General features: G+C 39.9%; 1 protein-coding gene across 1 annotated transcript; it reads right to left on the bottom strand.

The window, feature by feature from the left end:
* Positions 1-43215: 43215 nt before the first annotated feature.
* On the bottom strand, positions 43216-70729 carry NR1D2 (nuclear receptor subfamily 1 group D member 2). The gene is made up of 8 exons (XM_032860968.1): positions 70427-70729; positions 61937-62203; positions 60982-61070; positions 58695-58839; positions 55873-56492; positions 53971-54156; positions 51777-51987; positions 43216-44655 (listed from the first exon to the last, which is right to left on the bottom strand). The coding sequence occupies exons 1-8, from the start codon at positions 70440-70442 to the stop codon at positions 44459-44461; spliced, it is 1731 nt and encodes a 576-aa protein (XP_032716859.1). The 5' UTR covers positions 70443-70729; the 3' UTR covers positions 43216-44458.
* Between the last annotated feature and the right edge of the window lie 1360 nt (positions 70730-72089).

Raw genomic sequence — 72089 nt, 5'->3', positions numbered from 1 at the left:
CAGTCAGTTTGATTTTCGATACCTGGCATGAAATAAAGCTTTGTTTGATTTTCGCTTTGTGTCAGTCTCGTTCCTTTGATCACGGACCCTAACAGGCAGAAGATATGAACATTCTTAATGAAAGAAATATATATCAATATTATGAAAGACTTTTAAAAGATGTTTCACATTTAAAAATAAAACCTAAAATTGCATTACAATCTTTATTTTTTTTTTTTCAGCTTTATCTAGATATAGTTTTCTCAGGTTTTTTCTTCACTGTTGCTGAAATTTCTTAAGTGGACCCTTGATCTCTCCCAGAACTGTATTTGTTCAGAGAGCTGTCTAATTGTTGATCTTTTGGGGTGGACAGAGGCAGGGGTCTTCTACCTCACCATCTTAGGATGTCCTACACTGGCTTTTTTAGTAATCACATTTACAGATTTATATCACACCTTTTAGTGTTTGTCATGAACCAAATGCTATAGGATTTTTTTTTTTCACAAATTAATACCAAACTGGGTTTTCCTCCATTCTATGCTGCTGTGTTTGTTCTTTTGAAGCTAAATTCCAGGTCTTTATTTCTATTACACTCAAATTTCAAAATGATCTTAACAGGTCTGAATTCTGGGCTAAATTGAACAATCATAATTTCCTATCTGTCATGCCAGTTCTCAATTCCAGGTTATTTTGTATTCCGAGTCATTTTTCTTAAAGATGATTATCTCAGGAACAAAGATAGAAAACAGATGCAATTAGATCAAAGGAGGAAACCGCAGCACAATCTGTGGATGGGAGAGGGCTTCTGTGAAGGTGTGAGCTGCCCCCAAGAGAGGCCCAAGCTTTGAGATGGCAAAAAAGGGTACACAAAGGGAGGAGTCAAGATGGCGGAGAAGTAGCAGGCTGAGACTACTTCAGGTTGCGGGAGATCAGCTAGATAGCTTATCTAAAGATTGCAAACACCTACAAATCCAACGGGAGACCGAAGAGAAGAAGAACAGCAATTCTAGAAACAGAAAATCAACCACTTTCTGAAAGGTAGGATTGGCAGAGAAGTGAATCCAAAGGGACGGGAAGATAGACCGCGGGGGGAGGGGCCGGCTCCCTGCAAGCGGCAGAGCAACGGTGCACAAAATCAGGACTTTTAAAAGTCTGTTCCGCTGAGGGACATCCCTCCAGAGGCTTAACTGGGGTGAAGCCCACGCGGGGCCAGTGTGGCCTCAGGTCCCGCAGGGTCACAGAAGGATCGGGGTGTCTGAGTGTCGCAGAGCTTGCAGGTATTAGAACGGGGAAGCCGGCTACAGAGACGGAGCCGAGGAGTGAGCTCACAGCTCGGGCTTACCTTGAACCGGTAGCAGGCACTGTGAGCTCGGAGCGCAGCCAGAGGCCAGGCAGACGGGAGTAATTGGGCGCTGTTCTCTGAGGGCGCACTGAGGAGTGGGACCCCGAGCTCTCGGCTCCTCCGGGCCGGAGACTGGGAGGCCGCCATCTTCATTCCTGTCCTCCGGAACTCTATGGAAAGTGCTCAGGGAACAAAAGCTCCCGAAAGCAAACCCAAGCGGATTACTCAGCCCGGCCCCTGGTAAGGGCCGTGCAACTCCACCTGGGGCAAAGACACTTGAGAATCACTACAACAGGCCCCTCCCCCAGAAGATCAACAAGAAACCCAGCCAGGACCAAGTTCACTTACGAGGAGTACAATTTCAATACCAAGGAGAGCCGTGGAATTCCAGAGGAGGAGAAAGCAAAGCATGGAACTCATGGCTTTCTCCCCATGATTCTTTAGTCTTGCAGTTAATTTAATTTTTTTTTCTTTTTCAATTTTTTTTCTCTTCTTCTGCTAAATTTGTTTAACTTTTACCCTTTTCTTTTTTAAAGTTTTTTAACTAGTTTATCTAATATATATATTTTTTTTTCCTTTTTATATTTTTTTCATTATTGGTTTTCTTTTTTTATTTGTTTCTTTTTTCTTTTCTTTTTTTTTTTTTTTCTTTCTGAACCTCTTTTTATCCCCTTCCCCCGCCCCCTCAAGATTTGGGATCTCTTTTGATTTGGCTAAAGCATATTTTCCTGGGGGTGTTGCCACCCTTTTAGTATTTTATTTACTCCTTCATATACTCTTATCTGGACAAAATGACAAGGCGGAAAAATTCACCACAAAAAAAAGAACAAGAGGCAGTACCAAAGGCTAGGGACCTAATCAATACAGACATTGGTAATATGTCAGATCTAGAGTTCAGAATGACAATTCTCAAGGTTCTAGCTGGACTCGAAAAAGGCATGGAAGATATTAGAGAAACCCTCTCGGGAGATATAAAAGCCCTTTCTGGAGAAATAAAAGAACTAAAATCTAATCAAGTTGAAATAAAAAAAGCTATTAATGAGGTGCAATAAAAAATGGAGGCTCTCACTGCTAGGATAAATGAGGCAGAAGAAACAATTAGCGATATAGAAGACCAAATGACAGAGAATAAAGAAGCTGAGCAAAAGAGGGACAAACAACTACTGGACCACGAGGGCAGAATTCGAGAGATAAGTGACACCATAAGACGAAACAACATTAGAATAATTGGGATTCCAGAAGAAGAAGAAAGAGAGAGGGGAGCAGAAGGTATACTGGAGAGAAATATTGGAGAGAATTTCCACAATATGGCAAAGGGAACAAGCATCAAAATCCAGGAGGTTCAGAGAACCCCACTCAAAATCAATAAGAATAGGTCCACACCCCGTCACCTAATAGTCAAATTTACAAGTCTTAGTGACAAAGAGAAAATCCTGAAAGCAGCCCGGGAGAAGAAGTCTGTAACATACAATGGTAAAAATATTAGATTGGCAGCAGACTTATCCACAGAGACCTGGCAGGCCAGAAAGAGCTGGCATGATATATTCAGAGTACTAAACGAGAAAAACATGCAGCCAAGAATACTATATCCAGCTAGGCTATCATTGAAAATGAAAGGAGAGATTAAAAGCTTCCAGGACAAACAAAAACTGAAAGAATTTGCAAACACCAAGCCAGCTCTACAGGAAATATTGAAAGGGGTCCTCTAAGCAAAGAGAGAGCCCAAAAGTAGTAGATCAGAAAGGAACAGACACAATATACAATAACAGTCACCTTACAGGCAATACAATGGCACTAAATTCATATCTCTCAATAGTTACCCTGAATGTTAATGGGCTAAATGCCCCAATCAAAAGACAGAGGGTATCAGAATGGATAAAAAAACAAAACCCATCTATATGTTGCCTACAAGAAACTCATGTTAAACCTGAAGACCCCTCCAGATTTAAAGTGAGGGGGTGGAAAAGATTTTACCATGCTAATGGACATCAGAAGAAAGCAGGAGTGGCAATCCTTATATCAGATCAATTAGATTTTAAACCAAAGACTATAATAAGAGATGAAGAAGGACACTATATTATACTCAAAGGATCTGTCCAACAAGAAGATCTAACAATTGTCAATATCTATGCCCCTAACGTGGGAGCAGCCAACTATATAAACCAATTAATAACAAAATCAAAGAAACACATCAACAATAATACAATAATAGTAGGGGACTTTAACACTCCCCTCACTGAAATGGACAGATCATCCAAGCAAAAGATCAACAAGGAAATAAAGGCCTTAAATGACACACTGGACCAGATGGACATCACAGATATATTCAGAACATTTCATCCCAAAGCAACAGAATACACATTCTTCTCTAGTGCACATGGAACATTCTCCAGAATAGATCACATCCTTGGTTCTAAATCAGGTCTCAACCGGTATCAAAAGATTGGGATCATTCCCTGCATATTTTCAGACCACAATGCCCTGAAGCTAGAACTCAATCACAAGAGGAAATTTGGAAAGAACCCAAATACATGGAGACTAAACAGCGTCCTTCTAAAGAATGAATGGGTCAACCAGGAAATTAAAGAAGAATTGAAAAAATTCATGGAAACAAATGATAATGAAAATACAACAGTTCAAAATCTGTGGGACACAACAAAGGCAGTCCTGAGAGGAAAATATATAGCGGTACAAGCCTTTCTCAAGAAACAAGAAAGGTGTCAAGTACACAACCTAACCCTACACCTAAAGGAGCTGGAGAAAGAACAACAAAGAAACCCTAAACCCAGCAGGAGAAGAGAAATCATAAAGATCAGAGCAGAAATCAATGAAATAGAAACCAAAAAAACAATAGAACAAATCAACGAAACTAGGAGCTGGTTCTTTGAAAGAATTAATAAGATTGATAAACCCCTGGCTAGACTTATCAAAAAGAAAAGAGAAAGGACCCAAATAAATAAAATCATGAATGAAAGAGGAGAGATCACAACGAACACCAAAGAAATACAGACAATTATAAGAACATATTATGAGCAACTCTATGCCAACAAATTTGACAATCTGGAAGAAATGGATGCATTCCTAGAGACATATAAACTACCACAACTGAACCAGGAAGAAATAGAAAGCCTGAACAGACCCATAACCAGTAAGGAGATTGAAACAGTCATCAAAAATCTCCAAACAAACAAAAGCCCAGGGCCAGACGGCTTCCCGGGGGAATTCTACCAAACATTGAAAGAAGAACTAATTCCTATTCTCCTGAGACTGTTCCAAAAAATAGAAATGGAAGGAAAACTTCCAAACTCATTTTATGAGGCCAGCATTACCTTGATCCCCAAACCAGAAAAGGATCCCATCAAAAAAGAGAACTACAGACCAATATCCTTGATGAACACAGATGCAAAAATTCTCACCAAAATACTAGCCAATAGGATTCAACAGTACATTAAAAGGATTACTCACCACGACCAAGTGGGATTTATTCCAGGGCTGCAAGGTTGGTTCAACATCCACAAATCAATCAATGTGATAAAACACATTAATAAAAGAAAGAACAGGAACCATATGATACTCTCAATAGATGCTGAAAAAGCATTTGACAAAGTACAGCATCCCTTCCTGATCACAACTCTTCAAAGTGTAGGGATAGAGGGCACATACCTCAATATTATCAAAGCCATCTATGAAAAACCCATCGCAAATATCATTCTCAATGGAGAAAAACTAAAGCTTTTCCGCTAAGGTCAGGAACACGGCAGGGATGTCCGTTATCACCACTGCTATTCAACATAGTACTAGAAGTCCTAGCCTCAGCAATCAGACAACAAAAAGAAATTAAAGGCATCCAAATCGGCAAAGAAGAAGTCAAACTATCACTCTTCGCAGATGATATGATACTCTATGTGGAAAACCCAAAAGACTCCACTCCAAAACTGCTAGAACTTGTACAGGAATTCAGTAAAGTGTCAGGATATAAAATCAATGCACAGAAATCAGTCGCATTTCTCTACACCAACAACAAGACAGAAGAAAGAGAAATTAAGGAGTCCATCCCATTTACAATTGCACCCAAAACTATAAGATACCTGGGAATAAACCTAACCAAAGAGACTAAGAATCTATACACAGAAAACTATAAAGTACTCATGAAAGAAATTGAGGAAGACACAAAGAAATGGAAAAATGTTCCATGCTCCTGGATTGGAAGAATAAATATTGTGAAAATGTCTATGCTACCTAAAGCAATCTACACATTTAATGCAATTCCTATCAAAGTACCATCCATTTTTTTCAAAGAAATGGAACAAATAATCCTAAAATTTATATGGAACCAGAAAAGACCGTGAATAGCCAAAGGAATATTGAAAAAGAAAGCCAAAGTTGGTGGCATCACAATTCCGGACTTCAAGCTCTATTACAAAGCTGTCATCATCAAGACAGCATGGTACTGGCACAAAAACAGACACATAGACCAATGGAACAGAATAGAGAGCCCAGAAATAGACCCTCAACTCTATGGTCAACTAATCTTCGACAAAGCAGGAAAAAATGTCCAATGGAAAAAAGACAGCCTCTTCAATAAATGGTGTTGGGAAAATTGGATAGCCACATACAGAAAAATGAAATTGGATCATTTCCTTACACCACACACGAAAATAGACTCAAAATGGATGAAGGACCTCAATGTGAGAAAGGAATCCATCAAAATCCTTGAGGAGAACACAGGCAGCAACCTCTTTGACCTCAGCCGCAGGAACATCTTCCTAGGAACATCGCCAAAATACTAGCCGAAGGCAAGGGAAGCAAGGGCAAACATGAACTATTGGGATTTTATCAAGATCAAAAGCTTTTGCACAGCAAAGGAAACAGTTAACAAAACCAAAAGACAACTGACAGAATGGGAGAAGATATTTGCAAACGACATATCAGATAAAGGGGTAGTGTCCAGAATCTATAAAGAACTTAGCAAACTCAACACCCAAAGAACAAATAATCCAATCAAGAAATGGGCAGAAGACATGAATAGACATTTCTGCAAAGAAGACATCCAGATGGCCAACAGACACATGAAAAAGTGCTCCATATCACTCGGCATCAGGGAAATACAAATCAAAACCACAATGAGATACCACCTCACACCAGTCAGAATGGCTAAAATTAACAAGTCAGGAAATGACAGATGCTGGTGAGGATGCGGAGAAAGGGGAACCCTCCTACACTGTTGGTGGGAATGCAAACTGGTGCAACCACTCTGGAAAACAGCATGGAGGTTCCTCAAAATGTTGAAAATAGAACTACCCTATGACCCAGCAATTGCACTGCTGGGTATTTACCCTAAAGATACAAACGTAGTGATCAGAAGGGGCACGTGCACCCGAATGTTTATAGCAGCAATGTCTACAATAGCCAAACTATGGAAAGAACCTAGATGTCCATCAACAGACGAATGGATAAAGAAGATGTGGTATATATACACAATGGAATACTATGCAGCCATCAAAAGAAATGAAATCTTGCCATTTGCGACAACGTGGATGGAACTAGAGGGTATCATGCTTAGCGAAATAAGTCAATCAGAGAAAGACAACTATCATATGATCTCCCTGATATGAGGGAGAGGAGATGCAACATGGAGGGTTAATGGGGTAGGAGAAGAGTAAATGAAACAAGTTGGGATTGGGAGGGAGACAAACCATAAGTGACTCTTAATCTCACAAAACAAACTGAGGGTTGCTGGGGGGAGGGGGGTTGGGGGGGGTGGGGTTATGGACATTGGGGAGGGTATGTGCTATGGTGAGTGCTGTGAAGTGTGTAAACCTGGAGATTCACAGACCTGTACCCCTGGGGAAAAAATAAATATATGTTTATAAAAAATTTAAAAAATAAAAAAAAAAAAAACCAACAACCAAAAAAAAGGGTACACAAAGGAAAGGCAATCAACCACATGCCAGGTGACATTAACAGGTAATAATACCCCATGTGTTTCATCCTACACCACCTATGCCAAGCAGAATGAAGCAGATGGATGTTTGGATGAAAGAGGCCATACATTGTCTGGGGTGGCTGGAGAAACCTAGAACACCATCAGATAAGTGAATACTAGAATCTTACCAACATCACATCTTAACTCTCTCTCCATTAGAGGCAATAAGACATACAACAGGAAATCTCAACTATCCAGGTGAGTACAGAAGCAATAATATTCTAATATTTGTAGGAAGCTGACAGCAGGAAAAGGAGGTATTAAACTCAACAAACATAACTAACACCCAAAGAGAAAAATTTAATGGAAAGCCAGGCAGAAACATTAAAAGAAGTATTGGGGAAAGAACCAATTAGAGATCTTGGGAAATAATAAAAATAAATAGCAATTATTATCTATAAAATAGAAGCAGCTGAGGAGCAATTAATAAGCCAAGAAATTCAGAATGCAGCCCAACTTTTCAAGGGAATTAAAAATATGAAATAAAAGTTAGTGTCATTTCTGCTGCATTCTCTTGATAAGAAATGAATCACAGGTTGGTTAACCAGCCCAGATTCAAAGGACCACACAAAACTGGGAGGGATGACTCATTGGGAGCATCATTGTGACAACCATCCCCCAAGCTTTCCCATAACTCTGTGTCTCTATTATCACCTGTAATGTGATGTTACAATTCAGTTGTCAGCCTCCCCATTAGACTATGAATGTCATAAGGTAAGAACCATCTCACTCATCTTTCACAGTCACAGTGGCTGAGGGTCAAGTCCTAGCACATAGCCGGTGCTTACTAAAGGTTTGTGGAATTAAATTATTCCGTTGCAATCATCCAGAGTACAGAGAGTCAGAGTACCTAGTTCTAAAGATAGTTCTGGACCATGTGGGCTGTATCTCTAAAGAAAGTAAATTAAATAAATTACTGTCAATGTGAAGGTAACCTCCAGAAGAAGTAAAGGAGAACACGTAATTTCCAAGACATTATAGGGAAGGGGGAAACAGAAAACTTAATCAATTTAACAAAAGCCTTTTACATATCTCACTCAGAAATCTACATATAGACAAAACATGGTAATATAACATGGTTATATTATTTAGATCTGCCATCAGACTTGAACTAAAGATATAAAAAGAGAACTTTGCAGTCAACAATTTGTGAGCAAACACATCATATTTAAAAAAACTATGTATCTTCGCTTTTGTTTCCTTTGCCTTTGGAGACATATCTTGAAAGAAGTTGCTGTGGCTGATATCAAAGAGGTTACTGCCTATGTTCTCCTCTAAGATTCTGATGGATTCCTGTCTCACGTTGAGGTCTTTTATCCATTTTGAGTTTATCTTCGTGTACGGTGTAAGAGAATGGTCGAGTTTCATTCTTCTACATATAGCTGTCCAGTTTTCCCAGGACCATTTGTTGAAGAGACTGTCTTTTTTCCACTGTATATTTTTTCCTGTTTTGTCGAAGATTATTTGGCCATAGAGTTGAGGGTCCATATCTGGGCTCTCTACTCTGTTCCACTGGTCTATGTGTCTGTTTTTATGCCAGTACCATGCTGTCTTGGTGATCACAGCTTTGTAGTAAAACTTGAAATCAGGTAATGTGATGCCCCCAGGTTTATTTTTGTTTTTCAACATTTCCTTAGTGATTCGGGGTCTCTTCTGATTCCATACAAATTTTAGGATTATTTGTTCCAGCTCTTTGAAAAATACCAGTGGAATTTTGATCGGAATGACATTAAAAGTATAGATTGCTCTAGGCAGTATAGACATTTTAACAATGTTTATTCTACCGATCCAAGAGCATGGAATGGTCTTCCATCTTTTTGTGTCTTCTTCAATTTCTTTCATGAGTGTTCTGTAGTTCCTCGAGTATAGTTCCTTTATGTCTTTGGTTAGGTTTATTACCAGGTATCTTAAGGTTTTTGGTGCTATAGTAAATGGAATTGAATCTCTAATTTCCCTTTATGTATTTTCATTGTTAGTGTATAAGAAAGCCACTGATTTCTGTACATTGACTTTGTATCCTGCCATGTTGCTGAATTGCTGTAGGAGTTCTAGTAGTTTGGGGGTGGAGTCTTTGGGTCTTCCATATAAAGAATCATGTCATCTGCGAAGAGAGAGAGTTTGACTTCTTCATTGCCAATTTGGATACCTTTTATTTCTCTTTGTTGTCTTATTGCTGTTGCTAGGACTTCTAATACTATGTTGAACAAGAGTGGTGAGAGTGGGCATCCTTGTCGTGTTCCTGATCTCAACAGGAAGGCTGTGAGCTTTTTTCCATTGAGGATGATATTTGCCATGGGTCTTTCATAGATAGATTTTATAAAGTTCAGGAATGTTCCCTCTATCCCTATACTTTGAAGCATTTTAATCAGGAACGGATGCTGGATTTTGTCAAATGCTTTTTCTGCATCAATTGAGAGGGCCATGTGGTTCTTCTCTCTTCTCTTATTGATTTGTTCTATCATATTGATTGATTTGTGAATGTTGAACCATCCTTGTAGCCCAGGGATGAATCCCACCTGGTCATGGTGGATAATCTTTTTAATGTGCTGTTGGATCCTGTTTGCTAGGATCTTGTTGAGAATCTTAGCATCCATATTCATCAGTGATATTGGTCTGAAATTCTCCAGACTTCATCAAGATCAAAAGCTTCTGCACAGCAAAGGAAACAGTCAACAAAACAAAGAGGCAACCCACGGAATGGGAGAAGATATTTGCAAATGACAGTACAGACAAAAGGCTGATATCCAGGATCTATAAAGAACTCCTCAAACTCAACACACACAAAACAGACAAACATATAAAAAAAAAAATGGGCAGAAGATATGAACAGACACTTCTCCAATGAAGACATACAAATGGCTATCAAACACATGAAAAAGTGTTCATCATCACTAGCCATCAGGGAGATTCAAATTAAAACCACATTGAGATACCAGTTAGAATGGCCAAAATTAGCAAGACAGGAAACATGTGTTGGAGAGGTTGTGGAGAAAGGGGAACACTCTTACACTGTTGGTGGGAATGCAAGTTCGTGCAGCCACTTTGGAAAACAGTGTGGAGATTCCTCAAGAAATTAAAAATAGAGCTTCCCTATGACCCTGAAATTGCACTACTGGGTATTTACCCCAAAGATACAGATGTAGTGAAAAGAAGGTCCATCTATACCCCAATGTTTATGGCAGCAATGGCCACGATCGCCAAACTGGAAAGAACCAAGATGCCCTTCAACGGACGAATGGATAAGGAAGATGTGGTCCATATACACTATGGAGTATTATGCCTCCATCAGAAAGGATGAATACCCAACTTTTGTAGCAACATGGATGGGACTGGAAGAGATTATGCTGAGTGAAATAAGTCAGCAGAGAGAGTCAATTATCATATGGTTTCACTTATTTGTGGAGCATAACAAATAGCATGGAGGACAAGGGGAGATGGAGAGGAGAAGGGAGTTGAGGGAAATTGGAAGGGGAGGTGAACCATGAGAGACTATGGACTCTGAAAAACAATCTGAGGGTTTTGAAGGGGCGGGGGGTGGGGGGGTTGGGGGAACCAGGTGGTGGGTATTAGAGAGGGCACGATTGCATGGAGCACTGGGTGTGGTGCAAAAACAATGAATACTGTTACACTGAAAAGAAATTTTAAAAAATGAATCTTGGAACACTGAAAAAAATAAAATAAAGTTTAAATTAAAAAAAAAACTATGTATCAGGCCACACCAAAAAAAACCTGAAAATTTTCAAAATGCAAACATCATCTAGATCATATTATAACACAATTTAAAATTCATAAAACAAAAAAAATTGATAGTCACTTCCCACCCACCCCTCAACCAAAGAATCTAACATAAAAATGTGAAATCTTAAAAAATGTCTGGGTATATGTGAAAAGATGCACATCACTCATCATCAAGGAATAGAAATCAAAACCACAGTAAGATATCACCTCAACCTGTCAGAATGGCTAAAGTTAACAACACAAGAAATAAGAGTTGTTGGCAAGGTTGCAGAGAAAGGGGAACCCTCTTTCGTTCTTGGTGGGAATGCAAACTGGTACAGCCACTCTGGAGAACAGTATGGAGGTTCCTCAAAAAGTTAAAAATAGAACTATCCTACAATTTACCCAAAGGATACAAAAATACAGATTCAAGGGATACGTGCACCCCAATGTATATAGTAGCATTATCAACAATAGCCAAATTATGGAGAGAGTGCAAATGTCCATTGACTAATGAATGAATAAAGAAGATGTGGGGTGTGTGTGTGTGTGTGTGTGTGTGTGTGTATACACATAGACATAGAGAAAGAGAGAGAATGGAATATTACTCAGCCATTAAAAATGAAATCTTGCCATTTGCAAGGATGTGGATGGAGCTAGTGTATATTATGCTAAGTGAAATATATCAGTCAGAGAAAGATAAATACCATATGATTTCACTCACATGTGGATTTTGGAAACAAAACAGATGAAAGTGTGAGAAGGGGGAGAAAAAAGAGAGGAAAGAAGGGGAGGCAAACCATAAGAGACTCTTAATGATGGACAACAATCAGAGGGTCGATGGAGGGAGGTCAGTGGGGAGCAGGCTAGATGGGTGATGATTCTGAAAGAGGACACTTGTTATGATGAACATTGTGTGTTGTATGTAAGTGATGAATCACTGAATTCTGCTCCAGAAACCAATATTGCACTATGTTTAACTACCTAAAATATAAATAAAAAATAAAGTTCAGTAGAAATTTTTTAAAATGTCGGTAAAAGAAGAAATAAGTTAGAAATTATAAACCTAAGTAGAACACCAGCCATAAAAAATATACATTAAAAAATCTAATTGTATCAGGTCCATTTGATTTTATAGGTGTTCTGTCAGCCTTTCAAGGTCATAATTTCCAAGCTACATAAACAATTCCAGATCACAGATAAGGGTGAAAAGATTTTTAATTAGTATTATGAAGTTAGCATAATGCTGATATCAAAACCAGAAAAAGAGGGGCACCTGGGTGGCTCAGTCAGTTAAGAGTACAACTCTTGATCTCAGCCCAGGTCTCAATCTCCAAGTCATGAGTTCAAGCTCTGCACTGGGCTCCATGCTGGGTGTGGAGCCTACTTTAGAAACACACAGAGGGGCGCCTGGGTGGCTCAGTGGGTTAAGGCCTCTGCCTTCAGCTCAGGTCGTGATCCCAGGGTCCTGGGATCGAGCCCCACATCAGGCTCTCTGCTCTGCAGGGAGCCTGCTTCCTCCTCTCTCTCTCTCTCTGCCTACTTGTGATCTTTGTCTGTCAAATAAATAAATAAAATCTTTAAAAAATAAAAATAAAAACACACAGAAAAGGAATACACAGGAAAAAAGTACAGGCCTATCTCATGTATGAATATATAGGCAGAATGTTTACATAAGAGAATTTATAAATAATGGAAAATTACTACTGATTCCAAGAAGTCAATGTTAGGTCACATTTTTTAAGTTTTACATACTGAATGACATTAACAGATCAAAGAAGAAAACACACATAAACATTTCAAAAGATGATAGAGGGGCACCTGGGTGGCTCAGTTGGTTAAGTAGTCTGCCTTCAGCTCAGGTTGTGATCTCCAGATGCTGAGATCTGCTCATCAGGAAGTCTGCTCCTCTCTCTCTCTCTCTCTCTCTCTCCCTCTGATCCTACCCCCGCCAAAGAAATTTTTTTTAAAGTGGTGAATTTAGTGAAATTCTGCCTCTTGAATGGTGAGAGTTCTTCCCAGTTCTCTTTCCCAGCCAAACTCCCAGAACTCCCATAATGATGGAGAAACCTCCAAAGCACAGGACAGATTTGTCTCAGGAGAAATCGCACAGGCCCAGAGAAAGGACATCCAGTTACTAAAATCTCAGGATCTCTCAGGGAAAAAGCCAGCTCACCACTCAATCACCGTATGATGGAAACCAGCAATGAGCGAGCCTGACCCCCACCCAACACACACACACAGGTCTGCCAGTTTTCAGCACCTCATTCTTCATTCTTACAGACCCATGTCTCAGTAATACATGATATTTAAAGGAAGACTTGAACATAAAACAGAGGGCAAAGCAAATAAATAGGAAAAGGAACTATAAGAAACTGAGCTATGCACAACATTAAAAAAAACAATTTGTAGAAAAACACTTAAAATGAATAGACACAGAGTCATAGGAGACATTGTCACATCCACAAACCAAATATAGGCTGCTATTTTTGAAAAGCAAGAACAAGAAAGAGAAAGAGCCCTTGGAAGCTATAATTGTGATAGTGACAATTGAAATTTAATAGGAAGTTTAGAAAAGCCAACAAAAGAGATACCCCAGATGATAAATAAAAGGAAAGGACATAAAATAATCAAAAAGCAGAGAAGAGAGTAAGAGAATTAGAGGTTCAATCTGTGAGATTAACTATCCAAGTACAAGGAGTTCCAGATATGAGGATGGGACTGGAGGGGAGGGAAGTGGGTAATGGGAAAAAGAACTATACAAAATAAAAGAAGAAAACCTTCAGAACTGGAACATGTGACTCTCTGGATAGAAACAGCCATGTACTGGCTAAAATTAACATTCAAGAAACAACAGATGTTCACAAGGATTTGGGAAAAGGGGAATCCTCTCACACTGCCGGTGGGAATACAAACTGCTACAGCCACTCTGGAGAACAGTGTGGAGGTTCCTCAAAAAGTTAAAAATAGAGCTACCCTATGACCAATGGATTGCACTACTAGGTATTTATCCAAAGGATACAGATCCAAAGGGGCACATGCACCCCAACTGTTACAGCAGCATTATGAACAACAGCCAAACTATGTAAAGAGCCCAAGTGTTCATCAACTGATGGGTGGATAAAGAAGATGTAGCATATATATACAATGGAATACTACTTGGCCATCAAAAAGAATGAAATCTTGCCATTTTCAATGACATGGATGGAGCCAGAGTGTATTACATTAAGTGAAGTCAGTCAGTAAAGACAAATACCATATGATTTCACTCATATGTGGAATTTAAGAAAGAAAATAGATAAACATATAGGAAGGGAAGGAAAAATAAAATAAGATAAAAACAGAGAGGGAGGCAAACCATAAGAGGCTCTTAAATATAGAGAATAAACTGAGGGTTGCTGGAGGGGTATGGTGGGGGGATGGGCTAGACGGGTGATGGGCATTAAGGAGGGCACTCACTGTTGAGCACCGAGTGTTACATGGAAGTGATGAATAACTAAATTCTACTTCTGAAACCAATACTACCCCACATGTTAACTAACTTGAATTTAAATAAAATCTCAGAAGAAAAAAAAGAAAGAAAGAAAACAGCCATTTATAACCCACCACAATATAATTTAAAAGACACATGCCACAATAGATCATTGTGGAATGAACACCAGGGAATGCTTCCAGAGAGAAATGGAGGAAAATAATCAAAGCAGAGGAAAGCACAGAATCCAGGAAACAGAGAACCCAAAAGAGAAGAGAGGAAGAAAGACTTCTAAGAGGAAAAGTAGTCCCAGGAGGACAGCAAGCCCAAGAGCACGGAGTCCAGATTTGGGCAAAAAAGTGGACTCCAGGAAGGAGGTCTTAGGAGGTAGGGGAGTAGGATTAGTAAATTAGCTGCTGGAGGGTGTGGGATAGATTCACAATAGGTACAAAGAAAATTAAGTAAAATAAATGGATGCAATTAACAACTCTGAGAGCAGTAAAACTAGAAGGAACTATGATCTTAGTGCAATACTTGGCTCAAAATAAACAATCTGTACATGTAAACAACATCTATACAGGTGCTAAAATGGGGCCAATGCAACAGAACACACTGGATGAGGTATGTCTGATCCTGGGTTCTTGTCTCCCCCAATTGCTACCATCCTCTAATTGTCATATTAGTCCAGGTTTTGTAGGAATTCACAAGTAGCTGATTTGTTGACTGTGTAAATATAATGTGTTAGTCTTCTCCATGTTCTTTTGGGGTTTTATTGTTTACAAACTTCTTTTTATATTGAGAAAAACAGCCAAAACATCACTGACCAAAGTTCTTGCACCAGGCAAAAGAATCTGAAGCATAGCTCAGTGAGCCCTCTTCTTGAAGTGTGAGGGTCTTAAACCATCCTTTCTTCTATGTTCCCCTTCCCCTGTTTTCTATATTGGGCCAGATCTAATGCCCTAAAAACTTGACTCTCAAAAAAAATAAATAATAAAAAATAATAAAAAATAAAAAATAAAAAATAAAAAAACTTGACTCTCATCCTATTCCCACTTTTCTCTCCCCCCAAAAAAGCTCCCACACATACATATTTAATTTGTGAGTATTGTCCACAACTCTTAAATGATTTGTGCAAAAATCTTGAAGAAGCTAAGAACTCTCCATCCCCAGTTCTCAATCCCTTGTGTCAAGACCATTCTTTGATGAGATTCATACTGATACAGTTGCAGGAAGGATCAAACCTACTTTTATCTCTAATCCCAGAGTAGAGAGAAGCAAAAGCAGTGAGGGGGGCCTTCCATGTAGAAAGCAGGGCCGGGAGACACCTGCGTGGCCCAGTTGGTTAAGCATCTGCCTTTGGCTCAGGTCGTGATCCTGGGGTCCTGGAATTGAACCCCACATCAGGGTCCCTACTCAGCAGAGATCCTGGTTTTCACTCTCCCTCTGCTGCTCCCCGCACCTCCACCCCCCGTCTTTGGTTCTCTCTCACTCTCTCCAAATAAATAAATAAAATCAAGGAAGGAAGGAAGGAAGGAAGGAAGGAAAAAGGAAAAGGAAACGAAGCAGGGTCAGAAGACCAAGAACGGGAAGACAAATGTATATCCAAGTCACTAAGGAACTTTTATACAGGTATAAGAAACATGTCAAAGTGGCCACAAGATTATTTAATAAGAAATGGACAAATGTAGCTCCATGCATGTTTACTAATAGAAACCAAAGCTTCTGGTGAAATTTTGAATTTATGGGGTGGAGGGGTGTGGAAAGGAAGGTAGACAAGTGTGGACCTCTCTCTTCTTTCCCTGACCCTTTCCCCTCATTTCTGAACTAAGCCCTCTTGGACTTCTGTGACCCCTCACAGGGGAATGCTTATTTGATGGTTGATTTTGCTGTGCTAGGTACTTCCTTTCCCATTTTGCTAACATTTTGTAACACACATGTAGATCTTTTTCCCTTCTCTTTACCCTGGAAAAATACAGTGAATAAATAAAAACTTACTGGTACTGAAAAAAAAAATTCCATTCACTACAGCAACAAAAATTATAAAATGCCTAAGAACACACTTGAAAATAAATGTACAAGGTTGCCCGGATGGCTCAAATGGTTAAGTGTCTGCCTTCAGCTCAGGTCATGATCTCTGGGTCCTGGGACTGAGACCCGCTCGTACATGCTAGTGCATGCTCTCTCTCTCTCTCTCTCTCTCTCAAATGAATAAATAAAATCTTAAAAAAAAGAAATGTATAAAACTTACATGAAAAAAATTATAAAAATATTCTCCAGATGATAAAATGTGATTTGAGTAAAGGGAGAGACAGTCCATGCCCTTGGGTATGAAGACTCATTATTGTAAAACTCATTATTTCCTTCCTACATTAACCCATAAATTCTCCATGCAAATACACCAAATCCCAATGATTCGTCAGTGAAATGTGACAAACTAATTATAAGTACCCTCTGAATGAGAAAATATTCAAGACTAGTCAAACAATGCTTTAAAAATAAGAACAATACATAAGACTTAATCCACCAAATATCAAAAGATTTTTAAGGTGTCATTGGTGCAATAACAGACAAAGAGAGAGATGAAAAAGAATAAGAAATTGTAAAAGAGACTCATTATGGATCAGAATACATTTAGATAAAAATAGTATTTAAAGCCAGTAGGGAGAGGAGCCCAGTGGTACAGTCCGTTAAGCATCTGACTCTTGGTTTACGCTCAGATTGTGACCTCAGGGTTGTGGGATCCAGCTCCACATCCAGCTCCACACTCAGTGCACAGTCTTCTTGTGACTTTCTCTCCCTCTTCCTCTGTCCCTTCCCCTGCCCCTCAAAAAATAAATAAATAAATAAATCTTTAAAAAAATATATTAGGGAAAGAAAGTATTATTTAAGACATGTTTTAGGGGGGTGCCTGGGTGGCTCAGCTGGTTAAGCGTCTGCATGGTTAAGTGTCTGCCTTTGGCTCAGGTCATGATTCCTAGGTCCTGGGATCAACATCGGGCTTCCTGCTCAGTGAGGAGCCTGCTTCTCCCTCTCCGTCTCCCTCTCCCACCACCCCCACTCATGTTCTTACTCGCTCTGCTCTCTTTCAAATAAATACATTAAAAATCTTTTTTAAAAAAAAGAAAAAAAGAAAGAAATGTTTTAGGGACAACTGGACACTCATTTAGAAAATATTTAAGTTGGATCCCTACCTGACAACAAATACTTATTTAAGATCTAGTCGTAAGAACAAAAAAAAATATTTTCTTTGCTGTAGAGCTAACAGGTAAGAAAAAAGATATTAAATCAAAGAACCATGCAAATAAATAAAAATTACTATTGTTGCAAGGGCTATTAAAAAAAAAAAGTGCTACTACCTGTTACAAAAACTCAAAAGAGTAGGAATTAGATTAGCAAAGTCAAGATATGCTTCCCTGAAAAGGAACTGACTGAACTTAGTTCTGAGACCTGAAGAAAGAACAAGGATTTTCTCAGCTAAGAGTTGGAAGGCAACATACCCAGCAGCTGCACAAAGTCTTGTGGAGAATGTATAGAACATTCAAAGAAGCAGGGGAGGGTCAGTAGACCTAAAATTTACAAAAGAGAAGGGAGCACAAGGCCAGATCCTGGCAGGGCTTTGGAGGTCACATTAAAGATTCTGATCCCTATCGTAAGAGCAATGGAATCCCTTGACAGTGACAAAAGGAGATTTTTAAAAGATCACCTCTGGCTGAGAAAGGTAGAAAAATGGGTTGGCCAAGAGGCTATATTGGGTCAGGGGATAAACAGAATGTAGGCAGCAGCAGAAGTCCATACAAAAGATATTAACTGGAGGAGAGCGGTAGCAATGAAAATAAAAGAGGTGGGCTGGTTAAAGATGTATTTAAAAGGTGAGATGTACATGAGCTGATGGTGGATTGGATACTGAGGAGGGGAGAAAAAAAGGTGTCAAGAATGGGTAGATGGTTATACCACTCACTGAAATAAAGGGCACAGGAGCAGTTTGATTGCTAGGGAAATCACAAATTCAGGCTTGGACATGTAGAGCTTGAGGCATCTTGAGATACATCACGGGAGCTACCAAGCAGGCAGTGTAGAACCTCAGGGAAAACATTCCCATGTCATTCTTTCAAGAGACATGAAATAGAACAATATTAACTGCTGTAGCAAACCAACCCCATAGACCAACTGACTCACCACAGCTAAAGTTCCTTGCTCATTCACGAAGCAGTCCAAAGCAAGATGTGAGCAGCTCCCCTTCATATGCAATGCAGGGACACCCATTTCTCCCCAACTTGTGCCCTGCTCCTCCCTCTCAGGCACCCAAAGCCTCTGCATTCAGGCAGAAGAGGAGAGTGGAAAACACACACTTTAATAACCACCTTAACCAGGCAGTGACACACACCAGGCATTACACCTCACATCTCACTATGGTCCACTGGTGAGAATAGAGCCCCCAACTGAGCAGCTACTTCCTAGTGCAGTGCTGCCAGATAAAATACAGGATGCATAGTTATTTGAATTTTTGGAGAAAAAAAGGAACCACTTTTAATATGTCCAAAATATTGAACCTGAAATTCAAATTTAACTAGGTGTCTTGCTTTTCGCAGTTGCTTGCTTGTCTCCTTGCTAAATACAACAGCCCTATCCCCGGGACAATCTTATCTATGACAGAGGATCACACATTTTGATGAAGAGTTAGTCATTTCTGCCATAGGCTACAAATGACATGAAGGAGACTCCCCCCCCATATTTTAGGCAGGCCATGGGTGGTTTATAGCAACTTGTTCTTGAGTTTGAAAGACCAGGGAAGGGACGCCTGGGTGGTTCCATCAGTTAAGCATCTGCCTTCAGCTCAGGTCATGATCCCAGGGCCCTGAAATCAAGTTCCAGGTTGGGAATCCCTGCTCATCAGGAAGCCTGCTTCTCCCTCTCCTTCTGCCTGCCACTCCCCCTGCTTATGCTTGTACTTGCTCTCTCTCTCTCTGACAAATAAAAAAAATCTTTTAAAAAATTAAATTAAAATTACCTTTTTTAAAAAATAAATAAAAGACAGACCAGGGAAGAGGAGCCTTTGAAATAGAGGATGAATGAGGAACACTCTTAGTAAACCTTAAAGTCAAAAAATACAAATCAATGTAATATACTCATTTAGCCAGTGAGCATTTATTAAGCACTTACTATGTTCTAAGTGCCACGGTAGTGGCTAAAGATACTAAGATATTTATAATCCATGCCCTAAAAAGCTCACAACCTTGAGAGAGTTGGGGGTGGGGGACATAAATAAGCAGATGAAGGTGCAGCACTTAAGTCAAACTGGTAAGAATCCAAAACATTTCCCAAGGGAGATGGTGGCTGAACCAAGCCTTAAGAAATATGACAAATAGGAATCCACCAAAAGAAGGTGTGCAGATTGTTACACCTACCCATGGAGTAGTAAGTGATATAAAACATACCCTCACACTGTAAACAATTAGAAAACTGGACAAAATACATGAAATGGTTGACATCAACCACAGCAAGACTGTAATCTCTGAGAGAAAGGAAATAAACAAGGTGAACCCTCCCTACAATTGACCAGGTTTTCTGTCTGGAGGCACTTTCTGGACTTTGGCACAGGGAAGAGAACCCAGACAGAACCTGGCAGACTCACTGGAGTTAAGGATATAAATATAGGCCCCTGGGGAGGCTAAAATATTTGGAATTTATATGCAGAAAAAGTTTTCAAGAAATCTGCACAGGGGTCTCCTCAAATCTTCAACTGAATACTAGTCCGTAAATACTTCGATAAAGCTCCACAAAGCCAAAAACAGGACAATGGCCGGGTAGCTCTCTGTTGAATAATTCCCACAGTCCATTTAGGGCAAGGAGATGTTTTGAGTCCACCACCCCACCCCACCCCCCAGCAAGAGCAGAGAGGATTCACTGAATACAAGGGCATTCAAAGCAACTCCAAAATTGTCATGCCTTAGTAGTAGAATAAATGGTACTCTAGACCCATCCTAACAAAGCTTAAAAACAAGCATAGAAGGGATCATCTGAGGGCACGTGAGTGGCTCAGTTGGGTAAGCATCTGACTCTTGATTTCAGCTCAGGTCATGATCTCAGGGACGTGCAATCAAGCCCTGTGTTGGGGTCTGTGCTCAGCACAGAGTCAGCTTGAGATTCTCTCTCTCTCTCTCCTTCTGCTCCTCCTCCCGCTCATGCTCATGCATTGCTCCATCTCTCTCTAAATAAATAAATAAAATCTTTTTTTAAAAGAGGATAAACTGATCTGCAAGTAAGTTGACTGCCTACCAAAACAAACACTAACATTCTATTTAAACAACAAATCTAAACATCCAAAAAAGTATCGTTTATAAGGCCAACATCTAAAAAATTACTAGACATGGAAAGAAGCAGGAAAAAATGACCCACATCCAGGAGAAGGAGTAGTCGAAAGAGACAGACCCCAAAATAACAAGGATAATGGAATTACCAAGGGAAGGTATGTGGGTAAGGGATGGAATTCCAAACCAAGAGAGTAGTTAGAAAACACAGAGCTTCTGGACAACTCACCTGGAGAATGTCTGGTTCTTTTTGGTTGCACTGATGAGAACAGATTATTTGTGACAGACCCCCACTATTTTTAGAGGAACTGGGTGACCTGAGGCAAATGTACAGCTAGGCTCCATCTGGAGAAATCTAGAAGATTCATGTCAGTCTTGCCTACTGTCAAACAAAATTGCTGTCTTCCTTCCCGGCTAAGGCATTCCAAATTAAGCTCCCAGGGACAAGCTGGAATCTGAGTGTCTCTATTCTAGTCATAGCTTTCTCACTCAAAGATGAACTTGGATTAAATACTCGCATTTTTAAAGAAAGGAAAGGGAGTTAGGCTTAAAAGAGCACTTACTATGTGCCAGATAATATACTAGGCCCTCCAATATATATTATTTCACGTAATCCTTATATTAGCCTGTGAGATACTTATCTCCTTAGAAACTGAAACACTTAGGTCCAGAAATTAAGAAGTTTGCTTGTGGTCAATTATGTAAAGGCCAGTTTGAACTGAAATCTGCAAAAATTCAATAAATCAAACTTTGATGAATGCTTTGAAGTCCTCTTGTGTAATAAAGTCTTTGTAGTCAAGCACAACCTGAGTCCAAATTCCAGTTCTGCCACTTGCTAGCTGTTTGCCTTTGGAAAGTTCCCCAGCTCTTCAAGACTCAGGTTCTACATTATGTTGACTGGGAAGAGCAAGTCATACTTTTTGTGATCGAAGGGAAGATTAAGTGAGAAGATTAAAAATGAAAAGAACTCAGAATAGAGCCAGGCACATAGTAGGTATTCAACAAATAGCTACACAGTCTGTCCTCTCCTGTTAATTAAATATCTGATCTGTGCTTATAGCATGTTGGGGGGTATGGGGGACCAAAGTTACAACAAAATCAAATAATAAAAAAACTTTCAGCAAATGTATAAGACAGTGGTTCTCAAAATGAGGTCCCTTTACCAGGAGGATCAATATCACCTGGAATTTGTTAGAAATTCCCATTTTCTGACCCCACTCCAGCCCTAATACTGAATCAGAAATTCTGAGTAGGGCTCCTTAAAATACAGACAGTGGGCCCTACTCAGAGTTTCTGATTCAGTATTAGGGCTGGAGTGGGGTCAGAAAATGGGAATTTTTAGCAAATTCCAGGTGATACTGATCCTCCTGGTCAAAGGACCTGTCTGTATTTTAAGGAGCCCTCAGGTGATGTGGATGCACACTAAAGTTTCAGAACCACGTGTGTAAGAGTTTTGCCATGCATTAATTTAACTCAAATATTGCATAGACTGTGGTTAGATCCTAATAATCTGACGATCGCTGTCCTTTGGTTTTTATGCGTTTTTTTCAGATTAATGTACTGTGCTGATTAAACCTCGCTACAGGAAAGAGTAAGCCAAGTGAGAGGCCCCTGGGTGGCTCAGATGGTTGGGCGTCTGCCTTCAGCTCAGATCACGTTCTCCCGGTCCTTGAATCAAGCTCCATGTCAGGCTCCCAGCTCAGCAGAGAGTCTGCCTCTCCCTCTCTATGCCTCTCCCCCTGCTTGTGCCCTCTCTCTCTCTCTCAAATGAATAAATAAAATCTTTACCAAAAAAAAAAAAAAAAAGAGTAAACCCAGTGAAATGATGTTTCATTAAACACCTTAAAAGAAGGAATTCAATATAAAAAGATAAACGTCGAGAAGTTCTTAAGAAAAGTCATTTAAATGGCCAAATGGAAGATGGGAAGACTAAATTGGGACCGTCTTTCCTAATCCTAGGAAGAGGTAAACGCAGATGACACCTCAGAAATCCAACCAATTTCACAGTGAATTATTTTCCTGTTCAATTTAGCTATTCCTCCCCCAATCCCTTTCACAAAAACTGGGTTCCAAACTCACCTATTATGTTTTCCCAACTTGAAAATCTGGAAAACAACAAAGCAATATCAATCCAGAAATCACAAACTTGTCATTAGGTGCAAAAGTTTATGTGCTTGAAGACCTCAAAACATTGAATGCTACAGAATGAGAACGGGATGGGGGCTGTGGGCTGGGCAGCTGAAGCCAATTATGCAGGAAATTTGGCATCTAAAGTTAATGGTACATCTGAATACTTAGAATGACTCTCAATTATATTAAAGTAGTTTTAATTTTTTCCAATTGCTCCACATCCCTCTCCCAAGGCTCTACTCTTCCATGCTTGCTTGCAGCTGATTTCAATTGTTTTCTATTTTCTTAATCTTCCCTATTATCTCTGCTGTTTTTTTTTTTTCCCTTCATCGTCATGATTTTTTTCTTACTAGGCACTCATGCAGCGTCTGATGCTTCTACAAACGGAGAGATTTTTCTTCCCATCCTTGAAGCGACAGCTTGTCTTTCCCCTGAAGTGTCTTTGTCGCAATGCCTGATAAACTGTTTATTTTTCCTAACAGCTTTCCTTTTTTGTCTGAAAAACAAACATTAACCAAAAAAGTCCTTGTTTCCCTAAGTTGATACTTTTTAATGCAATCCCTGGTGCTACAGCGCCGCCTGCTGAGGAAATGGGGATTAGCAGATCACACGGCTTTTGGTTTTGTAGAGGATAAAATAATTCGAGTGGCCATTTTCTCATCCTAGGTACAGATTCTTCAGGAACAAGTGTAATATTCTTAAGAATCCTTCCAGTCACTATCCAGCAGAAGTCACTGGACATTACCCCTAACATAACTTCACCACAGTATAATAAAACTATTTTTTACCACCATCTACCAAAGACTTAACAAAATGCCCTGTGTAGAATAGAATCGCCAGCCAGTGAGGTAGGGCCTTTTTCTGAATCAGCTAATGATATGGAACTGGTGACCTCATATGGCAGGCTATTCTGCCCACTACAGAGAGCCCAAATTATTGCATAGGCCTTTCTTATACTAAACTGAAGTCAGCTTTCTATAATCCTCATAGATTTTATCTGCAATTCCCAGCTCTTCTTCTGAGACACTACAAGATTTAATCACTTTTCTGCAAGTGAGCCCTTTAATATTGGAAATATGCTACCATATCCCCCTAAACATTCAAAATACTGACCACTCCCCAATAACTATAACCCAGAAAAATCTGACTTTGTGTGCAACTTATTATGGACTAATGTTTGTGTCCCTCAAAATTCATATGTTGAAGTCATAGCTCCCAAGGTGATATTTGGAGGTGAGGCCTTTGGGAGGTAATTGGGTTTAGATGAGGCCGTAAGGGTGGCGTCCTCACAATGGGATTAGTGCCCTTATAAGAAGCAGTAAGAGAGCTTTCTCTTCCCTCCTTCCTACCTTTCTCTCATCTTGCCCACTCCCCAGCAAGAAGGCAGAATCTGCAAGCCAGGAAGAGAGCCCTCACCGCAACTCAACCATGCTACACCCTGACCTCAGACTTCCTAGCCTCTAGACTGTGAGAAATAAACTTCTGTTGGTCAAACAACCCAGTCAATGGCATTTTGTTATGAAGTGATCCCACTCTACATACATACCACGGTTATATCTTGCAATAATCCATAGTACATTCTATACCCTATAGAATTTATATTCAAGGAGTTACATTTTCAAGTGAGCTAACTGGATGTCCCTATTCTACAACTGAGACACGGAAGCAAAAAATTTTTTTTAAAGATTTTTTATTTCTTTATTTGACAGACAAACATCACAAATAGGCAGAGAGGCAGGCAGAGAGAGAGGAGGAAGCAGGCTTCCCTCCGAGCAGAGAACCCAATGTGGGGCTCGATCCCAGGACCCGGGATCATGACCTGAGGCGAAGGCAGAGGCTTTAACCCACTGAGCCACCCAGGCGCCCCTCAAAATTCTAATTTTCAGGGCTTCTCTGTTACTCCAAAACATTCATAGTACCTGGTTTCTCAGAAACTTACATTTTCAACAGTCACCTGAGAAATTTTCTTGCTAGTTGACCCATTCGTGAAAAATACAAACCCAGTGTGGTAGATTGAAAAAATGACCACAAATTCTTTTCCTCCTTCTACCTATGCCCTAGCAATGTGAGAGTCTTTTTCTCCACTTCTGGTCTGGCCCTGAGATTTTCTCTAATAGAAATGATATTGTATGAGTTCAAACTCTATGTCTCAAGAGGTTTTGTATGTTCCTGATTTCACTTTTGGAACCCTGAGTTGCCATATGAATGAGCCTAAAATAGCATGCTGAAAGATAATACATGGAGAAAGGTCTCAGTCATCTGAGCCATCCAAGCTGAATCCACCATAGGCATAACTCAGAGATAGTGCAGGTTTGGTTCCAGACCACCACAACAAAGTAGATAGTACAATAAAGCAAACCAAACTGATTTTTTTGTGTCCCAGTGCATATAAAAGTTATGTTTACACTGCACTATATTCTATTAAGTCCACAGTAACACTATGTCTAAAAAACAATCTATGTACATTAATTTAAAAATACTTTATTGCTAAAAAATGTTAACTCTCATCTGAGCTCTCAGCAAGTCATAATCTTTCTGCTGATAGAGGGTCATGGTTCAATGTTGATGATTGCTGACTGATCAGGGTGACGGTTGCCAAAAGTTAGGGTGGCTGTGGCAATTTCTTAAAACACAACAAAAATGAAATTTGCCACATCAACTGACTCTTCTTTTCACTTGAACACTTAGATGTCATTGTAGGGTTAAGTGGCCTAACTTCAACATTGTTGTGTCTCAGGGAATAGGGAGGCCAGAGGAGAGGGAGAAAGATAATATTTATCTATTAGGTTCATCCTTATTATATGGGTACAGTTCATGGAACCCCAAAACAATTACAAAGTAACACCAAAGATCACTGATCACAGATCACCAACATGTAATGCTGAAAAAGTATAAAATACTTCAAGAATTCCCAAAATGGGACACAGAGACACAAAGTGACCAAATCCTGTTAGAAAAATGGCACTAATAGCATTTGCTTGACCCAGGTTGGCACAGACCTTCAATCTGTAAAAAATGCAATATTTGCAAAGCACAATAAAATGAGGTGTGTCTGTATAAGCTAATCAAACCAGTCAAACCACCAACTGACCAGCTACCTGAGTAAACCCAGCCAAGATCAACAAAGCCTAGCCTAAATTAGATCTTCCCAGCTGAGCCCAGCCTATACTGAAGAATGACCTTCAGAATTATGAGCTAAAAAGCTATGAAGCTATATGAAACTGCAACATCACCTATAGTGCATTGTAGCCATAAATAATTAACTCGCATCTAATCAAGTCTTTAGTTGCAATTTCTAGTTCATAGAAGTACACAGGATAAAGGAACAAGCTAACTTCTATTTGACAATGAGGCAGGTATATATAAATAAGCACACACATATGCACACTCTACACACAATCAATTTACAATATTTAGTTTTTTAAGTTAGAGAATGCCCTGAGAACTTTGGAAGCACATTTCTCCAGCAGTTCTCCTTACTGTGCCTAAAACCTAAATTAGTCCCAACACTGTTTACAGTGTTCTGTAAACAGAAGATATAAGGCTGCATCTCAGGGATCCTAAGGAAAGTTGAGGTCCGGCCACTTTAGAACCTATGACAAAGATTTATCTATATGCAGTCTCTGAATTGATCACTTCTCAGTTAAATTTTTTTGGGACCATTTTAATAGTCAGTCTCTGAAACCCAGCCACACAATCTCTGTGACTCACACAGAGTCAGGGAAAACCATCAGACCAACCATTTTTCATCTCAAAATTTTTATTCTCCTTGACATAGAGAAGGACTATTATCAACTTCAGGTTGATTATTATCAACTGCAAGTAATAAAGCAGTCTAGGTGTTTGAACTACAAATGCATAAATATGATAGGAGTTTGGGTTCATCTGGTGTAAGGAACAGTTTAGAGTTTTGAAATTCTTTTTAACTAATATTACATATTTAAAAAACCAAAACCATATTTTCTTAAGGCTGTTCTCCTTCATTTCTAAATGCAAGTGTACTATCGAGGAAACTGGAATCCATGTGCTGTGGAATGTATTTACGCTCCATTCATTACAGTGTATTACACTGTACAACACTGACATTCTCTTTTATAGGAGTTATTTCAAGGTTCATATGATTCTAAGGCTAAAATTTCAGAGGACTTTCTTCTCCCGGGCCCTCAAAGAGTCCCAGAATTTGTAAACCATACTCTTGACTGGAACATCAAGTTCTTTTTTCTTTTTTTCGGATTGTATTTATTTATTTGAGAAAGAGAGCGCGCACAAGCAGGGGAACCATAGGCAGAGGGAGAAGGAGAAGCAGGCTCCCTGCTGAGGAGGGAGCCTAATGTGGGGCCTGATCCCAGGACCCTGGGATCACAACCTGAGCCGAAGGCAGATGCTTAACCAACTGAGCCATCCAGGCACCCCTGGCATATCAAGTTCTTAAGAGATTTTTTCCAAATTTAGTATTCACAAGATGGGAAGATTTCCAGATTAGTTAGACAAATCATTCCCCTTCTTTCCTTTGTCCTTGATTCTAACTGCTTTGGATAAAGAGAATGAAAGTCTTCTCTATGAAGCAGCAGTTAGTACAATCTTGCAACTGAATAGAATAGGGTAACACTGGAGAATTCCAAAGTAAGGAAAGAGAAGGCACAGTATGAGTGCAAGGTACTATCAGACTCTTCACAAAGCCCTTTCCAAATACTATCTCCCAGCACTGCAGCAACCCTAGACAGCAGATGGGGAACTGCTAATAGCGCAGCTAGGGGGAAAAAATGCTAATGTGAGCTCAGGTGGATATTTTTATCTCCCTGAGCTTCCAACAGATTACCCTTACCCCAAAAGGTGTTATGTGAGAATTTCCTCGATACCTCCAGTTTCCTGGTAAGTGCTCTAATTACTATTATTGCATAACAAAGTAGTCCAAAGGTAAAAGTGTAAAACAATCATTTTATTTTCCTCATAGATTCTGTGAGTCAGGAATTCAGGAAGTGCTTGACTGGACAGTTCTCCCTGGGGGGCTGCAGTCAGAGGCTGCAGATATCTGAAGGTTCAACTAAGCTAGACATCCTAGATGGTTGACTGACGTGGCTGGTAACTGACTGGAAGCCATTGCCTGGGAGCTCAGCTGGGGCTGCTGACAACACAAGGCCTCTGCACCACGGCAATCTCACATAGCAGATCAAAGCTCGAAACGCAAGTCCCAGCAACAAAGGTAGAATTTGCATGGCTTTTTATGACTTAATGTTCGAAGTCACATAGATCCCTTTTATCATATCCTGTTGGTCAAAGCACTCCCAAGCACTCCCAAGCCTACCTTTTTTCAAGAGAAAAAAGCAATAGATTCCCATTTCTGAATGGGAAGTGTGTCAAGAATTTGTAGATGAGATGTTAAAACCACCGTAATTACCATGGATACTCACAAAGAGTAAGACTGACACTACTGCTGCCCTGGCCCATGTCTGAAGTCACCTACAACTGCAGATAACATTTCCTGTGATTGTTGACAGTGGCCACTGCAGGGGCCCAGGTCTCTGTTTCTCAGCCCAAGAGCTTTTTCTCTGTGTGGGAAGGAGCTAAGCCCTCAGAGGCAACCCTCAACCAATAACAGAGTCAGTGGATAAATACTCAACTTCCTTATCCCTTGGCAGGCCAGTTCTGAGGTAAAGTCAGATGGTGTCCAACATGACAGAGAGCCACTTGGCCTAAGCAGCAGCCAGCTCATTAATACCCTCTGTACTGGCTTTCCTCCCTTCTCCCTCCAGCACTCCCTCCCTCATCTCTGCTTTCTGGCATCAATTCCAGCACCTGACTTCCTGTCCTCCAGTCTGCTTTTGGAGACCCAAACTAGAACACCCATTACGTGTGTCCTGATTAGAGAAGTCTGGGAACTGTTGCAACTGGTGACCTCCCCAGTTTAAATTCCTGTAATTATTATCATCCATAACAGAAATATGGTTAACTGGGAAGGTCTGGATTGCCCTGAGTGCTCAAAGAAGTCCTAGGGTAAAGCCAAAACTGCTCCAGTACCTGGGTGGGTAACTGTTTCATTAATGGATCCCACTTTCCCCATGAAATAAAGTACTTTCTACAGCAAAAAAAAAAAGGATGTTCCTCCTTGGTCCCTTAAAAGGAGCCATAAAAGGGGCACTTGGGTGGCTCAGTCAGTGAAGTGTCCAACTCTTGATTTCGGTTCAGGTCAGCATCTCAAGGTTGTGAGACTGAGCCCCATATTGGGCTCTGTGCTGGGCATGGAGCCTGCTTAAGATGTTCTCTCTCCTTCTCCCTCTGCCTCTCTCCTTCTTTTCTCTTTCTCTCTCTCTCTCTCTCTCTCTCTCTCTCCCTCTCTCCCCACACACACCCTGCCAAAAAATAATCAATTTAAAAAAAAAAAAATTTTTTAAAGGTAGCCATAAAAAATCAGCATCAGCACTGAATAATGGCCTACAGCCTGAAAAGAAATTAAGCAAGATTGAAAATAAATACATCTAAGTGAAATCTAAACTTTCAGAGCCAGCAAACTTCAGGCAATTGCAATTTCAGCAGCCAAGTGGAAGGGTTTTTTTATTCTTTAACTTCTCAATCATGCCTACTGGAAGTACTACAACCCAGGCTCAAGGTATGCTCTCAAATTAGCTTATCAGATGAATCAGCCTTCCCTTGGCTCTCAAGATCTTTTATAATTAGCTTTGTAACATAATGCACATGGGCAAAGCTCAGAGGAACGAGAAAATTCATTTAGAGCAGTTGCCAGAGTTCCAGTGTTTTCTCAAGCTTAGCCAGTTAATTCTACTTCTGGACATAACCAAGAATGGGTCCCGGGGTCTGCCAGGCTTTTCTGGCTTCCTTTAAGTTGGAAATGTCTGGACAACCAGTCTTCAGTTTCTTTGGAGTGTTCTCTTGATATCCCACCTGAATGAAAGAAGTGCAGTTGCAGAAATGACAGACGTCCATCATTCGTCAAACCTTGTACTGAAGTGGGAATTTAACTACATATATGCCAAACCTCCTTAACCCATAGTTTGTTACTAACAAAGGTAACAAAACTGCATAGGACACAGCAATGTGGTTGTTTTCTTGAAAGAACTCCAGAGACCAAATTATACAATTTCTAACACTGGGCTATTCAGGGGCCTGGTAAACACAGAAACCACAAGAGGGGAGGGAAGGGAAAGAAGTGGGGGCAGGATGTCTGCTCTAATTCCTCATTCAGTCTGCTTTGCTCTGTTTCATAACAATGTCAGCTCTATGGAATAAAACCAAATGTGGTTTCTGTGTCTTTAAGGCCCAAGCAACTTGGGCAATGGATAGGTTGTCATGGCAACTTGTAATTCTACTGTCTACTAAATTGAAAAGCAACAATAGAAAATCCTTAGCAAATAAACTGGGATACCTCTTAACAACAATTATCTGTTTATCACAGTCTGGTTTTGAGTTCTTCAAATACAAATACCTAGAATCCTTTGCTATGTTTGATTAAAAAAGGGCTAATTTTTTCCTTTTTTTTTTTTCTTTTCAAAAGCTCTCAAGCAGGAAAGAAGAAAACAAACAAACAAGTTTCTGAGAGAGTTTAGATGTCAAGCGTCTTCTATGGCCCCAGAAGAATGCTCCCACTATACACATACACAAAAAGAGGAAGCGGGATTAAGCAACTCAAAAATCTATAGCAACATGAGGTAGTAAAACCTCAGTCAGTGTCTTACATCTGATAGCCTTGAAAAAAGGGCTGAGACCATAAGCTTTGAGATACGTGCTTTGCACATATACCTACAAAAAAGTGTTTTAAGATTATAACCCCAATAAAACATCAAAAACTTCTATCATCCACCATCTACTTAAATGGATTAAAAAACCACTAGGCATCTTGTAAGACACTAGAGCTACAAAAACAAGGAAGACCCAGTCTCTGACCTCTAATAAGCTCATATTGGCAGATAATTTTTTTAAATTTTTTTTAAAGATTTTATTTATTTATTTGAGAGAGAGAGAGAGATCACAAGTAGGCAGAGAGGCAAGCAGAGGGAGAAACAGGATCCCGCTGAGCAGAGAGCCCGATGTGGGACTTGATCCCAGAACACTGAGATCATGACCTGAGCCAAAGGCAGAGGCTTAACCCACTGAGCCACCCAGGCACCCCGGCACATAAATTATATGACCGGTTTTCCCAAGTGTTATGGTTTGAATTGCATCCTCCAAAGAATCTGTATGTTTTAGTCCTAACACACAGTACCTCAGAATGTAAGCATATTTGGAGATAGAGTCTTTAAAGAGGTCATTAAATTAAAGCAAGGTCATTAGGTTCAGCACTAATCAAATCAGAATGTTGTCCTTATAAGAGGGAATTTGGACACAGACATGCACAGAAGGAAGATGATGTAAAGACACAGGAAGAACGCAAGCATCTATAACCAAGGAGAGAGGAGCCTTCTCTCGTGGCTGTCAGAAAGACCAAACCCTGCCAATACTTTGATCTCAGACTCCCAGCCTCCAGAAGGGTAAGAAGTAAATTTCTGTTGTTTGCCACCCGGCCTGTGGCTCTTTGTTATAGCCCTAGCAAATGAGTACGCTGAAGCTATATTTTAGAGTAGTGGTTCTCAACCATTTGGCTGCATCAGAGTTCCCTGGAGGACTTATTAAGACACTGTTGGACCCAGGCCCAGAGTTTTCTGATCCAGGAGATCTGGGGAGCGACCACAGAATCTACATTTCTAGTAAGTTCTCAAGTAATGCTGATGCTGCTGGTCTAAGCACTTCCTCTTGAGAACTACTGTTCTAAGAGGTACAAATTACATCAAATCCTAACAGACTCAAGTCGAGAGGCCTCTTTATCCCTCCTTCTTGAATCTAAAATGGAAAGGATTCTTACCGATTCTGACCTGAGCTTTACACCCAGGTACAGTCACAGGTGAGCTTGCCCCATATACTGCCATCACGAAAGCTACATCTTGCAGAGATCCTAAACTTTAAGACACAATAACCCTGTCCACTACTAAAACATAGCCCGTGAATGGATTCTGATAAATTAGACCAGCAATTCTCCCTTCATTGAGAAATTAGGCAGGTATATGAGGGAAGGAAGGGTTTTCTTCCATTTAGTCAAAGGCAGAAGATGGGGGAAAGTGGACAAAAGTATTTTCCTCTCTTGCCCACCCTACAACCCAGGGACTGCCCCCTGCCCTGGAGTCACATTTCAGAAGTTCCAAGTCTAAAGCTATGCCCCTCTCCTCAGGCCAAGTACGCCCAGAATCCACACCCCACTCCAGATGATGCTGAATTCCCTACCCAAATGACTCTGGGTCTGCTTTCAAGGCCTGAAGAAGTTTCCTTCCTTGGACTTCCCACAGCCAGATCACATCGCCAGTATGCACAAAACTCGACCCAAGGGACAGATGATAAAAGAGAGCGGATGAATAGAGCTTGGACCTAGGAGCTGGAGTGTCCATGAACATGTGTGAAAGGCTCAGCAGCACATTGGTACTTGGGGTGGAAAAAGTCCTAATATGTAGTATTTACCAATTTCCATAGTATGAATATTCCCACTGTAGCCAATTTCAAGATACCAATATGAAGTCAACTGGCTCACAAAAATTCCTGGAAAAAAACAAACAAACAACAACAACAAGAAGAAACAGTCCTTCACACTAGGGGACAAAGGCAGGAGTGGGAAAAAAACAAGGGCAAGCTGGTGATCTTCATTTGTATTTTTTTTTTAAGATTTTATTTATTTATTTGACAGACAGAGATCACAAGTAGGCAGAGAGGCAGGCAAAGGGAGAGAGGGGGAAGCAGGCTTTCTGCTGAGCAGAGAGCCCGATATGGGGCTCAATCCCAGGACCCTGGGATCATGACCTGAGCCGAAGGCAGAGGCTTTAACCCACTGAGCCACCCAGGCGCCCCTCTTCATTTGTATTCTTGTCCTGATGCTGCCTATATTAAAGGTAAGCCAAGGGCATCATCCCTGTATCAACCAAGATTTGCTCTGGTCACCATTCATAGTGGCCATCAATGCTGAGCTAACAAAGAAGGACCCTTCCTCCCTAACAGTAGTCCATTCAAGATAACATTGTTGGTTCCTTCCCCCAAAGCCATTCCCAAACCCCTTGTTCTCTCCAGAAGAATCTGCTGCTCTCTACAGAGGCCAAAAAATGGTACATACTTGCTTTCCAAGCTCTCTTATAGCAAGATACACATTCTGGCCAATGGGAGCTGAAAGGGAGAAGTCTGCTTGGGCCTCCTGAGAAAAGTTGCTCCCTAAAAAACAAGGGGAATGGCCTCTCTTATTCTCTGGACATACTCCTTCTGCTGTGATGCCTAACAGTGGCAACCACCATCTTGTAATCGTGAGAGAAAACATTGCAAATATGCACAAGATGACAAAGAAGGATCAGAAGCTACTGGGCTGTTTTTTTATTTTAATTGTGGTAAAATACATATAATGTGGAAATTTACCACCTTAACAATTTTTAAGTGTACAGTTTTGTAGTGTTTAAATACAATCACACTATTGTGCAACAAATCTCCAAAACTCACTCATCTTGCAAAACTCAAACTCTGAAACATTCCTCCCCTCCCCCACCAGCACTAGGCAACTACCACTTTATCCACTCTATTTTCTACGAATGTGACTACTCTAGGTACTTCATATGGAATCACATAGTATTTTTCTTTTTGTGACTGGCATATTTCACTTAGCATAAGGTTTATCTATGTTGTAGCATGTATCAGATTTTCCTTTCTTTTTAAGGTTGAATAATATGTCACTGTGTGTATATACCACATGCTGCGTATCCATCAGTGGACACCTGGGTTGCTTCCATCATTTGGCCATTATGAATAATGCTGCTATAATGTGGATATACAAATTTCTCTTCAAGAACCTACTTTCAATTCCTTTGGGTATATATACCTAGAAGTGGAATTGCTGGATCGTATGTGGATTCCACTTTTAATTTTCTTTTCTATTTTTAATTGTTTAAAGAAGCACCATACTGTTCTCCACAAAACTGTACCACTTCACATTCCCAACAAGAGTGCACACTTGTTTCAGTTTTGCCACACCCTCACCAACACCTGTTATTTTCCTTTGTTTTGTTTTTTGTTTGTTCACTTGATAATGGCCAATCTAATGGATATGAGGTGAGCTCCCGGATTCTTCAATGGCATCTGAAGCTATTGAACCAGCCTGGAATTGCCCTGCCTCCAGAAGTCTTATGCAGGAAATAAGTAATAAATATCCTTACTGTTGAACTCCCTTTTAGATAGGCCTTAAGCATTTTCTAACTGATGAGCTGTTTTTTCCTATAAGAAGTCTAAGCAGAAAGAACTAAATTTAATTCTCTGTTTCTCATGCTTTCCATTATATGCTATTTCTTGTACTCACAGAACTAACAAATTCTACCCCAAGGTCAAGTCATGATATACTATAACACCAAATACAATGGGGTATTCATAATTGTTTTATCCATAATAAACAAAAACTTGAAAGAACCCAGGTATCCACTGACAGGATAAACAAACTGTGGTACATCCATATAAAGGAATACCATTTAGCAATAAAAATAATAAAATTCGGATGGATAAATCTCAAAAACACTATGCTGAGTGAAGAAGTCTTATACAAGAGAGTACATATGGCAATGATACCATTTATATAAGTGTAAGGGCCTGCCCCTCCCAGAGGAACTGGCTTGTGGACTCCAGATGTAGGGGCGGAGCAGGCTGGGTGGAGATGTCCAATCGGTGGGGCGCGCGTTTATCCACTGGGGTGAATTGGGATTCAATTGGCTGCTTGTGTAGGGGCGGGGCTCAACCACCCGCATAAAGGTTGGTCTGCAAGTCTGTCGAGAAGCAGAAGGAGAGCTGTCAGAGGAAGAAGAAAGAAGAAGAAGCAGCAGAAGAGTCGGCAGCGGCAGCGGCAGCAGCAGAAGAGTTGGGGGAGCAGCAGCAGCAAAAGAGTCGGCGGGAGCAGCAGCAGAAGAAGAGTGGGCGGGAGCAGAAGAAGAGCTGTAACAGCTTTTGTAAGAGCTATAGGGGCTGTAACAGCTCTTGTAAGAGCTATAAGCACCGCCGGCGGCCCCGAGCCACCAGAGGTCCCGACGCCTGCAGTCCTGCCGCCTGCGGCCCTGAGCCGCCGGCGGCCGCAAGTCGCCAGCAGGCCCCATGCCTGCGGCCCCGTGCCACCAGCAGCCCCAAGACACCTGCAGCCCCAAACCGCCAGCAGTCCAGACGCCAGTGGCCCCACACACACACAGCGACTCTTGGCAGCGGCGCCACGGGGAAGGGCGTAGATGGCAGCAACCTCGCTGGGAACCCTGAGCCACTACCTCGCCGGAGCAACCCCTGTCCGGGGAGCGGCCTCACCAGAGCAGCCTTGTCCGGGGAGCAGCCCTGTCCAGGGAGCAACCTGATTAGCAGCGGCCTCGACTGGGGAGTGGCCTTGTCGGTGAGCAGCCTCGTCCGGAGCGGTGGCCTCCTCTGGGGAGCAGCCTTGTCAGAGTAGCATCATGGGGAGCAGAGTCTGTGTCATCGGTGTTGTCCTCCTTGTCATCGTCGCTGTCATCATCGCCTCTTTGTCATTGGGAGTGGCCTCATCCTGGGAGCGGCTTTCTCCAGAGTGGCCTCTTCTTGGGAGCGGCCCTGTCTGGGGAGCGACCTCACCAGCAGCAGCCTTCTTGGGAGCGGCCTCTTCTTGGGAGCGGCTCCAACCGGGGAGCGGCCTCATCTGCGGAGCGGCCTCATCCAGAGCGGCCTTCTTGGGAGTGACCTTGTCGGAATCATCGTCGTCGTCTTTTCGTAAGAGACAGCCCTGATCGGTCAGTTTGATTTTTGATGCTTGGCGTGAAATAAAGCTTTGTTTGATTTTCGCTTTATATCAGTCTCGTTCCTTTGATCACGGACCCTAACAATAAGTTATAGAACAGGTTAATCTAATCTATAGTGGAAAAAAATCAGAACAATAGCTATGGCCTCTGAGGGGTGGGGATTGCCTAGAAAGGAGCATGAGAAAACTTTCTACCATCATGGTAATGGTCTATATCTCAACTGGTTTTTGGGTTACACAGTGAGAATGCATTTGTGAAAATAAAGTGGCAGATATACCCTAAAGACTTGTGCATTTCATTATCTATAAATTGTATATCAAAAGAACAAAGTATAAATTAATATTTAACTCTAGTAAATTATATGCAAGACAAAAAAATTAAGGGGCAGTTTATTGAGGACCGCAATTTACTTTGAAATACGCTTTTTAAAATGCCAAGATAAGGACTGATGGATGGAAGGACAGGCAGCTGTGTAATTCACAAGTTAATGGTGGAGGGGTCAGGATGTTCAAAATAAAATTCTTTTGAGTTTGCTAGCTAAGAGCGCTGGAAAGTAACAGTAGGTACAAGTTTCGGTTTTATATGGTAAAAGTTTTCCTGACTACCTTGAGGGTTGAAATAAAATTAAAAAGACTTAGGAAAAAAAAAGAATCATCAACTACAAAAAATTTTACACTTTCTCACTTCAACTACCAAATTTTATATTTTTGTTACGATCAAAAACTGGGAAGTGCTGCCATGCGGGAAAGGGCTTAGCTTGAACAGTGAGTGCTGCCACAGGTCTTAGGGCTTCCTGGTGTTCCTTCCTTGTGATTTTTGCGTCCAGTTTCAGTTGCCCCTTCCACTGGGCATTGGGAACCTTGGGGGATATGAGATTCCTAGACATGACCCCTCTTCCCCCAGCATATTTCCTGGCTCTGACCTTAACAGCTGACTTTGAGCTAAAGGTATTGTGCACACTTAGCAGTGAGCCAGGCCCGAGGGAGCAGGGAGTCAACACCACAAGGAGAGGGGACAGATGGCCAGCAGGGTGCAATGTCACACCAGGGTAAGTCAAGTGTGATCAGTTAACCTTTAGCAGCAGGAGCCACATTTCTTTGTCTCCCCTCACCTCACCTCCAACAAAACAAATTTTTCACTCTTTTTTTCTTTTTTAAAAGCCACTCTCTAGTTCTTTTTTTGTGTTTGTTTAGTTTTGGGGGGGGGGGTGTTTGTTTGTTTGTTTTACATACTATCATATCACAAATGTTAGCCCTGGAAGAGATGAGGGAGGGCTTACAGTTAAATTCCTTCATTTTACAGAAGGGAGATCACTGAAGAGCAGAATCACAACTAGAAAGATATCTTCAATCCTCAATAAAGGGTGAGAATATTCAAAACTCAGACATGAAACTTCTTCCTACCCTTTCAAGGGTATTTTTATTATTTTTACTAGGAAGGAGCACTGAGCCCATTATCCCTGCCCCTTGTGACAGATGTACACCTTGAACAATAATATCATCCAGTGGAATACTAATGACCTTCCTCATGCATAGCCGTGTCCCCCTGGCGGCAAGGAGATACATTCCAAAACCCCCAGTGGATGCCTGAATCGCAGAAGTACCGAAACCTAAATACGTGATTTCTTTTCCTATACATACCAACCTGTGATGAAGCTGAACTTCTAAATTAGGCGCAGTACGAGATTAACAATAATAATAAAAAGAATGACGTAACAATATACTGTGATAGAAGTTACCTAAATGGCTGCTCTCAAAACACCTTAAGGCGCTGTACTCACCCTTCTCCTTGTGAGGGTGGCAGAAAGCAAATGCCTACGTGGGATGACGTAAGGCGAACGTCGCCACGCTATGACGCAGCGTGGGGCTCTTGCTTCCGGGCTCAATCAAGGCTGAGGGTAGGTAATTGGAACTCCAAAAAGCCCATCTGCCGGACAGGGGGACTACTGTATTCTTGTCTGAGGGTTTGGGGATGGGATGCGGACCGGGTCATCTTTTGTCACTTGGTTAGCTTCTCCTGGGGACGTTACTGGCCATCAGAAGTATCCGAAGGTTGCGGTCATAACAGTCCACTGTCAGAGCAGTTCCCCGCTGAGAAAGGCCTAAATCGGGAACTGCCAGCTCACTTCAGCCCCAACGTGCATGTCAGAGGCCAAGCCACACACACAGGCCGGCCCAGGGAGAGCCTCCTCCAGGGCCCTGCGCTTACTCCTCCAAACCCCCACTCCCAGACTCTCCTTTCTCTTCTTCTTTATGTCATTTCCTAAGGAAAGACAATTACCTCGTGTCTGTAGAGGACATCGCTGCAGAGTTTTTAAATACTTCTCATTTAGTCTTGTAATCACTCTAAGTAGCTTACACTTCTTACAGATAAGAGAAAAAGTTATGTAGGGGTTGGAGGATAACATTAAACTCATTACGTACTGAATCCTGACTAAAGAGCTTCCTCTTACCCATCACCAAACAATTCCACATTTATGAGCTCTACGTACGTATAAATCAGAGTACACTTACTAAAACCACTCTGCCAAGAAGGAGACCCCAAGCCCAGAGCTCCTCTATTATGCAAAAGTTGAGAGTAAACTCTTGGCCCAAACATCTGGGGTTTATAGTCAACTCTCCCGTTCAGTAGCTGTGTGACCTGGAGCCAATTACTTACACTCTCTGAACCTTGGTTTCCTATATCTAGAAAACAGAATTATTTCTAGTGTCTAATAGTGGTGTGCTGGTAAACATTTTACTGCTTCTCTGAGAGGAAAAATACTTTATGAATGTGTATTTATTTTTACTGAAAGGCTATATAGCACACAATTTCTAAATTTATAAGAAAGTCTTTACTATAAGTCCAATGTAACCAATTAATTTTCACAGAATGCTTCCTTTATTTTTCCTGAAGTTGCAACTAACAAGTACAGTTCTGACATGAATGTTGCTATTTTAAGTGTATTAATAAAAATGAAATGAAAATGAAAAAAAATTATGCCAGAACTTGATTTGCTCGCCAAAGATGGGAGCAGCTTCTTTGTTGAATCTGATAATGACTTTCAAATACTGACTATTTGGTCTATTTTCCATTTGCAACATTTAATATCTACAGGCAGGAGACATTTTAATTTTAATTTGTATTATTAACAATTTCTCCATCACTTTCTTAAAGCTAGACAACCAGCAAAATAAATCAAGCCGGATTCATAGCATTTGCAGCTTTGCATAGTATAAATAATTCTACTGCGGCCAATTTTGAGTTACCAATGGGCCATCACTTAGGGAGTTGAGAAGAGATGTGCAGGAACACCATTACAAAGTCTTGCCACCATATCCATAAAAATAAAGGTACTGAGCCTCAAAAGCATAAATAAGAGTAAAATGTAATTAGGAAGTGAGTTTTATCTTCTCAAATATAATTCAAATGTAAGCTTATGTAATTTAACTTTTAATAATGGCTGTTTTAATAACCAGCTCCATAAATTTCCAGAAGTCTAACAGTGAGACCTCAAGAGACCTTATAAGCTGCTCCAGCACACCACAACTAGAACAGCATTTACTGGCAATTACTACTTAAGATGCTGTGATTGGTGGCCATTTGCTTCGTGTGCACACAACTTCCACAATACTGTCTGGATTAGTGCCCTGGATTTTCAAGGAAACTCATTTGCATTTGGATAAAAAGAGAAATTCTTGAGCCATACATGTATGTTCAATAAATGTGCAATGAGTAACTAAACCATCAGTTTATTCCTCCAAAGTCCTTTAGATAAAACAGCTTAGAAAGAGAGCAGCCTAACTGTAGGGAGCAAGACGATCAAGAGAGAATGAAAGTGTAGGTGCTTTCCACTTTGGAAATTACCCTACTTGCATTTTACTGCAGAACCTGCACAGGAAATGAAATGGCTGTTGTAGGGGGGGAAATAGATGAAAATTTACAAGCAAAGCAACAAAGTATTGGGGAGGGGGGCGGGTGGAGGGAACTGCTGGGGTTACGGATAAGAATTCAGAAAAAATGAAACTATAGAAAAAACACAGAACTTACCTTAGAGACTTCTCAGAAGATCATTCTCAATTCTGTGGTTACCAGTAGGAAAACAGAGGGGGAAAAAAACATTTGAAAACATCATTTTCATCCCAGGTATTTGAGTCTTCTTTAAAACACTGGTCTCACCATCCTTACTAATTTTTATTACAATGTAGGGGAAATGCTAATTTCGAGACCATGTTTCTGTTCTTGGGACCGTGCCCCCATAGAAAGCATTCTGGAGTGGTTGAGTTCCTCCGAGACTGTCCTTAGGATTCTTCCACCAATTTCGCATTGTGAAGAGCAACTCTAACGTGGCTACTAGAACACAGGCCATAGTTGGTGCTAAACCTTTAGATAGACCACAAATTAAGGAAAGCAAATGTGACAGATTTTAAGAGGCCCAAATGAGTGTAAAACTAAAACCAGATCCATGAATTGACTGTATTCATTCACATGCAGCACTTCCAAAATTCAAAAGGAATTTAATCTACTTTTTCATCAGCTACATTTATTCAGAGCTCAATGTTTATTATACTGTGCAAAAAAGGGACAAAATACAATTTTATAGAGTAATCCACAGAATATGATCAGTATCCTGACCAACAACCAAAGTGGGTTAACATGTTTTTCTCCTGAAATCACACCTTCCAAGGAGTCCCAAGAAGTGCTCAACACAGAAAAAAGGAGAAGGGGGCGCTACTTGGCAGAAGTTTGAGAAAGACTATGTCCCACTGAAAACTTCCTTAAAGAATTCACAATACACACTTGCTCATTAGAGAATGGGACTCACATAAAGACATCTCAGTAACCTTGTTAACCCAGCATTTCCAAGTTATTTGATCAAGGAGCCCATTTCTCCTACCCACCATCGATTATCATCCATAGAAAAGTAGTGGGTATGGGATGCCTGGGTGGCTCAGTCGGTTAAGCAGCTGCCTTCCGCTCAGGTCATGATTCCAGAATCAAGTCCCGCATCAGGCTCCTTGCTCAGCAGGGAGCCTGCTTCTCTCTCTGCCTCTGCCTGCTTGTGCACTCTCCCTCTTTCTCTGATAAATAAATTCTTAAAAAAAAAAAAAAGTAATGGGTATCACTGATCTAGGAAACAACTGTAGTAAGTGCAGATTGAAGTAATGGCCTCAACTTTGCTGGCATGGCTACAGCCCCTAGAAAAGGGGAAAGGAGGTGGTGGTCTTGCTGAGACATTTTATGCCATTTATAGCCAAGGCTCAGTCTTGGCTAGATCAAGCACCCCGTTCTTCTCTCACCATCCCCTTCTAAGACAGATTACAAGATACAGCGAGTCACTATTCAGCTGTCATTACAGAAAATAGCAACAACCTTTGCTGGACTCTCTAAACAAACTAAAATCAAAAGAGTCCTTCATATATACGTTCCACCACGCTGAATCAGAGATTTAGGTTAGATGTACTGCTATGCTCAGGGGAAAGTAGGAAGTTAAATTAGAGTCTTACAAAAACATCGAGATAAAGATATACCAAAAACACACTTGGTTAGAAATAATATTTATTATCCCCTCCCCCCATGTACACATTACTTTTCAGAAACATGAAGATATTATCCATGTCCTCATCAATAACAGTTTGTAGAAAATAAACTTAATTCATATCTTGACAATATATTTCTATCACTTTTTTAAAACAATAGCCATTTTATTTTTCCACATTAGTTCAAGAATAGCTTCAAGTTTTATGTTTTGAATCAAATCAAGACAATCTTTGTTTATAGGCAATTTCCTGACAGATCCCATCCCCCCCAACCCCTAAAAAAAATTCTATATCCTAAGTGATAAACTCTTCTTGTACATTCAGCAAACTTTATATTGGAAAAGAAAAAGAATAATTGAGATAGGTACTTACTCTCGTGCACAGTAATAAATCTAGCTGAGCTTCTAAACCTTGCTTTGCAATGATGTTTACATAAAATAAATCATTTCTTATCAAGTTACAATGGTAATTTCTTGAAATGTAGATACAAAAGCTATACACTTAATCCACTGAAATTGCCTTCTAATTTTTTTTTAATCTGTAATTAAAGCATCACCCTAAGGAAAAGCTTCAACTCAAGAAGATGCTTCCCCTTTCCCTCAGCTATTTCTGTCTAAAGCTTGAATCCTCTCTCAGATCATGTAGAGATACATTAAAAGCACAGGAAAAAAATGTTTTAGCTTGCTGACATAATGCCCTTAAGTTTGCTGACATAATGCCCATATTTTAACTTAAAATGTAAAATCAGAGTTAAAGCATCACTTAATTCATACAGTACATTATCAATTAATCAACAGTGTCCCACTGACCCAGAAGTTTCCCAAACTGGTTGTCTTCTCCACATTTAGTAAGTTTATACCCAATGACTCAATCAAAGAATGTGCTTATAATAGGCTGCTGGTTTAATTTTAGTAGTTTTAATATTGGGCTATTTTCAAATATAGAGATGCTACAAGTGGCATATGAACTATTAATTTTGTTTCCCATTACCTACAGGAAGAATTGTTCAAATAAAATTTTACAAGACAAAATGCAACCCTACATATCTATATATAGATGTATACATGTATATATTGAACCTAACTAAAGTTGTATAAGCAATACTAACATAGTTCTGGTTATACACTCCTAAGACAGTAACTGTTTTAAAGATAACATAAAGAGGCTTAGGCAAAAGGCAAAAACTAAGAACAAACATGATCTTTGAGGTTTTCAGGATTACTTCAAAAAGCCATTTCTATCCCCCATAGAAGAAAACTATGCATTTATCTTAGGAAAAAAAATTATAAAAAGTTAATGCTATCATGTAAAGAATTCACAAAAACTATACTGTATATCCCATAAAAGTCTTACCTATGTAAGGTAAATCACAATTATGGTTTATAATGTATTACAGACATCACCATCACCTTTCCTCTTTAATAATGAGAGGATTTAACTTCTTTTTTTGACTTACTTAACAAGTGCCACAGAAATTCAAGTCCCAGTAGCAACAAGTTAAACAAGATTACAAAATAAGGCATTCTGCTCATGTATCATTAAAGTAACAGGCTGAGTATAGTAAAGCAGGCTCTTTCCATTTTTACAGTTTTATATAATCCAAAAATTATACAGAAGGCAATCTTTTCAAAAAAATTCCAATTAACTGCTGTTTTTCCAGGGAAACAGAAAAACATACATAAAATCCTCAACTTTGGTTATTTCTCCCACAGCCATAAATAGAGGCTGATTTTCTCTATTTAATAAAGCCCAATATTAGATATGTGGAGGAAATGTCTCTGTACCACTTCTAAGCCTGTAGGTCACACACACTAAATGATTTTTCAAATTATAGAGTAAATCTAATTTGACAAAATCCCTGTAGTGTTATCTAGGAAAAAAAAAGTGGACTCAAAACACACTTGCACACAAACGCATACACACATGCACACATATGCACGTGGGGCCAACACATTTTCTTAAAACATTGATTGGTTCTCCAAAAAGAATCAAAATATTTATCATTAGGCTGCAGCATGTGTATAATAAGGGGCAGCAATGTAACCTTTTTCAGTACAAGGTAAGAAATCTAAATGAACTTTTAAAACTAGTACCTTGAACCAAAGATTTAACCAAAGATGAACTCAAAATACATATTTTTTGAAATTTGGACTCAACTGCCTGTTGTACTTTTACATTAAGTGCTGCTTAAATAAAAATAGAGCCTAGTTCAATAACATACTGTCTAAACATTTAAAGCAATGGTTATATCAATAGGTAAAATGCACCTAATTTGAGTCTTTGACACCACTTGTTTTAAGTTTATTGTATGATAAAAGTTCTCCACAGTTTAAAATATTGTGAAGAAATGTGTTTATGTATAACTATATTCACACAGATATTATGTACACATACTATGTATTTGATGTACCCATAAACTTTGAATATATGTGTGCCAGGAGGATACCCCACACATATGCAGGAACCCTGAATAATAGGTTGGTGTGGACTGTGAAATGATTTCTCAGAAATACTTAGAAATAAGGAAAGAATATTATTATGAATAATTATAATAACAAAAAATTTATCTTATTTACATAGTGCCTATCTCCCAAGAGGTAAATATGCTTTATAGACAATTTTTAGTATCTGTGAGGTGGGGCATTAAGAACACTATCAATTTTCATTTTCCACAACCAACTAACCTGCCCAGGATCGTACAGTTTAATAAGTGGCAGAACAAATTACAGATATTAAGATCTCCTAATTTGCAATGTCTCCAATTACCAGATCAAACGGTCTTGTGGTGAAATCAAGTCTTCATCATACAACAGCATTTCTACCACAAAGGATTAATTTTTAAGTCTTCATGTACTTGTGATTGTGCATTATATTTATACCACAGGGAGATCAAAATGATTTTTGGTTTTGGCAGATGAAAAAGTCTAACATTCAGTGTAACTATAATTCAGTTTAACTTCTCCAGTTAAGTGCGACACAGCTGATTGGTCTATAGGGGAAATGCGGTCAATGTCTAACCATGGCTGAAGAAACCTCAATCCAAACAGCTACTGCATAATTACAGAGATAGCCTACAATCTTGTATTGTCTTAAAGGTCTTTTCTATCTCCACATATGGTATACACATATAAATAAGCATTTTAGCACAAAATGTACAGTTAGCATGAATCAGTTCGTGTTTAAATAAACAAAGGCCTTAGGGGTGAACTTTAAAGGCCAAGAGCTCCTCAGAGTGCATGTTGTTTAAAGATCGAAGATCTGGCAACTTTAGAAGAAGTTTTGTAAAAATAGAGGCCTCGTTTGGATGGTTTTTCATTATTAAGGTCCTTAGTGCGCGGATGAGAGTTTCCTGCAAAGCCTCCACAGAGTTGACGTTTTCTATTCCAGATCGATCTAACAGAGAGTAAGGAATAGACAGATCTGAATAAGAGGACGTTATAAACATTAAATATAAATACCAATTAAGAGAAAACATTAAATATAAATAAAATTCTTGCTCATCAATCTCATTGAGTCTACAACAAGGTTTTATACATTGGAATAAAGGCAAAAGACAGTTGTCAACATTTAAATCCCAATGGCAAACTTCTGTACCTATTTATTGTATTATAAAGAGATACATTACACAGTATACTTGATAAATCAAAATTTGGTATTTAGTATTTTGTTCACAAAACTAGAGGTTCTAATTTTTAAAATCAGATGCCATCTACTAATTTCAACTGCTCCTGTCAAAATAAAATAGTGTAGTTTACAAATATATTTTTTTCTTCATACGGAATATATCCACATTTGTATTTTACCACGTATAGCAGGCAACCTCTAAAATCGCCCCCTTATCCTGGTATCCACACCCTTGTGTATCCCTCTCCCCTTCAGTATACTAGACTTACTGACTCACTACTGATGAATAAAATACTACCAAAAAAAAAAAAAAAAAAGCTTCCATCTTCAGCATACTCTTACTCACCTCCTCTGAGAAAGCCAGATGCCAAGTGCCATGTTGTGAGCTGCCTAAGAGGTAGCCCTTATGCTAAGGAACTGAGAGAGGTCTCTGACCAGCATCCAGCAAAGAACTGAGGCACTCAGCCCAACATCTTGCAAGGAAAGGACTCCTGCCACAACCATATGAATAATCCTAGAAGCAGATCCTTCCCTAGTTGAGCCTTCATAGTCAACCACAGCCCTACTCACAGTTTGACTACAATCTCCCCAAGAAACCTCAAGCCAGAGGCACCCATCTAAGCCATACCCATATTCCTAATCCTCAGAAACTGTGAGATAATAAATGTACATCTTTTCAAGCCACTAAGTTTTAAGGTAATTTGTTACGCAGTAAACAGGTAACTAATATACTGTGTACCTTTATTACCTAGTTACATTAACCTGCATTCACTTCCATTTAGCATATTGTGTTTATTAAGCTCATCATACAAAATGTTAATAAACTAGTGATTTAGTATAATCCAACAATAAAGCAAAGTATCTTAAAATTAGCAAAATCTATACTGTTTACCCATGGACTTTTTTTTTTTAGTCAACATCAAGGACTATTTCTTCCCTTTACAATAGGAGGCAGTAGAGCCTAAGAAATACTCAATGGCTCCCAGTATAGGGAGTTTAAATTACTAAGAAAGATACTGCCAAGGAAGCAAAAATCTCTGGCCATTCACACCTTTTTTATTCATTGTTCACAAGGATATTTCACAAGGCTCTGCATTGTAGCTGGTAGCTAAAAAGGCCACTTGCAATGCAAAGACTAAAATTTCATAGTCAAGGGGGAAGTCTGATTAACTCTAAATGCAGAAAAAAATGATGAAAACAGGTTTATCTTACATTTAATAAAGTGTGGATTATTACTGAACTATGTGCTAATTATTATGAAAAAAGAAACAATTTGAATGCTGACTACTGGTTTGGGGGAGTCATATGTTTTCAGACAAAACTGTTACATGGAGAAAAGACCTCTTAACATACAACTTTGATCATACAATCATAATGGCCATATAAAACTACATAAAGCCTTCAATGATGCTTCCAAGTGTCTCTCCTGCCTTTAATATTCAAGTAATTGTTTTCTTCAATATCCTTGCAACTTATTAATTCCCTCACCAAGTACTTACTGAATGTATATGGCTACTGGGATAGGTGCTTAGGGAATTAGCAGTCAACGTCTAACAAACCAAAATTCTTTCCCTGAGAGACCTCTTAGAGCAGAAAAAAATACCTAGTTTGCATCACATCATCAGTAATTTACAATACCAACAACTGGGAAAAGAATGACTGTGAGCCCTACAAACAAAATAATCTAGATAGGCAGAGAAGGGTACTTGAGTTAGAACTAATATTATGAGTCTTTCAGTGAATACTCTGTTGGAAAGACCTATGCTTCCTCCTTACAACTCAGAACTTCAAGAAAATGGATTCCTACACCTAAAAATGTGAACTGCATTAAGTCTTTCTAAAATTGCATTTCTAAAACCATGATTTCATGATTTCAAGGCCAAATAACCTACCTACAAATCTAGCTGGATCATAAACAATAATCCTCTAGAAATTAAAACAATACAATGTACAGATTGAAATAAAAATTGATTTTCTAAATGATGTACTAAATGCTACACTACCTACCTCATAGTTTACAGTATAGTTTAATTCACGATATACCTGTCCTCTACTTCCTTAAACTCAGAGAGGTTCTTCATTGCTCAACACCAAATCTCACCAAAATCTTCTGTGTATAATCACTTCCTACAAGATGAAAGTCAAATTCCTTCCACAAAAACCTCTATGGGGACAACTAAAATCCACATTCAGATTGTTCTCACACCTATATGCCCATCCATCCCTCATCTTCAACTGCAAGTGACTGCTGCCACTTCACACAATCTCAAGAACAATTTACCTTCCAGGTATAATTCCCTTTTTCTCCATGGCATCAACAGTCTTCTAACACCACAGGCAAACATCATGGTTTAGATTTCTCTCTCTCTTAGCAGCTAGAATTATTCTGTTAACAAGCAGTATAACAGAAAGGCTTTGAAGCTAGGCCAACAGTAGTCCAAATGCATGCTCAGCCAATTTTTTAAAATGCACGACCTTGGGGGCGCCTGGGTGGCTCAGTGGATTAAGCCTCTGCCTTCGGCTCAGGTCATGATCTCAGGGTCCTGGGATCGAGGCCCGCATCGGGCTCTCTGCTCAGCGGGGAGCCTGCTTTCTCCTCTCTCTCTCTCTCTATGCCTGCCTCTCTGCATACTTGTGATCTCTCTCTCTCTGTTTCAAATAAATAAATAAATAAATAAATACATGCATGCATGCATGCACGCACGACCTTGGACAACTTAACCCTTCTGTTCCTCAAATTTCTTGCCTATATTTGAAAATAACATATCCTAGCTCACATCAGAGGTCTGCTGTAAGGATAAAATTATATAATGAGATCTAGAAACTAGCACTTTATCTGACAACAACCAAAACAAAACCCAGATGGCAACTGTAGATTCTAAGAAAAACAAAAAGCTATTTTAAATATAAAGCAAATTCTAAACAATTAATAGAGAATATAAATGATCCATTTGTTATTTGATACTTAGAACATTCCCCCCTTGGGAGGCAACAGGTTTAGGGCAAGATTTATATTGCCTTGGGACCCCTTGATGGCTCAGTCAGTTAGGTGTTTGACTTCAGCACTGTAAGGCTCCTCACTCAGCAGGAAGTCTGCTTGTCTCTCTCACTCTCCCTCTGCCACTCCCCATGCTCATGCTGTCTCTCTCTCAAATAAATAAAATCTTAAAATTTGTATTGCCTCATCTACCAATTTAACCCCGCTGTGTGAACACTGTGGGTACTATTTATATAATCCTAATACTATAAATGTAGTTTTTTTACTTTTCAATATTTAAAGTCATCTGATAAAGCATGGAAACTAATCACACCTATAGAACAGAATATAAATATTTTCATTCTTGATAATGTTAAAAAAAAAAAAAAGGTATAGCAAAAGAAGCCAGGATATGGAAGGATGATGATATTGTCTCCCTAAGGAGAAGATTCTATCTATATTCTATCTGAGAGATTATGTAAAAGTGAATGGTAAAAGAATGTGAGCATATTATAATTTTATATAAAACAAAGTAACTGTAAAAATAAAACTTATAAGGAGAAGACACTTTTGTCAGTTGTATCTACTCAATAAAAAAAAAAAAAGCTATAAGCACAATATTTAGAATTGAGTGGGCAACTCCCAGAACAATTAAGAAGAAAGACAGAATTCTAGTTCTCTGGAGAGTAGGCTGGGAGAAAAAAGGAGAGACTTATCTTCTGTAGTTTCTGAATTTTATTTTCTTGTATAAATACTGCTTTAAAAATAACAATAGTCAGGCGCCTGGGTGGCTCAGTGGGTTAAAGCCTCTGCCTTCAGCTCAGGTCTTGATCTCAGGGTCCTGGGATTGAGTCCCGCATCGGGCTCTCTGCTCAGCAGGGAGCCTGCTTCCTCCTCTCTCTGCCTGCCTCTTTGCCTACCTGTGATCTTTCTCTATCAAAAAAATAAATAAAATCTTAAAAATGAATTAAAAAAATAATAATGATAGTCTGCAGCCATCAAAAGAAATGAAATCTTGCCATTTGCGACGACGTGGATGGAACTAGAGGGTATCATGCTTAGTGAAGTAAGTCAATCGGAGAAAGACAACTATCATATGATCTCCCTGATACGAGGAAGTAGAGATGCAACATGGGGGGTTAAGGGGGTAGAGAAGAATAAATGAAACAAGATGGGATTGGGAGGGAGACAAACTATAAGTGACTCGTAATCTCACAAAACAAACTGAGGGTCGCTGGGGGGAGGGGGGTTGGGAGGGATGGGGTGGGGTTATGGACATTGGGGAGGGTATGTGCTAAGGTGAGTGCTGTGAAATGTGTAAACCTGGCGATTCACAGACCTGTACCCCTGGGGATAAAAATATATTATATGTTTATAAAAAATAAAAATAAAAAATAAATAAAAAACAAAAAATAAAAAAATAAAATTTAAAAAAAAATAACAATAGTCCTTTCTTTGTGGTAAAGATTTAAGTTAGACATCAACACTATCATATGTTTAAGTGAAAGCAAATTATTTTAAAATGCATGAAATTGTGTCTGTGTATGTGTTGCTTGTGTACCTTCATTTAGACAGAACAAAAATAAGAATGCATTACATTCTTTTGTTATCAGTCTTTTCCACTCGGTATGTCACATATTTTTTTAATGTACCATAATAAGCAAGCAAATGGTACATGGATGGACAGGTGTACAGACAGAGAAAGACTCCCTAATGTTGACAGTGATCTTTTTTGGTAGCAATATTATCATCTTTATGTTCATCTTAGTATTTTCTACTTTTGCAAAGAACCCATATTATTGTTATGACCAATAAACAAAACAAGGCTTTTTCAAAAGGAGATTAAAACAAAATAAAAATTATGTTCACTTGGTAGAAAATGTAAGTAAATGGCATATTTCCTGGTAGAGAGCTCCTGTTTATCTCCTGCCACTGTTTCTTCCTTTCTACCATCTCTGAGACAGTCCCTCCTGCTCCACCTCCTCTACTACACCTATCTCAGGAGAGTTCACTCTACTGTCTCCTACCTGAAGTTATTTCAACAGCCTCTCAACCTGACCCTCCAGCTCCAATGACTCACTTGTCTAATCTACCCAAGATAAACATGCAGAACTAATGTCAAACCATGACTCTGTCCATGCCTCATCATTCTCCTACACTGACTTTCCACTGCCCCATTATTTCAGTTAAAACTTCTCTGCTTAGTTCTCCTTATGGTCATTCCATAATCCAATGTCCCTTTAACTCCCAAGCCTTCCATCCCTTTCCTCCTTGATGTACACATACGGCTTTGGCCACCTGCCCCTGCCTTACCTCATGTTCTCCAAAGCCGCTTCATCACTGTTTTGATAGGAAAATCTACTAACCCATCCTTCAAATTCCAGCTGTACTTCCATCTTCCCCACAAAGCTTTCTCAGGTAACTTCATCTTCCTTCCTAGAACCCCTACTTCCTCAGTCAGAACCACACAGCTTAATACCATAAAGCTTTTTGTGTTAGTTCTTTCTCTCCAAATAAAACATAGATGCTTGGAGAGTAAGCGTGTGTCTTAGTGCTTGTTCTGTCTCCCCTGTGCACATATTGATCAGATAAAGAAATTACAAAGTATGGATTACCTTTAGTTTCACAACACATTTATTAATCTGATGTCAACTCAAACCATTATTACTTATCAAGAGACTGCAAAATGGTAGGTGAAGTGCAAGAAGCATTAACTACAAGGTTACTTGTAAGAAAATAAGTTATCTCTTATTAACCTATTACTGTAATACTATTCCATATCGTAAGTGCATTTTTAGCCACCTAGGTAGAGCTGATCAGAACAGGTAGCTAAATTATGCTTCCAAATGACAGAACTCTTTATTTACACCCTTATTTACATATAGAGCTATTTACATAACTCTTATTTACACCACTAATGTACAGGCCCTTTAAGATATACAAAGAACCTAACCTCATTAGGAGTTACTGATTAACAGTTTACCACATAAGCAGGAGCTATAACTTATACTTTATAACCCCCACAGCACCTGGTACAATGGCTTTTACACAGTAGGAAGGAAATATGAAACTTGAAGTAAGTCATATCAAAATACTGTACAATTCTCAATGTTTTAAAATAAAGTTAGTGATATCTAAAAATGGCTGTTACTTACTTATATATCCCCAGGAAAGTCACTGTGTATCAATTTCCCATTTGCTATTATCTTAATAGCTATTATCTAAATTGAAATACTTTGGTCAGAAATAATATAATATAAATGCAAGGTGGCAGGGAAACTGGACAACATCATCAGTGACTCATATAAATAAACATTAGTGTTAGGACTCAAAAATCTTGGTCACTCATTCAAACAGAAACTAAGTACCTATTCTGTGCCAGACCCCAGGTTGGCTCACATGGTACAATCCTTTCCTTCCACAAGGAAACTGAGACCCAAAAGAATAGAATTATTTATGCAAATCACATAGAAAATTCAGGGCAAAGCTAGGTAAAAGCCTACTCGTAATTCACCAAGTTTTGGAACAGACCACACTAATGTACCTTGATAATTTTAACATTTTCAAGTAATACACATTTTAATTAAAACTTAAATTCGTATCAGAACCACCTATGTACCCAAAGTTAAATCCACAAAAGCAACAATTTAGAGTTGTAAAAATTACAGGCAAAAGTTAAAGACTGAGACTTGTTGTCAATTTGAGGCCTATATCTAAACATCATTTTATTATCATACAGCACTTTTGAATTTCTGCTATCTGATTTCCCAAAAACAACAGATTATTCATACAGTTTAGCATGTGCATCAGGCTCTCTTGCCTTATAGATAGCTTGCTGGAACATAGTTCCACCTTCTTTCCACTTGGTTACTTATATTCTGGATGTAGCACAATTTTGCACCAGCATGCTTACCTGCAGATACCAGGACAACAGCTGTAAACAAACTCATCTCTTCATCACTAAGTTGGAGGGCATTTAGCTTCTCACTAAATTCAAACATAGAGTTTAGCAGATCCCCTGCTCCCATTGAGTGTAAATCATCAACACTGTATTTCTTCCCACTTAAAAAGGTGACCGTACGCTCCTTTGCATCAAACAATGATGCAAACCGTACCATTAAAACCTGGAAAAAGAAAAATGTATTTGAAAGAGTTCAGTACTAATACTAAGAAATAATTCAGTATTCAAGCCAGTTAAGAAACATCCTACATATAAAAGAAAGTCGTAAAAGAAAAACTGAGTTTATTTTTACCCAGAACCATTTCCTTAAGGCAAATTCTCTACCAAAGCAATAAATATCTGTGGAGTGAACATCAAAAAAATTCCAGCCACTAGTGGCAAAAATACTTGAGTCCTGTGATATTCTGAAACTCTATTAATAAAGATTCTGAAATGCAAATATAAAATTAAAGCAGGCAATAATGTCAAGAAATATGAAACTGGGCCTTGGCCAAAGGCTTTAAAGAAACTCTTTAAGCTACCAAGGATATAACATGGTCTCTAAATCCTAAGTAAAAAGAGCAGTATTTCAATGCAACAACACTTAGAGACATCAAAACACCAAATATAGCCAAGACAAACGCACGGATAAACTCTAATTAGACTATTTTAAGAAACCATAACCCAAAGAGACAATACACAAAGAAAACTATTACAGCAAAAGTGTTCCAGACACCAAGTTGTAATTCAAATCCAAACCAAATCAGCAACCGCTTATCTATGGCACTCCCTCCCCTATAGTAAATGGTAACATCTATGTCACATATTTCTTTCATAACCAGAGGAATACTATTTGTTAATAGCTCCCCTTTGCAATTTTCCCAAATACTTGTTTTACTCAAGACAATCCAAAAGAGAGTATTCTATGGCACTAACTAGAACACAGCAATCCCAAGTCATATCACAAGGTGGAAAGAACACAAGTCCCGGAGTCTGGGATTTGTGTTATGGTGCTGTGTTAGAAATGTATTAGTAATTTCAGAAAAATCTCTCCACCTCTGTGGGCCACAATTACTTAACCTCAAAAAATGAATGAACTGAACTTAATCACTGACACCCCTCTAAGATTCAGAGTTTAAATCTTAACTCTAATGTTTTCCTTTACCTTGAAATTCCTAACCTAACAGTTTTACTTCTAAATAATACCACAGCTATTTTATTTATGAACATGGCTCCTTTTCCATTCTGGGCCAGGTGCTCCTAAAAACAGAGCATTAGGCCAAAGTTTACACGGAATGTGCACTACCATACATGAAAACAGGTTTGAGGAAAAAGGAAATGAGATGACAGGGATGACAGCAATTATCAGCAAATACCAGAGGATGCATTACTGAGCAGGCTGCCACTCAGTATCATTAACAACTGAGAGCTCAGTCTGTGGAAAAGCAGGGGAAAATGAAAATATATTCCCCAGATCCCGTCCCCCATGGATCAAAGAAGTGGCCCACCAGACACCAACGTTCCACCCACCACCCTGCGTTTCAGAATAATATTTAAGTGAGCTCTGAGCAAGTCCTGAGGCTCCTCACACTTCAGCAGCACCTAGAAGCCATAGGTGGGAGGCATCTAACACAGCACAGAAAGACGCCCCTGTGTCCTACTCAAGTTGGCAACAGCGGCTGTCCCCTAAGTCCAGGCAGAATACATCACAGCAAGGGAAGCCAGAGAAGAAAAGGTAGCAAGGATTCCGGATGAGATGAGGCCAAGAAAGTCCACGATAACAGAGAAGACACATCTCACATAACCCTGAAACATTCTACAATCTCCTAAAAGAGAAAAACCACATTCTATTTACCCTTTGTACTCTGTACTAGAACACCAGGCTAGGATTTCAGTGGGTGTCGAACGCCCTGCAGACCCTGCCTGCAGTCCATACCTGGAAGTAATACTACAACCTGGAGGAAATCTGTACACTGAGGATACAGAGCAGTTGTATTTCAAGCCCTAAGAAACTCTGGATTTGTCACATCTCTTCCCAAGATTCTGATATGGTTATTCTTTTGCTTTTGTAATTTTAGCCTCTGGACTGTAAGTACTCATTTAGAAAAGAATGAAAATAAAATACTACACACACCGTGCATTGATATTCTAGATAAATAAAACCTACCTCGAAAGTCCCAGCCTTCAAAAGGTTGACCTGGTCATGCTGAGAGAGATCTCTGAATCCAGGAATACGCTTTGCAAATTCCACCACTTCTTTCACTGCTGGGGTGAAGCTCATTGAAAATTCTTCCCAGATTTCATGCCCAGATTTATGAGGATCCACATATGGAGACTTACTCATTGGACAAACCTAGCATGCACAAAACAGAAAAACTATTAAATTATGAGAGATGGTAAAGAAACTTCGAAAGTGGCATCTCAAATCATTGGACACCCCAATGTGAAAATAACTCTCACACACAGGTAAAATCTACTAATAATAATACTTTCTCCTCTTCTACTTGCCTCATGTTAGAAAGCCTCATGGCAACCTACTCTGAACAGCAATTAGTGCATCACAAAAGAGGCAGCCTAAGCTATTTCAAAAACCTGAGTTTAAGAGTTTATTTTTTAGTACTGCAGCCACCTTATGCTGGTTTTATGATTTTCAAACAAATTCATATATACTTTATTATCAGTCCTATTCATTAGTCATGGCAGATATTATAATTACTATTTCTTAGAGGAAATGAGATTCTAAGAAGTTTAGTTAATTTCTCTAAATATAGCTAGAAGTCACAGGCCTAGAACCCAATATTTAGTTAATATGTCAAAACTCACTTTTTTCCAAACGGCACAATTACAGTATTATAATTTCAAAGAAAGAAAGATAGTGAGATGCCTCACTTTTCTAAAAAGGCCATTGACCATTTATTTCATAAACAGTGCTGTGACCACTGACTTCCACTTGTTCAATTAGAGAATAATGATGGGAGATACAAGGGGGCACCTTCTGTATAAGGATTGGTGAGGAAAAACTAGGAAGCCAAACAAGGTATAAGAAGGCTAGAAAGATTATGAACATTCACTGTGTACTCTGTTAGTAAAATCAGCCTTTAAATTTTCACTAAATCCATAGGAGATGCAGGAACGGGATGATTCTATAACCATGGAGAATATCACAAAATTAGAACCTAAATGCTTGTAAATTTTTCCCTCCTTAAGGTAGCCATTAAGTCTAATATGATATAAGATCACCTTTCAGACCCACAGAATCAAATACTTGCAAGTGAAAAGAAAAATCTAACAAAAGAACTGGAGTAGTCTCAGCTATTTTGAAAATGAAAAAAAGGGAAGACTTTAATTACCTGGCTGTAGAAAATACCAAGCACTATCAAAGGACCTCATGGTTTACACTGGAAATGGTGTGGTACTGCTGTTTTTGATGAAAATTTGGCTGAATATAAACACTGTACTTTCATGTAGATTTTTGTATTTGATTAAAAAAAAAAAAAACCTTGAGTAATATGAATAACATTAACTCATCTCATAAGACCAAGACTGAGAAAATCCTTAGAAACTAGTGTATTAAATTATTTCTAAAATTCTCAAACAGTAAAACACCTAACCATGCTCTATATTCAAAGACCTTTTTGTATTATAATGGTTAAAGAACCCTCTCCATAGAAATTAAAGGATTACTAACTGTGGCAAGCTAAATGATCAGCCCTTTGAGAAAATCCCAAAGCTAGTAAGATAGTGATTAATCAGAATCTTAAATTTTAAAAGGGATTTCTAAGAATTAAAGGATCAATTCTACATGATCCATATTTTATTTAAAATCTTAATCCCAATCATAGTATCAATCAAATCGCATGCTTATACCTAGTTCTGTGTGAAATTGGGTCAATCAACAAATGATGTTTTAAGTATTTGACCTAAAATATCACACAATACTGATTCTGTAAGTCTCAAGTCTTCTGATACCACCCCTGCCCCTGAAGTTTGTATACTCCCCACAAATAAAATAAAACCTTCAAAAGCTTTCCTTGATGCAAGTTGAGTAAAAAAATTGATTTCACTATACCAGATGCATTCTCCCTCCAGTGTTGCACAGGTAACTATTCTTGTTCTCATTCTGAGAAAATCCATCTATCGAAACTCTATCACATACTCGTTGAGTATAAACATTGGAGAAGTTCATACAATGTCCATTTGCAATACAAATGGCATGCCCATTTGGGTAATGCATTATGTTCCTCCCTTTGTACTGTCCATTGAGGTGCTGCTGGCTCTCACTACATGGAAAATGGCTGCTAAGCCCACTGCCACAATGGTCATGATTTAAATTATATTGCTCCATGCCCTTGGGAATCCGTTCTCTCTGAGGCTGCATGGTCTCTGCTGAGTTTTCTCGCTGCTCCTGATTATACATAAAGGTATCCTTGTGCGCCCTGGTCACCATGCCAATCACTTCATCCTTTGCAAAATCAGAAGAGGGAGAAGAGCTTTTGATGTTTTCCTGTTCCAGCTGGGGCTTCGGTCGCAGCTGTTCCTGGGCTGGTAAGGCTGTCTGTTCATGATGTTCCAAAGTGTCATTCTGCAAATGACCACTGAACTGGCTGTTCATCATAGTCTTCATTGCACTCTGCATTTCAATTAGCATCCTCTGTTTTTCACGCTTAGGAATACGACCAAACCGAACAGCTATTAAAGAAAAAAATATTTAACGTCTATACTCTAAATAAGACCTGTTCATAAAAACGAATAGCACCAAATTATCTCTGTTAGCTACGGCCTCTAGTGATACAAATAAAAAATATCTGCATGTTTCTGGCCCAAATTATTCTAAATTTGCTGGTTATATTTTTAATGTTACCAGAGGAAGTGGAAAGGAAAAAAATTTTCATTTTTCTTCCAAAAAAGAACTAAGAGAAGATCTATGTCTTGGGTTTTTAGGAGCAAAACTTTAAAAATTTGAAATTAACTAATAAAAATCACAGTTTGAAGCAGATCGGCATTACTACACAGCACCTATTAACAAGGCTGAAGGTTGTGTTCTTAAGAAGGCAAATGGGATTCAGCCACCCCCAGCCATTAATGTTAATGGAACCTAGTAGGTACAAGTAGTCCCTGAACATCTAACCTTTGTCAATTCATTTTTGTAACCCTTTTCTCAAGACCCAACTATTAAATGATCTGCTCTTGGGGAGCCTGAGTGGCTCAGTAATTAAGCATCTGCCTTCAGCTCAAGTCGTGATCCCAGAGTTCTGGGATCCCCACATCAGGATCCCCACATCAGGCTCCCTGCTCAGCGGGAGGCCTGCTTCTCCTTCTCCCACTCCCCCTGCTTGTGTTCCCTCTCTCGCTCTCGCTCTCTCTCTCCCAAATAAATAAATAATCTTTAAAAAAAAAAAAAAAGGATTTGCTCTCTCCTTTTCCAGCTTTTTTAAAAGAGAAAATCTTTTAAAAAAAAATTTTAATAAAAAAAAAAAACACAGCCAATAGAAATGCAGTTTTTGGAAAATTTGCTGGATTTTAATTAAAATCAATGAAACAAAAATTAAATCATTCATCTTCCATTATTTTAGAGGTCAAGTTTTAGATGTGTTCTGTCTCCAACATTCCTATCCCTGAGGGACAGAAAAGAAAAGCTTTCTAGTCTAAAATTCATACAGAGATAATAAATATTCAATATACCCACCCAGCAAGAACTCCTTACTAATCTAATTGTAGCCTGTGACATTATTGCTATCATGGACAATTTTATCATGTTTCACTCTACCTCTACTCCCTCCTTCACAAATGATTGCCATTTCTGTTCTTTTGGGGAAATCACAATATCCACCAATTTTGGATCAGTATTTCCAGTAATATAAAAAAAATGTTCAGGCAAATGAAATCCAAAACATCAACTGCTGAAATCCATTACTCAAGAAGCTCTATTACAAACAGTATTTGTGTAATATATTTAGAGTAACTTAAGGGACTGCTTAAGTGATGCTTCCCTAGATAAATATCAGGTTCATTCTTAGCAATTCTTAATTAATCCTACTAAACTAATCCCTCTGAAAACCTCATACTCTTCTGTAATGTTACTTAGAACTGAATGAGACCATCCAAAAGTGATTTTCGTAAGCATAATAGAAGAGTCAAATGTTCCAGTGATGTCATCCACAGAAAAAACTAATAGTCCCACAAATTAACTTTTATTTTTTATGGGAATGGATCATGCCAGAATTTAGCAATCACCTCCACCCCAGACCCTACTGTTCCTTTCAGTTTTGTATCTCCTTTCAATGTATTCAGAACCTATGCCCTAAAAGCACATTACTGTCTCAGTGCTAACAAAGTCACAGAGGTAATTCATATAGGAGAAATGGATTCCTCAGAAATGCTAAGAAATCAAGGAGAAAGAGCCAAGGATTCCTATATTGAAAAAGAAAGAAAAAAAAAAAATGAGGGGTGCCTGGGTGGTTCAGTTAAGCCTCCAACTCTTGACTTCAGCTCAGGTCGTGATCTGCGGGTCATGGGATCAAACTCTGTGTTGGGCTCCACAATGGGCATGGAACCTGCTTGAGATTCTCTTTCTCTCTCTCTCAAAAAAAAAAAAAAAGAGAGAGAGAGAGAAAATGAATTTTTTTTTTTTAGAAAAAAAATTTTTTATTATTATAAAAGGGGGGGGGGGTTACAAGAAGTCCCAAAGAGAGCCAAAAGCTGTTTTCCAGGGTGATAACACTAATATTTAACTTTAAAGAATTTAGCATTTTACAAGGCATCAAAATGTGTTTTCTAAAATACACTTCACTCTAAGCACAAGAAGGCCACTGGTTAAGTTGCCTATAGGTCTGGAATAAAAGCCTAGTTCCATATGTTTTAAGAAGAGTACTCCTTACAGTGGGAACATACCATCTCTTGACATTCCAACAGACAGACACTTTTTGAAGCGACACTGCTGACATCTGTTTCTATTCATTCTCATTATAGAACAGTTTTCATTCTTCAGGCACTTCTTGTACTGAATGTTTTGCTGAATGCTTCTCCGAAAGAAACCCTAAGAACAAAGGAAGATGTACTCAGCCATTTAAAAATATCCAGATGAAATCCTTGTAAGCACTCCCCCCGCAACTATCGAGTATTTTACTAGCTACCTAGGAAGTAATTCTGGCTTAGAATACAGGGATACATAACACTGACACACAGAATTTAACTGGATTCCTACTGTTATTAGTAAGCACCTATGCCTAATAGCCAACCAAAACTCTCCTTCCCCTTACTCCCTTTGGAGAATCTTGGAGCTTGCCAAGCACCCCTTCACCACACTTTACCCTGTTACTGGCCTCTGCCTGAAGCCACACTTTCCAGTCCAAACTTTAATCACACACAAATCCTAAAACTCTTGAAATATGAATGAATGATTTTTAAAGAGCTGACAGAGAAATGTGTTCCATAGCTGTAATTCCCTCACTCGAACCCAGGAATCCATCAGAAGAGCTTGGTCTTTCCTTGGTCTTTCCTAATACCAGCAAGGTCTATTTGCATGTGCCAGATGTTCCTGGCTACTTGTAAGCAACAGGTACATGTGACACCACACACCCACAGAGCTGCTAGTGATCCAAGAAAAGACAGTTCCCAGCTAGATGGCTACAAATAACTGCCTTTACTACACTAACAATTTAAGAATATGTTCTGGGGGGCGCCTGGGTGGCTCAGTGGGTTAAGCCTCTGCCTTTGGCTCAGGTCACGATCTCAGGGTCCTGGGATCGAGCTCCGCATCGGACTCTCTGCTCAGCAGGGAGCCTGAGCTTCCCCCTCTCTCTCTGCCTGCCTCTCTGCCTACTTGTGGTGTCTCTCTCTCTGTCAAATAAGTAAATAAAATCCTTTAAAAAAAAAAAAAAGAGTATGTTCTGTGATGGGTCTTCAAAGAGCTCCAGCTCCACGGTCTCAGGAAGAACACAGAAATCAAGAACACAGCTACCAAACTTTCAAGTTGCAGTTTCCTTTAATATCATAACTAACCACACATTTCAAGAATCTGTATAATTTTGAAATACAACATTTTAAAATTTTATTATTGCAATGTTATATGTGGACACTAAAATATCTGAACTAGACACATCTCTAAGAGGCTATAGAACAATTAGGTGTATTTATCAAGGAAACACAATTAGGATCCTTTGCTTGTGCTTTTGTTTCTTTAGCAAAACAGTGAAAATGATGCCTGCTCTACAATTACTTCACATTTTTATTAAAAAAAAAAAGAAAGAAAGAAAAGAAAAGAAAGAGTAAACAGTATATAAGGAATTTTTTCAACAGTAGAAAAGTACTAGTTCTGTATTAAATACTGACTAGTCTTGTGAAGTGACCCAGCCATTAAGAGCTACAAAACTCACAATTTATTCAGGGCTACCCTAGAAAATATTTCTTCTTCCATCATGTATATTCTTCATCTTGCTCACCCATCTTATCTTGCCAAACCAGATTCCTACAACTGGCTTTCAGTCAGAAAACAGCAAGAGCAAATGTCTTGACGATATTAATTTCTGATGCTCAGGAGAAATAGTTGTGTCAGATTTTTTAAAGAGAGAGAGATTCCCTGGATGTAAGTAGGAGGTATAGACTATCTCACTTGGAATTAGCCGACCCCCACCCAAGAAACAGTCAACGAACCTTAAAAATAAAATGAGGTTTCTCAAGTGTTCAACTTATATTCAAGATTCTTTTACTCATTTGGCATTACTTCTGAAGATCTACATTTTTACAAGTATGTGGGAATTATTCCCAACTCCTAATACCTGATATATCAGAATGTCAACATATCTGAGGAGACCTATTCAAAGTTTGGTTTAAACTAAGCCAACAGGGCAGCAGTGCCTTGTCTGTTTTGCTCCCTGCTATTTCCCCACTACCTGGAATAGTGCCTGATGCATTAATGAATAAGTATCTGTGCACTTGGTTTCATACCATAATTAAGTTTGAGCAAGATAGCAAATTTATTTTGATCAAAATCTTAAAGAAAAAAAATATTTTCACTGAATTAAAAATACATTTTCAAAACAAGTTACATTTATATACTACATAAAATATTTAAAACTTTAAGAGTAGCTGCTAACTTCTCTCATCCTCCCAGGTTATCAATTATGGAAACTGGCCAAGGCTAACTCCAATTTCTTTAATCCCAGAACCAGTAGCTTACCTTACAGCCTTCACAAGCATGAACTCCATAGTGGAATCCTGATGCCACATCCCCACAGACTTTACACAGTAGAACCATGCCACTAAATTCTAAGACACAAACAGACACAAAAGTATAAAGCTGGAAGAAAAACTTCAACTGTTTGTTTTCTTTCCAACTGATTCCAATTTATTTTATTCAACTTGTAAGTACTTTCCAAAGATATCAATCTACTTTAACAATGCAAAAGAAAAATCTTTACACCAAATTAACAAATCCAAAGAAATCTTAATTTTCTTTTAAACACAGTTTATGGGACTGCCAAAAATATCTCTGAGAGCCTGATGATTTTAAACATACACTGAAATTCTATGAATCTAGAGTTAGTTTACACCATATATATGCAACCAGAATTAAAAACAGTTCTCCTCAGACAGAAGAGTCAATTAACAGAGGTGTGAACACATGTCTCCACAGGCTGCTATACGATACACAATTCAATTCACCTAACAGGCACCATTCCTCCCCTGTATCAGCCCATCTTACCTCCACATTCACTTAGGGGTCCAAATTCCACCACTCATTTAGTTAACCCAATGCTGCTTTGTTTTCTAATCCCCAATGTTCCTAGCTCCAACTTCATGAAAGCAAACCCCTTCCCATAACAAGTACTCTGTTCTAGAAACCAGATTCAGTACCCAGAGTTCAGAAGAAAGGCAACTGTGAAAATGTGGTAGCAGGGAATACCCTAGAGGAAACACGGTCAGGCACAGTGCAGGTCACATTTCTTGCTCTGTGGCAAGAACCAATCTGACAACCCCCAGGCTGTAACTTTTAAAATCATTGCTGATTTCTTACCTAACTACTAAACTATGATTACCCAAAATTGGGTGAAATAACACCCAAATGAAAAACTGATAAAATAAACCCCACCTGCAATTAATGGCACCAACCTTTGAAAATTAAAGTAACTTACTCGTCACTCCACTATGACTCTTTGTCATCCCAGGTGCACTCGATTTGCTTGTTTTCATAGAACAATCTATTCGATCATTCTTCAGGATGCCTTCAATATTGGAGAGATCACCATTTTTGGGATTACCATTGTTATCAGAATTTGAGCTATTTGGAGAAGACGGAACAGAGGAGGAAGAGGACTGGAAACTGTTCTCAGAACCCTCACTGTGACAAGAGGCAGGACTAGAGGCTGAGCTGGAAGAACTGATATAGGCGATCACACCTCCTAGAAAAAGGGAGAATTCACATAATTAGATACATGCCAATATATGTTTTCTATTTTTCCAAATCTTAAGAGTAAAGTCACTAACTTTAGAAACAGGTTGCTGACTAAATATCCACTTACCCTAAAAGGAGAAAATAATTTATTTCCTTATTTCCTATTCTTCCTGCTTCCACAAGGTTCAAAGCATAGATCATTTCCACTGATTCAAAAAATAAGAAGGTTCTCACTGGCTTTATTATTCTGAGCATACAAAGATCCAAACCTAAAGCTTTTCCTTCCCTAGGTTTTTTTTTTTTTTGGGGGGGGGGGTTGTTTGTTTTTTTTACCTAAAAGGAATGAGAAACTTTCCTGACTGACTACAGAGCTCAGAGTAAGCAAAGTGTTTTTGCCATGAAGAAGTCTGCTTCTGGTCCTCTCTCTGCCTCCTTCATTACAGTGACACAATCCTAGAAAACAATTAGTTCGTTTGCCTCCACCAGCACTTGGCTAAAACATAGGTTAACCAGGAACAGATGTAACATTTGGAACTCCAGATAATTTATGTCCAAATGGGGAACCTTTCATAGCAGCTGCTCCCCAAATCTTTCCTGAAAGATCCCTGAAAACTTCTATGACTATCCACTAATAACCAGTTCTACACTTCCCCCTCTCCACCCACTTCTGCACTGGCCTTGCAGACACACTTACCCATAAACAGCTCTTAAAGAATCCAGACTCACCACCTGTTCTCTGACTTGCTATTTACAGTAAATGTTAAAAGAGGCTGAAAGAATGCATGCTCTAAGAGAATAACATTAAGGCTGACACTAGTTCTTTCTCCATAGAGCTACTCTTAAAACACTACTCAGGACCTCACCAATATAACCTCCACAACCCTGGTGAAAACTGGTCTTGGCCTCTTTAAGAGACTATAAACCTCCCAGGTTAAGAAATAGTATTTAAAAGAATATAATTTCAAACATCTTCCCTCGAAGACATAAAATGCTGCAAGAGTTATCCCATAGCCAAATATATTATTTTTCCAAATCCCAGGCCAAACAACTAACTCTCAACTTTTCTGCCAAGATCTACTGTGGTTTCTTTTCCTCTTTTTTCTATCATCAACAAACATTTATGGGCCTTTTCAATGTGCACCAAATACAAAAGTAAAATTATCTCCGTCACTCTCCTGAGCTCTTGTTTAAATCTACTATTTACCTGTTTCCATCTCTTTCTCACTAGACTATAAGCACCTAAGTGCACAGTGTCTCCTAATTTTCTATACATGCTTTACAAGTAATAAGCCTGCCATAAATATTTTTAAGACCTACTTCCCTGCCTTTGTGAAGCCCACATTTAATTACACAGACACATCCCAAATATCATAAAACATTACTAGGAAGTCACAAAACAGGGCATTTCTGAAAACAATCTGGGTAACTATACAGAGTAGTAAGTGAAGAGTTCTCCACATTCCCTAAGTGATAACTGCAATTTAAGCATTCACTCTGAAATAAACTTCTCTGCTATTGAGAAATGATTCCCCAATCTTTTTTTAGATAAAAGCCACACTTCCCACACTTTATAAGTCAACAAACACACACACACAGCAAAATGCTAAGGCCAAAACAATTCCAAAGAACAGAAAGACACTTACACTTACACAGAAGGAAAAAAAAATGGGCAGAGGAATTTTAGGTCACTTTTAGTCTGTTGGGTTGAAATAAGGTACCAGACACATATTTAAGTACCAATTATACATATGGAGGATGGGAAGTTCCTGAGAAGTAAAGTGAAACCGTAACTCTCAGGGATTTTTGGTCACAACCTAAAATCGAAGTTAAAACAGCACTACCATGTCAAGAAAAATACAACAGTATTCATCATACACAAATATGCATAAATGCAACTAAATGTACCTGAATTTGAAGACAAAAAATACAATGTGGAGAATTCCATCCACTTTTCCCTTCATTAAGCATACACCTGCTATTAGCATTGAAGTTGGAGGTGTGACTCTGTCTTTCTAGACTAACCCACTTCCCAAATGTTCTCTTGGCATGTGCTTATCATCTTCCCAAAGCGAAGCCAGAGCTTCATGATTAATATTAGACCTGTGTGCTCCCCACCTATAAACCAGTCATTCTCAAAGTGTGGTCCCTAGATCAAGAGCTTCAGCATCACCTGCAAATCTGTTAGAAATCTAAAATTCTCAAGCCCCACTCCAGATCTACTGAATCAGAAACTTTTATCAACCTCTTGGTGAAACTGATATACAATAATTACACAATAAAACCGGGACTGTCACAAGCCAATGTCTTTATCTGTGTTCAATGGAAGAAAATGCGACCAAGGGTAATGTTTTTAAGATTTTAATTATTTATTTGAGAGAGACAGAAACAGAGAGAGCATTGGGGGGTGGGGGGGGGAGGGAGGGAGGTGACCAGAGGGAGAGGAATAAGCAGGCTCCCTCTGAGAAGGGAGCCAGATGCTGGGCTTGATCACAGGACTCTGGGATCATGACCTAAGCCGAAGGTAGATGCTCAACCGATGGGGCCACCCAGGCACCCCAGTGACCAAGGGTAATTTTGATAATAGAAATGTCATCTACTGCTGATTTTGAAAGCTCCTAAAACTCCAAACACAAGGAGGAAAAATTTCCTAAGTCTGAGTTTATTCTCATCATCCAGAGAAATTATGTAAAATATGTATCATAAGAACCACCTGGTACTTTTTCAAAGTACATGTTTTCAAGGCTCTGCCCAGACTAGAGAAGGCCCCTTAGTAGGAATAATTTTTAACAAGTTCCCCAGGCAATTCTTTGCATACTGAAGTTTAAGAATAGCTACAATCACTGAATTAAAGCACAAACTGGTTCATAATTTTAAAAGTTGATGTTTTCATTGACATAACTGCCTGAATACCCTTAATATACTGTGAATCCAGAGATAAAAATTCTAATTTGGAAGGCTAGCAAATGTCATGTTATCAGGTAAAACCACTGTGCCATCTGTTTTCATAAAATTTTAGAGATCTGAAGTTCACAACAGAAATTCCAGGTGTTAGCAAACTGCTACTTTTTTCACGTGTCTACACACTCAGAATAGAATGCAAAGGAAAATATTATCCTTTGTCTTTGATAAACTCCGAAAGGAACATCTCACAGCTATTTATCTTACCTAAAGTACTACCACGTTAGGTGGTAAATTCACTTCCTTACATCTCAAGATAGTAAAAGATGAGAAGTGATGGTTTTCCGTAAAGTATGGTTTTCTTAGGGCCAGCGTTTGAGAGAGCCATTTGTGTTTACAAGGTCTTCTGACTACCTCACCTTAGAAATAAACTTGCAGAAATCAGAGCTATCCCAATAGCTTAATAACTGTTTTAAAACATCAACTGGCCAATGGAAGGCATTGTTATTAACTACCCAAAAGCACCTTCCTTTCAAAACCTCCAAAATCAAACCAAAGAAAAATTACTGAGCTACTATCAATCCAGTTAATATCCAATTCCTACCTTTACAGAACTTAACAAACTTTTCGGCAAGCATTTGTGCCAGGAACCATGGTATCAAAAATGACCCACCTAGAAGCAGCTACATTCTCCTAGCAAGACCTTCAACACTGATTTAGTTGTCTTAGCAGCCACTCTTGCTACCAGACACCAATCTACTGACCTGAAGGTTAGTGACCCAAACGGTTTACATTTTAATTTCCTAGAAAGAAGTACATCTAATAGTTCCTCAACCCACTGAAGAAAGGGAAGTGAAAACTACAAGTCCTCAAGTACCTACTGAATACCAAGAACAAAGTGACACAACTCCATATCCCATTTTGACCTCACAAGCATTTACTTCCATTATCCCATTTTTCGCAAGAGGAACTCAGAGCTCAGAGAGGTTTAAGTGGCAGGGCCAGGGTTGAAGGCCAAGGCCAAAATATAGACTATTATCTCTTACTGTGAAGACCTGGGCAACAAGTCACTTTCAATCTCTCTAAAACCGAGTCACCTTCTATAAAATGGGAATATCTGCCAGAGTTATCATAAGATTGAAATGAAGTGGTGTTCATAAAAGGGGATTATTAAAGTGTTTTTTACATACATGGTTTTCAATGATAAAGCAAGAAAGGTAAAATTCCCGAACCAGCAAGTCCCAACACTTCCAGAAACAGGCAGAATGTACTTCTTAGATGTCTCAAGCTAAAATTAGCTGAAGCAGTCTTCTCTATTTTTAGTTGGAAAAAAAAAAAATCCCTGGAGCTGGGCCAGGTTCCCAGGCAAGGGCTTACCCAGTGGTCAACTTCAGACAAGCCAGAAGTCAATATCTAATTTTATACTGCTGGGAAGCACTTACTGTTCAGCATATATTGGGTTTTCTTACCCCAACTCTAGGCTTGCCCATCACCAAAACCTTCTCACTCCCGCTGCCCACCATCCTGGAAAGTATGCTTGATTTCAACTCATGACTGTGCCTTGTGACTTAGAATGAAACAGATTTACCATCAAGAAGCTTTAGTCTTCTCATTTTAAAAGTAGGTTACTAATAATTTCTACTCACAGGATAGTAGAATAGATGTAACCTTCCAACTGTGTCCTGAATGTCAGGGCTCTAGAGAACATGGTCCTTTCCCTAAAAAGCCTTAGAGACCAACTGAGGAAACAGCTGTGTTAACCATTCACTCCCCTGCATTGTGAGCACTGTTTCATATGAATTACTGTGAATTGCTGAGGATGACACAAGAGCACTCTGGAGGGCAAAGATCAAAAGGGGCAAACACAGCCAAGATGATGGTAAATGGGGTCTTGAAGAACATACCAATCATTTAGTGATATACCACATAAGAGAATTAAGAAAATAAATAAAAAATGGGATGACAAAACAAACCGGTCTTATTTTGTAAAATAGTGTTTTTTTGTCTCCATGTAAATTACCACGGGAAGTAGGAGATCGGGAACACACAAGTGTAATCTAACATCTGCGGGAGAAAGTTTGACTAGCAACAAGACTAAAAGAGAGGAATGACAAGATTAGGAGGCTTTACTGACACCCACCCTTTTCTGTCAGCTATGACCCTATACCACTGCAAATCAAGTGAATCCACATAGTTATTTCCTTTACCCCCAAGAAGACAAGACCACCCAGATGTGCACATGCTATCAAATGTTATGTGGGCTTAGACCTAATACAGCATAGTAGCTTATGATCCCCAAGTGGACTTTGTGGATTCAAAATCTGGCTCCAACACTTGCTTGAATAAGTTAATTAACTTCAATCTACTTAGCTCTTCATCTTCAAATGGTAACAGTACCCGCCTTCACAGAATTAAGCTGTGGTATCAAAGTAGTGACACATGTGAAGGGCCCAGCACATAGTAAGTACTCAACCAATAAGGGTGATTATTATTTTACCATCATACTTAGGAGTTCAATTAGAAGAGTTCAAACAAAATTAATCCTCCTTATCCTTTCTTCTTTCCTTTAATTTTGAGTGTGTAATATGGACCCAGTGGTTTCCCTGGAGGTTATTTCCATACCATCTTCTGAGTATCTTAACTCCCTTCACTAGTCAAGCAACTTGCTACTTCACTTCTAAGTCTTCCCATGATCTTGCTGTTTCTCTCTTCTCTCTACAACTGACTTCTTTGCAGTTACTGCTCTCTGACATTTTTTTTTTCAAGTTAGAAATACAGTTTTGTAAAAACAAGAATGAACTATGTGGGAATGTTTTTCCGATTTTTAAAAATGTGAATTACAGCTATGGTTATGAAGTTTGTGCCGTGAGTTATCACTTACTTTAAAGAACCTGGTATATTCAACCAAAATCTGCGACAGAAACGTATACAGTCGATTTCTGCCACTTCACTATTTCACATCTGCATTAGTCATGGATATGTAAAGATACAATATGTCATGACAGAGGAAATGGTCATTGGCTGAATGCACTGTACTGATACAATGATATCAACCAAAGGGATGGGTCAGAGGTGTGCCACACAGACTGAATTTGGCCCCACCCTCAGGGCCAATTTGAAGGAAATTACAGGGAATGCTTACCAACACTCCAACAGATAGATGGCAGAAATTGTCAAATGTACTGGATAACAGCTTAGAACAAGTTGAAAATGGAGCCAAAAGGAACAAGAGAAATTTTAAGAAAACTGCTAATTCGTACACTTTACAGCAAACAATTATCTGCACAATGGATGAAACCTAGCTTCAAAATAGTTCACATAAAAAGTCCTAGTTGATTGCAAGGTTACTATGAGTCAGCAAAGCCAATAAGCCACAAAAGCACAGCCTGCCAGAGAATTCATTTGCAGCAGAATCCAAAACTTGGAACTTGGTAACTGTCCAACCATTTCCACAGGAGCTTGTTCACCTCTGGGGGCTACAGCCCAAAGGGCAACATGGATGATGATCAAAACAACACTGCAAGGACCAAGTAATAAGAACTGAAAATGGAAGAACTGGGGTGATGTGTTCAACAGTTATCCAAAGGAAGTTTTATTATCTATAGCTCCAAAAGGCAAGATTAAAATCAGTGATACTGTTCCAGGAAGGTTCAAACCAGATGAAAACTTTCTAGCCTCCTGAGCTAGCCCACCTTACAAGGCTAGAAATCTGGAAGAATTCATTCATGCTGAAAGCTGGGTTGAAGAGGTTGAACCTAATAATCTCTAAATGCTTATCAAGCAAAAGTTTAATTCCCTGACAGATTACCCAATTTTTAAAAAACACCCTCAAAGGCTAAACAGACCCAGAGGCAATTAAAACACAGAAAATTGTCTTTATTTCTACTATTGGTGAAAAACACAAACTTGTTTTCAAGGTATGGTTTTTTTAAAACTGTGTATACATATAAAAATATTTACTTAAAACTTAGAAAATATAAACTGGCTTTTTTAATTCAAATTCAATTAGCCAATATACAGCACATCATTAGTTTAAGATGTAGTGTTCAATAATTTATCACTTGCGTGTAACACCCAGAGCTCATCACAAACTGGCTTCCTCTTTAACTTCACTGGCCTCAGGTGTAAAGACATCAATGAGGGCAGACAAAAGGCGAGAAGGGAGTACAGTATTGTTCTGTGACGCTGTAACAGGAAACCTAACCAGAAAAATATTGATAAAGCCGAATTCTGTTGATCAGGTTCAAGAAAGGTCGACAACCAATGGGTTTTTAAAAATCAGCTTAAATAAACAATGACCAGTCCGTCCTAAAGTTCCGGGGTCACTTAGGATCACCTGAGTCATCCCGACCCTACGTGAGATGAATGATTAGCTATCTGTGTGACCTACAGGCTCCCAGCCCAAGGAGATTTTCGAGCCTTTTTTATGACTGAAGGTGTGTAAGGTCACGTCCTAGAGCAACCATTTTTCCAGGAAATACTGAAGCAGCATCATAACAAAGGCGGGTGCCGTCCTAGCTACCAGACATTGCTCACGATCTAAGCACCTCAGAACTCCGAGGGGTCTCGCTTTGGGGAAGCACCGAGTCTTCCCCGCAAAGAAACCTCTCTCCGCCTGTGGCGCGTTCTGGCCCCACACTTCTTCCTTGGTAGCCCCAAAATCTGCGGCCAGTGCAGTCTGCCTAGCCCAGTCTCCTGACGCTAGGGTAGCAGCGGGTGCACTGCGGCGCCCGCCGCGGGACCGCCCGGGCGCGGGATTCACCGCACGCGCACGCGCGGCCTCCTCCGCAGTGTGCAACCCCGCGGGGGAGGAGGGAATCGCGGCCACGTCACAGCCCGGAGGGTTCCAAAGGGGCGGGGCCTCCCGGAAGGCTGCGGCGCTCCCCGCCGGCGCGCGCGCGCACCCGCCCCCACGTGTCCCTGCGGCCCCGGGGAATGTGGGTCACCGAGCCGAGCGGCCTCACGTGTCCCCGCCCGCCACCGCCGCCTCAGCGCCCATTATGTAATGCCGCGTCACGAGCCCGCCCAGCCAACCGGCGCCCGCGCGCCGCCGAACGTAAACACAGCGCGCACGTGGCTCGCGCGGCCCGGCCATGTGAGGGGGGGGCCGGGCCGGCGCCGCCGGGCCGCGCTGCGGCGTTGCAGGGAGCCGGGAGGGCGGCCGTGGAGCGGCCCGGGGATAGACGCGGGGACCGAGCCCGAGTCGATACGCACCGCACGGCAGCCCACCCCACCAGCCCTAGGGTTAGCCCCGCCGCCGCCCGCCGAAGTGCCCCAGCGGGATCCGAGCGCCCCTCCGCCGTGCCCCCACCCTCCGCAGTCCGGCTCTTACCCGCATTCACCTCCATGGTGCCCTCCGGGAGGGAACCAAGGCTGCCCGCTTCCCGCAGAGGTGGCAGCGCCGCCTCCGCCTCAGCGCCGCGCCGCCCCGGGCTGGAGGCAGCGGTGGTCGCGTGGCCCCCTCATGGGCAGGGCGGGCGGGGCGCCCGGGATCCGGGCCCCGCGGCCAGAGAGCGGGCTGCACTGAGAGAGGGCGGCGGCGGCCGGCGAGCGGCGCTCCTCGCGAAGTCCCTGACAACAAAAGCGGCGGCGCGGCGGCTTCCTGCAGCCAGCGCACCGCGGCGGAGAGGGCGGCTGACGGGGAGGGCAGCTGCGACCATGTGACCCGCGCACACACCCCCTCCCTTCGCCCGCCCCTCCGCCGGCCGCTGCGGCGACTCCGCCCCCTCGCCGCCGCCACCTCTCCCTTTCCCTTGGCTTCTGGGTTCTCGTCTACATTCCTTTGGCCCCCTTCCCCATTCCCTCCTCCCCAGATCCCTTTTCCTCTTTCCCCTCCTCCTTCCCCTCCAGGCCGACCTCCGGTCTCGGACTGGGAGTCCCCTCCATGTCCCCCTCCTCATTCCCCCCCTCCCTTGACACCTCAGGTCACCTCGGTGGTTACCAAGGACCGCCCAGAGGCGCCAAACAGACCGACCTTTCGAGACCCCGGACTGGGCCAACCCGACCTTCCCACAGGTCGCGCGCTCCCCCCACGTCCTTCCCGGCTCCCAACAGACCGTTAAACGCTGGACACTTTGCGGGTAGAACCCATTTCTCTTCAGTCTACACCCTTTGGGTTATTTCATCCAATCCCATAGCTTAAATAGACCTGTGTTCGGAGCCTTGCCAGATTTGAATTTCAAACTGAGACTTCTCTGAGCTCTAGATTCCCACTCTTGGCATCCCGTTTGATTATGCCCTCTTGATGTCCCTTAAACATCTTAAAGGTGTAGTCAGGGGTGTACATGTGTTAACACTCAGTGAATGCACACGTAAGATTTGTGCGCTTCACCTTGTGTATAAATTTTTTTTTAATTTTATTTATTTGACAGAGAAAGATCACAGTAGACAGAGAGGCAGGCAGAGAGAGAAAGAGAGGGAAGCAGGCTCCCTGCTAAGCAGAGAGGCCGATGCCGGGACTCAATCCCAGGACCCGGAGATCATGACCTGAGCCGAAGGCAGCGGCTTAACCCACTGAGCCACCCAGGCGCCCCAACCTTGTGTATAAATTTTACATCAAAAGAAAAAAGCTGGAAATAAATGACATGTATGCTGAAGTATGCAGAGGGAAGCCCATTGATGTCTGCAACTGAAACGTATTACAAAAGTAAAATGAGCTGATGGCATGGATAAATGGATAGAAGTATATTAAGATGGTAGTTGTAGATGTTGTAAATAGGTACTCATAAAATTATTTTCCAGTTTGCTCTTCGAATATGTTCAGTACAAAATGTTGGAGGAAATTGTAATGTGTAAAACATTTTTACATATGCCACACTCCTTCTTCTGTGTCCCCAATCCATTACATACACACACGGTTGTTCCTTCTCCATCTCAATCTTTACGGCAAATCTGCCAGTTCTTGAAACCAGCAAATTGGATTTCTTCTGTCTTAGTGTGTGTGTGTGTGTGTGTGTGTGTGTGTCTCACTTTGCCTCCTATACCCTACTTAATAA

The sequence above is a fragment of the Lontra canadensis genome, unplaced genomic scaffold (assembly GCF_010015895.1).
Source record: "Lontra canadensis isolate GAN:19392208 unplaced genomic scaffold, GSC_riverotter_1.0 scaffold20, whole genome shotgun sequence".
In the NCBI taxonomy this organism is placed as follows: domain Eukaryota; kingdom Metazoa; phylum Chordata; class Mammalia; order Carnivora; family Mustelidae; genus Lontra; species Lontra canadensis.
This window is presented reverse-complemented; position numbering and strand designations above follow the sequence as displayed.

What these genes read in the sequence shown, in the direction of transcription:
- NR1D2 (XM_032860968.1), bottom strand. An exon ending in GAGTCATAGTGGAGTGACGA is followed by an intron (nt 61,071 to 61,936) that starts GTAAGTTACTTT and finishes TTTGTGTCTTAG; the next exon opens with AATTTAGTGGCATGGTTCTA. An exon ending in TGAAGGCTGGGACTTTCGAG is followed by an intron (nt 51,988 to 53,970) that starts GTAGGTTTTATT and finishes TTCTTTTTCCAG; the next exon opens with GTTTTAATGGTACGGTTTGC.